General features: G+C 39.2%; 1 pseudogene; it reads left to right on the top strand.

Annotated features, from left to right (window-relative positions):
• Positions 1–25,153: 25,153 nt before the first annotated feature.
• LOC104249339 (5-epiaristolochene 1,3-dihydroxylase-like) lies at positions 25,154–27,173 on the top strand (annotated as a pseudogene).
• Positions 27,174–72,089: the final 44,916 nt, after the last annotated feature.

The following is a 72,089-nucleotide window of genomic DNA, read 5'->3' as shown; positions in this document are numbered from 1 at the left end:
CATAATATAGAAATAATCATTTTCTCAATAAATAAAATAAAATTACTACAAGATAAATTAGAATTACTATATAATGATAATCCACTCCGAGGATGGGAAAAACATAAAACAAAAATAAAGATTGAACTAATAGATGAAAGTAGCATAATAACACAAAAACCTTTAAAATACAATTTTAATGATTTAACAGAATTTAAAATGCATATAAAGGAATTATTAGACAATAAGTACATACAAGAAAGTAATAGTAAACATACTAGCCCGGCATTTATAGTAAATAAGCATAGTGAGCAAAAACGAGGAAAAAGCCGTATGGTTATAGATTATAGAAACTTAAATGCAAAAACAAAAACATATAATTATCCGATACCAAATAAAATACTAAAAATCAGACAAATACAAGGATATAACTATTTTAGTAAGTTTGACTGTAAATCGGGATTTTACCATTTAAAACTAGAAGATGAATCTAAAAAGTTAACAGCATTCACAGTACCACAAGGATTTTACGAATGGAACGTATTACCTTTTGGATATAAAAATGCACCAGGTAGGTATCAACATTTTATGGATAATTACTTCAACCAATTAGAAAATTGTATAATATATATAGATGATATATTGCTATATTCTAGAACAGAGAACGAACATATAAAACTACTAGAAAAATTCATACACATTGTAGAAATATCAGGAATAAGTTTAAGTAAAAAGAAAGCAGAAGTAATGAAAAATCAAATAGAATTTTTAGGTATACAAATAGACAAAAACGGAATAAAAATGCAAACCCATATAGTACAAAAAATAATTAACTTAGATGAAACACTTGATACAAAAAAGAAGTTACAATCATTTTTAGGATTGGTTAACCAAGTAAGAGAATATATTCCTAAATTAGCAGAAAACTTAAAACCATTACAGAAAAAATTAAAAAAGGATATAGAATATCATTTTGACGAAAAAGATAAAATACATATACAGAAGATAAAAAATATGTGTAAACAATTACCAAAACTATATTTTCCAGATGAAAAGAAACAGTTTACATATATTGTAGAAACTGATTCTAGTGATCACAGCTACGGAGGAGTTCTAAAATATAAATATGATAATGAAAAAATTGAACACCATTGTAGATATTATTCCGGATCATACACGGAACCACAATTAAAATGGGAGATAAATAGGAAAGAACTATTTGGATTATATAAATGTTTGTTAGCATTTGAGCCATATATTGTTTATAACAAATTTATAGTAAGAACAGATAATACACAAGTAAAATGGTGGATAACACGGAAAGTACAGGATTCAGTAACTACAAAGGAAATAAGGAGACTTGTATTGAATATACAAAATTTTACATTTACAATTGAAGTAATACGAACTGACAAGAATGTTATTGCAGACTACCTATCAAGACAAAGGTACCCAAACAGATGAAAGCCAAGAATCAAAAGACATATTTACAATCCTTACTACTCTATCTTTACAGATGGATGGTATGGGAAAAAGATTACAACAGCTAGAGGAAAGCAAGCTAAGTCAGCAGCATGACTATAAAAATGCGGAACTAAGTCAATCGGAAGACTCTAAACTTCCAGAGTTAGAAGGAGACGTTGGGAAACTCCAAAAAACCCATAACACAGTTGCTTTATATACAGCTGCAGGTACAAGCAAACAAGTTAACAAAAAGCCACATATCAATGTAAACCTAAACAACGTATTTGATAAGCCATTTACATCAAAAAAGCCAAGAGAAGCAATAGTTATAGCCCCACAAACTACAACCTATGCCAATAGCCTACACCACAACAAAAAGGTATATAACCATATTACTCAAACATATATTGAGAATATATATAAAATTCAGACATTCTTGAACCTAAACCCTAGATCAACTACTACTACAGATCCAACACAGGATTATGTAACCCAAAAACTACAGGGATATAATAGGCTTATAGCCCAGCCAAAAACAAAAGCAAACCTAGTAAAGACATGTTACAACTACGGACTACTTAGCACAGTATATACCCACGACGGAGAAGAAATAATTGGAATACCAGAGCTATACAAAGCATTTGTCACCTTCAAGAGAATTACAAAAGGCAACCTATTCTTCATCAAATTCTATACAGCACCAGCGGAAATACTATATGATGAAATAAAACCCATAATACAGGTGATAAAGATAGGACTAACACGAGATATGATAATACCGGAAGAGATAGAGAAACAACCGGAGATACAGAAAATGGAGATACCAAGTTTCTATGCCAATAAAAGAATAATTGGTATAGCAACTATTATTCAAGAACTAGCTAACAATTATCTACAAGGAAATGCTATCTGGAGCTACTATTCCAGAGACCAGTTAATGATATATGCCAACTCAAAGGAACTACGACAAGGAGATATGGATGAAGTCCAGAAATGGATTTTATCATTATTAAAGCCAGAAATGCAACCAACTACCAGAGCATTGAAAAAAGAATTTATTTCAAACGAGTTATTAACAAGATACTGCAAACTAGTAGGACACAAATATCCAGACCACATATGTTCAAAGTGCAACGGAGATGATAACTATGTACCAGAAGTCCAACTAGAATGAAGGTATCAACAAGAAGACAAAAGAAGAAGACAGCTACTGGAAACACATAATGTAAAGTAAATAGTACTAGTCACATTCATGAACAGTAAAGGTCGTTCATGAATAGTAAGAGTCATGTAAAAAAGTCGTAAAGTAAATAGTACTAGTCACATTCATGAACAGTAAAGGTCGTTCATGAATAGTAAGAGTCATGTAAAAAAGTCGTAAAGTAAATAGTACGAGTCACATTCATGAACAGTAAAGGTCGTTCATGAACAGTAGGAGTCGTTTAAATTTTCTATATATTTTGTAAATCAGAGGAAGGGAGGACAGCCTCAGACATCCTCATCCTCACTCTCTCTCTCTTATCTTCTCTCAATAAAATATCTGATTATATACAAACTTCTGAAAGCTATGGAGCATTCAAACGAGTTACAAAACCAGGTAAGTTTATTCATAATCATGTTTAACTAAACTCATATATTCCTTATAATCTCTTGAATATCATAATTGTTTATCATGTTATAGTACTGTTATAAAGAACATCTTGAGAAAGTTTGCCTGTCTAATAATGCTGAGAGTAGTTAAGCCCAGACTATGCCATCCTAAAGTGGAAACCAGTAGGCAAGGAAGCCATTTAGGGGAGTACACAGAGTTGAGGCGCTGTTAGGGTAAATGATTGAAGCATGAAAAACATGGTAGTGACCAGAAAAGATTGTTCAGTATAACTTATTAAAATATGATAAACTCTATGATAAACAAAGAGGTTAGAGGGAATATGTTTAGTAAATACATGATAAGGATAAATAGTAAATCTGAATGAACAACCACAACCACACGTATTTATTAGAAGAAAATATTGAGTACAAAATACTTATATTATATATCTTTAACAGACTTAATAACGATGTTAAAAGAAAAATTTATGATATTTTAGTTACTTTTGAAATAATATATGTAATGGAACAAGCATTTACAGAACTAATTGTATCACAAGAAATAGATATATTAGATCTATATGAACTAGATTTATATTCAGATTAATGATCACATATCAAGTTAATAAAATCTGTTTATAAATGAAACATAACACTTTTCATTATATAAGATTCTATAACACCCAGAAATGGAAACTTCTTAAAACCCTCAGTATGATAAACTCTATGATAAACAAAGAGGTTAGAGGGAATATGTTTAGTAAATACATGATAAGGATAAATAGTAAATCTGAATGAACAACCACAACCACACGTATTTATTAGAAGAAAATATTGAGTACAAAATACTTATATTATATATCTTTAACAGACTTAATAACGATGTTAAAAGAAAAATTTATGATATTTTAGTTACTTTTGAAATAATATATGTAATGGAACAAGCATTTACAGAACTAATTGTATCACAAGAAATAGATATATTAGATCTATATGAACTAGATTTATATTCAGATTAATGATCACATATCAAGTTAATAAAATCTGTTTATAAATGAAACATAACACTTTTCATTATATAAGATTCTATAACACCCAGAAATGGAAACTTCTTAAAACCCTCAGTAACATAAATAGAAAAATAGATTGTGTTAAACACAATATTAAAACCTGCAAAGACATAATTAGATATAATAGATTGCGTAATAAAACTTTATTAACTATAGAAAATGAAATTGAATTCTATGAAGATAAACTTGTAAGTTATCAACACAGAAAAGAAATAAATCTGAGAAATATAGAAACCATGGATATATGTATCAACAGGTATACATCTCAGTATTAAACATGACCCCTCAAATTGGGGGTTAGTGCGGACCGCACAAAGTTGGCACGCGGACGCACAAGGTTGCTTGACCTCTGAATCTTTCTCTCTGAAGATGGTGATGTGGACCGCACAAAGTTGGAATGCGGCCGCATGAAGACTGGCGCGGACCGCACAAAGTTGTTGTGCGGCCGCATGAATAGTTTGGCAGCTTCTCTGAACTTCTTGGATGCAGACCGCGTGACCATAGATTGCGGCCGCATGGAGAGGGACGCGGGCCGCATGAAGTGGGACGCGGACGCGTGGTTTTCTTCTGGAATATGACACTCTCTGAACTTTTTGGACGCGACCCCATAGCAAGATTATGCGGCCGCATGAAGTGGGACGCGACCGCATGAGCTTGACTAGTAGTTTCACAGTCTCTGAACTCCTATGGTGCGGCTGCATGACAAGATGGTGCGGTCCGCACCAAGTTCTGAATGTGCTTACTTTAATGATATTTGACACTTGAGCAAGTTTCACTCCGATTTGAGCCGATCTTTGACGATTTGTCACTTTATAGCTCAAACCTGCAATCAAGCGCAATCTGTAAGCATTTTGGGACTATTTTGTAGCAAATTACACTCAAAGTGCAGGCAAGTATGGGTATAAAACATGTTAAAATCCTACTTATCAACTCCCCAAAACTTAAACCTTTGCTTGTCCTCAAGCAAACAAAACAAGACCCACCCCTCAAAGGCAACATCCAAGCAATTTCAGCTTATCCTAAAGTAACCTCAACAAGCATCAATTGGGACTAACAATTGCCCTCAATATGAATGCATCATTAACACATTTAAACTTTGAAAACTTGTGGATCAAGTGTGACACAAGAGCAGCAAGAGTTGACACATTTCATCAAAGAACTTTTCTCAATTACTTTGGTCATTGTGGAACCCAAACTCACACATCCTCAACTCTCCCTAAGTGAACCTCACCTTTTAAAGTATTGACACACAAACCGAGGTTGATGGATTTTCACTCATCTCTCTCAAGGAAGAGGCCACAAGTTCGGTTCTAAGTACCATATGTTTGCCCCTTATGTAAGTATCCACTAATGTAGGTTCCCTTCAACTCAAAATCATGTAGGACTTTTGTGGAGTCATTGTGAAGGCTTTTGGGTAAGGGTAGGACATATTTTTGTTCAAGTGGGTTTAATCTTCCCTTAAGCACTTCTTTTGATTCATTTTGGCACACTTTATTGACTCATTTGAGTATTCACTTCTTTTTCAAGGGGTTAGAGAGACACATTGTCACCCTTTCTTATGCAATTCAACATATTTCTCCTTTTTCTACTTTTTTTCACACCCTTTTTCACTTTTGTTTTCTTTGAATCCCCTTTTTGACCTTATTCAATTCGGTCTTTCTTTTTGTCTTATCTTTTCTTTCTTTTTTTTTCATTACCTTTCTTTTCTTTTTGCTTTTGTACCTTTTACCACATTGTTTCCTTTCTTGTCTCCCCCCAAACTTAGATATTTGTCATCTACTCAAGGGAAGATTTGGGTGCCAAGAGAGGGTATCATTAAGAACGGGTATAGGCTTGTAGCTTTGGTTCATGAAAGAAGAAGGTTCAAGGCTCAAAAGGGTTAACTAGGGATCATTTCATTGGTAGGTCATGGAATTGTTCAATATTAGCATTTTGTATCAAGGAGAGCCTACAATCACTTCTCAAGCCAAATTTCACCTAAGATTTCGCCTCAACAAACATTCGGGGCAAGTTCTAGACCATCGGCTCGGGACTTGGACTCGCAAATCGAATTCTCACCACACACTCTCAAGGATTGCTAAAGATATCGAGTCGAGGGCCTACAACGACCTTAGTTATGATTCAAGCGCACAATGGTCCAATACGACCACATGATGACTGTTGATCAACACAAGAGTCTCAAGGCCACGACTTTCACCATCCTAAGCACAACATTATGTCTTTGACCATGGGATCAAAGGCAAATGTGTTAGGCCCAAGTGACGCTTTGCCTGAGGTACTTTTGACTGCAAAACTTGAAAATCAAAATAAATAAAAATAAAAAACGGACTCAAACCCTTAAGAAGGTTGTCACATTATCTCTCATTGGGAAGAGCCACCCGGTTCGCACAACACTCTACCCTTGGAAAGAACCGTGGCATTAAGAAAACCAAGGGCTTATTGCAAACGCCAACACAAAACAAAAAGGTTACGAGCCTGCTATGAAACTTAAAATGAAAAATTTTAACGAAAATAGAAAAACCGAATGAATATGTACAATAGGGGAGTAGAATATACAATAGGGGGGAATGAATATGTACATAAAGTAGAAAAGTAACTAGAATGAAAAGTTATGTACAAGCCAACTATCAACTAGCAACATAAGCTAAGAGTCAAATAAATATGTACAGTCATCTCAAATGTATCAACCATCAAAATGCAAAATAGTAGGGCACACCCCCACGAATAAAAGCTGGCATTGTCCCTAATGCCAACTACCAAAATAAGCATATAAACAGAGAAAGGATATAGAGTGGCTCCTCAAGGCTGATCTGTCGTCATGGACTGATTAGTGGTCCCCTGGTCCTCTGTACTGGCGGGAACCTCAGACTGGTTCCTGGCTTGCTGCTGGGACAGGGGCCGGGTCATGAACCGACTGAACATCTGGTGGATCACTGAAAGTATCCTCCTGAACCTGTGCTACCTCTATCACAACACCCTCAGTGTTAGGAAGCTTCTTCCTTGGGTGCCTAGGCTCCTCCTCCTGATGTGGCTCCGGTAAAACTACTGCTGGTGGAGGTGTTGACTCATCAAAGAACAAGTCTAAAGGCAGCTGGTCTGCCTTTAGCTTGTCAACCTCAGCTCGGAGCTCCTTCACCTCTTCCTTAGATGCCCGGGATTTTCTCATCTTTTTGTGTTCTCTGGCAAGCTCCTTTAGAGCTTTGCCCTGTGCATCAACTGCCTTTGTCAAGGCAGCTTGAGTAGCTAAAATCTTCTCCTGGTTGGCCAGGAGTGTCTTCAATGTCTCCTCGATGGACTGAGGAATCTCAACGGTGGCTGGAACAGACTGGGACGCAACTGTGGTTGCCAAAGTGGACAACTTGGATGTCGAGACTGACATCCAGTTGTTCAAACTGGCCAATGTCTTTGCTAACTGTTGGGCCGTGAGGGGGTTGGATCTGGATGTGGGAACCACTGGGCCAGTTGAAGAACTGGGACCTGCAGAGGAGGATGGGATGTCCGGAACAGTAGTGGCAGCAGGAGTAGGTGGCTCAATAAAAGCCTCTACAGCAAATGGCTCCTCGGACTGGCCAGTCGGGGTAGAGGTGGATGTTTTTCCCTTCTTACCCCCCTTTGGGTTGTCCGACCCCTGAATATTAAACTATGAGAACGGGGACACCGGCCAGACTCTAACATCGAAAGGGTATTTTTTCACCTTTGCATCTTCAAAGTACATTGTTAGGGTGTTAGGGTAGGGGTAGTTTCTGTCCGTATCAATGCCAATGGATGTGATCACACTGTACATAACATTCCCCACATTGATGGGGAAACCTGCCATGATGGATGTAATGAGAACCGCTCGGGCGATTGGAATGGTCTGGTAATGGGACGAAGGGTCCAACCTGTTGTTTACAAAAGTTAACCATCCTCTCGCCTCAAAATTGAGGTCCTTTCGCAGTATTTTCTTCCCTACCTGAATCCACTCCGGAACAGTACTCGGCTGAGCTAAGAACTATGCCACCCAAGGACGAGCTTCCTCTTTCAATGCTAACTTCTCTCTGTATTGAGAGTCATCCTCATCATTGAAACCCAAATACTCGTTCAACGCCTTTCCCGAGAACACTATCTTCTTATCCCAAACTTTGGTTGCAATTGACCCTTCTTTTGTGTGGGCCACATTGCTGTAAAATTCCTTCACCATATGTTCATTTGCATCGACCAGCTCATCTTTAAATAAATCCCACCCCACTCTAGTAAGAAATTGTTCATGGACTCGGGGAAGGTAGGGTAACAAATCCCGGGTGACTACTCTTCTTTCTGGAATCACCTTCTTCTTGGGCCACACTTCCTAGAATTTATGAAAGGCCGCCTCGCTGACAAATCTGTTCTGCCATACAAATGGGTTTCTAGTTCTTTCAATTCCCCCAACTCTAAGTAACCCACTGTCCGGGACCTCCTCATCACTCTTGTTTTTATCTTCTGCACCCTCCCCGGATTCTGAAGCTGTAGGGGAGGTGGAGTATTTGGCACTGCCTTCTTCTGATCCCTCAGACGACTCAGGTTGTATAGCAGTTGGAGCTTTAGCTGGGCCTGCGGGGGCTTTCCCCGAATCAATTGAGACATCCTGGGAGGGGAGGTACTCATTCCCTGACTGCTCCTCGTCACTCATCACCTACTTTCTTGTTTTTAGCTTTGGTTGGATAGTGAGTTTCTTCAATTTTGCTTTACCTCCCCGGGAGGGGTCGGCTCCTCGTCCGGGTTGTTTAGCTCCACGCCCTTGTTGTTTAACCATTTCCTGCACACAAATCATTCTAACATTGTTAGTTCAGGCAATTGCTGAGTTTAAGTACAAAACAGAAATACAGACAGAGAACATGTGATAGCAGTGCGGACCGCACAAAGAAGGCATGCAGACCGCACTAACCAACTTGGGAACTGAACACCTCTCTGATTAGGAACCATGCAGACCGCATGAACAAGGGGTGCGGCCACATGGGGGCCAACACGGTCCGCACAAACTAGTAATGCGGCCTCATTGGCCATACTATGAAAAACTGGTACCCTCTGAACCTCGCCCACGCGGCTGCGAACCTCACCCATGCAGACCGCACAAACATGGGATGCGGCCGCGTGGGGCATGGCGTGGACCGCACAAACTGGGCATGTGTCCGCGCTGGGATAATCAACCTTTAGGTTCAAGGTTTATGCGGACCGCGTAGAAGAATGATGCGGCCGCGTAAAAGGCATGCGGACCGCATAATTAGGGGGTGCGGCAGCACTGGGCTTTAATTACAGGAGCAATTAGGGTTTTACAAAAAAACTCAAGTCTTTCACGTTTTAGCATCCTACTTTGTCCCTACTCATTTATAACATGCATATCATTTCAAAGAACAACAAGAACAATATAAAACTATCCTAATTATGAAACGACGAAGAACAAAAAAAACGAAGAAGTTATGACTAGGAGAACATGTATAAAGTTTAAATTAATACTAAGTAAAGACTAATGTGAGAGATATGTTACCAGGAAAATGAAGAATTGCTCTAGATATTAACACTAAGAGGGGTCTCTGAATGTGAACAGTAACTTTTAGGGCTCAGGGGTTAATTTTGGCGAAAAGTTCTACTGAAGATCCTAATGGTCTATTTATAGGAAACACAGTGGTGCCTATTACTTATCGTCCAGTGCGGCCGCATAAACACGACCGCGGGCCGCACTGGGACTTTACCCTTTACCTGTAGTTGCAGCGAAGGCGCGCGGACCGCATGAGACGGGCCGCGGCCGCATGAGAACCACGCGGGCCGCACAAAGTGAGACAAGGCCGCGTGAACACAGTTCAGAGACTTGGCAATTTTTTTCTTTGGACAGTGCGAACCGCACAAAGTGGGATTGTGGCCGCACGGTCACTGTTCAGAGACCGTGCACTTTTTGCACAATTGTTTTGTATTGGTTCAATCACAATTCCTGCAACATCTCACAAACCATTAGCTCAAAAATCCTAATCTACAATAGAAATCAAACAAAGAAAGAAAAAGACATGGGTTGCCTCCCAAGGAGCGCCTGATTTAACGTCGCGGCATGACGCATGTTACTATCAAAGTCACTTCAAATGAATGCGTGCCACCACGGGGGTGTCATCAAACTTTCCCAAGTAATGCTTGACACGATGCCCATTGACCCGGAAAACTCCACCATTTTTGTTTTTGAGATCAATAGCTCCAAATGGGGTTACACCAACAACTTCAAATGGACTACTCCACTTAGACTTAAGCTTTCCCGGGAATAACCTCAACCGGGAGTTGAAAAAAAGAACCATGTCACCAACTTTGAATTCCTTCCCTCGGGCATACTTATCGTGAAGGTACTTCATCTTGTCCTTGTATAAGGACGCGCTGGAGTAGGCATGAAATCTAAACTCGTCTAGCTCATTGAGTTGCTCAACCCGGAGATTCGCAGCGACATCCCATTATAAGTTCAATTTTCTCAAGGCCCACATAGCCTTATGCTCCAATTCCACCAGAAGATGACAAGGTTTCCCAAACACCAACCGGTACGGAGACATACCAATCGGGGTCTTGTAAGCTGTCCGATAGGCCCAAAGAGCATCATCTAGTTTCTTCGACCAATCGATCCTATTGGCATTGACAGTTTTGGACAAAATACTCTTGATCTCTCGGTTGGAAACCTCAACTTGGCCACTCGCTTGAGGATGATAAGGAGTGGTAACCTTGTAATTTACACCATACTTGGCAAGCAATGAATCAAAAGCCCGGTTGCAAAAATGAGAACCACCATCACTAATGATAGCACGTGGAGTGCCAAACCTTGTGAAGATACTCTTTTTCAAGAATGCCACCACACTTCGAGCTTCATTGTTGGGCAAAGCGATGGCTTCGACCTATTTCAACACATAATCAACCGCTACCAAGATATAGGTGTTCCCACAAGAACTCACGAACAGCCCCATAAAGTCGATACCCCACACATAAAAAATGTCCACCTCTAGAATTGTGTTGAGAGGCATCTCATCCTTTTTAGAAATCCCACCGGCTCGTTGGCATTCATCACATCTCTTGGCAAAATCACCGACATCTTTAAACAAGGAGGGCCAATAGAAGCTGCAACTAAGCACCTTAGAAGTCATCCTCACCCCACCATGATGGCCACCATAGGGAGAGGAATGACAAGCCTCCAAAATACTCAATTGTTCTTCTTCCGGGACACATCTGCGAATCACACCATCGGTGCAAATATTGAACAAATATGGCTCATCCCAATAATAATCCAAACTATCCCGCTTGAGATTCTTCCTTTGGTTAGAAGAGAGCTCATACGGGATTATACCGGTCACAAGATAATTTGCCACATCGGCAAACCACGACATATCATGCATAGATACTGCAAGGAGTTGTTCATCTGGGAATGCATCATTGATCTCAAGGCCGTCAGAAGGCCTCCCCTCTTCCTCCAAGTGGGACAAGTGGTCCGCCACTTGATTTTCACTTCCTTTCCGGTCCACAATTTCTAGATCAAACTCTTGAAGAAGTAGCACCCATCTCATCAACCTTGCTTTTGAATCTTTCTTGGTCATCAAATACCTAACGGCGGCATAATCGGTATGGATAATAACTTTGGCCCCCATAAGGTATGGTCGGAACTTTTCCATGGCAAACACAATAGCTAGCAACTCCTTCTCGGTGACTGTATAGTTTTTTTGAGCTTCATTCATCGTCTTGCTTGAGTAGTACACCGGATGAAACATCTTGTTGATCCTTTGGCCCAAGACCGCCCCTACCGCAACATCACTAGCGTCGCACATGAGCTCAAATGGCAAGCTCCAATTGGGTGCGGTAATGATAGAGGTAATTGTCAACTTGTGTTTTAGAAGCTCGAATGCCTCCATGCAATTCTCATCAAAGACAAACTTGGCCTCCTTCTCTAACAACTTGTACAACGGGTTAACTACCTTAGAGAAATCTTTGATGAACCTTTGGTAGAAACCCGCGTGCCCCAAAAAGCTCCTCACCCCTTTGACAGAAGTAGGGGGAGGTAACCTTGAAATGACTTCAACTTGGCTTTGTCAACTTCAATACCTCTCTTCGAAATCTTATGACCCAATACAATACCCTCTTCTACCATAAAGTGGCATTTTTTCCAATTGAGAACTAGGTTTGTATCTTCACATCGGGCCAACACATGATCCAAATTTGTCAAGAATTCTTCAAAGGAGTCCCCCACCACACTAAAATCATCCATAAAGACCTCCAATATATCTTCCACCATGTCAGTGAAAATTGCCATCATACATCGTTGAAAGGTTGTTGGGGCATTACACAATCCAAACGGCATCCTCGAAAATGCGAATGTGTCGTAGGGACAAGTAAAGTTCGTCTTTTCCTGATCTTCCGGGGCGATGAGAATCTGATTGTACCCCGAATACCAATCTAAAAAGCAATAGAACGACCGACCCGCAAGACGATCAAGCATTTGGTTGAGGAACGGCAACGGGAAATGATCCTTTCGAGTCACCTTGTTAAGGTTTCTATAGTCCATACAAACTCTCCATCCCGTCACCGTCCGAGTAGGAATCAACTCATTGTTAGCATTGGTTACCACAGTCATCCCGCCCTTCTTTGGTATGCATTGCACCGGAGAAGTCCATGAGCTGTCAGAAATAGGATACACCACACCAGCGTCAAGCCACTTGATAACTTCCTTCTTGACCACTTCTTGCATAGCTTCGTTGAGTCTCCTTTGGTGTTCAAGTGAGGGCCTCGCATCCTCCTCCAATATGATCTTATGCATGAAAAAGGCAGGGCTTATACCCCGAATATCCGCCAATGTCCATCCGATCGCCCTCTTGCGCTTTTGTAGAACCGCCAAAGTGGCATCAACCTGCACGTTAGTCAAGCAAGATGAAAGAATAACAGGCAAAGTGAAATTAGGGCCCAAGTATTCATACCTGAGGTGAGGAGGAAGTGGTTTCAACTCCAACACCGGCGGCTCCTCAATAGATGTTTTGGTTGGGGAAGTTTTGCGATTCTCAAGATCCAAGGATAACTTCCTAGGCTCATAAGAATACGAGCCCATACCATGCAAAGCGTTTACGCATTCAACTCTCTCAGCATCATCATCAACATCCATGTTCAAGAGCACGGCTTCAAGTGAGTCCTCCACATTTACCATTGCGCTTGTGTCATCCACTATCACCGCCGTGACAATGTCAACAAACGAGCACACCTCGGTGCTATTCGGTTGCCTCATAGATTTGCACACATGGAACACCACTTTTTCATCACCAACTCGGAAGGTCAACTCTCCCGCCTCGACATCTACCAAAGCCTTCCCAGTAGCTAGGAAAGGTCTTCCAAGGATAATTGGCACCTCAAAATCCACCTCTCAATCCAAAATAACGAAATCGTCCGACAATATGAACTTATCAACACGAACAAGGACATCATCAATAATCCCCAAAGGCCGCTTCATTGATCGGTCCGCCATTTGAAGCCTCATAGAAGTTGGACGAGGTTGTCCGATTCCCAAGGTCTTGAAGACCGAATATGGCTTTAAATTTATACTTGCCCCCAAGTCACAAAGGGCTTTTGCAAAGTCGGCACTTCCAATGGTACATGGGATAGTGAATGCACCGGGGTCCTCAAGTTTCGGAGCCATAGAATGCACAAGTGCGCTCACTTGATGGGTCATCTTGATTGTCTCACACTCCATTGATATCTTTTTTGTAACCAACTCTTTCATGAACTTTGCGTACCCCGGCATTTGCTCGAGTGCCTCCACCAAAGGCACGTTGATAGTCAAACTCTTCATCATCTCAATGAATTTCTTAAATTGGTTGTCACCTTATTGCTTGGCCAACCGTTGTGGATAGGGCGGAAGAGGTCGAGGTAAGGGTGCTTGGGCTTTGGGCACCACTGGCTCGGGCATATCAATCACGTGTTCCCTAGACGGGTTCACGACCTCTTGTGTTTCCTCCTCAACCTCATGAACATCAATCCGCACATCATCTCTCACACTTGGTTCAACTACATCTTCTACCACCAAAGGCATTTCATTATCTCGTAACTCATCTTCATCCACCATAACTTGGTTTCCTCTTGAGGCATGCACATCACCACCTCTTCCACTTCGCGTTTTCATCGCCATCACATGATTATTGTGCCCACCCTTGGGGTTTACTACCGTATCACTTGGTAGAGCACCCTTTGGGCGAGTATTTAAAGACTGAGAGATTTGGCCTAATTGCACTTCCAAGTTCCGGATAGATGTGTTATGCGAAGCTAGTTGGGCCTCGGAATCTTGGTTCTTTTTCATCATTTGCTCGAACATGCTTTCAATTCTCCCCATCTCGCTTCCGGACGAACTCGGACCTTGAGAAGGAAAGGGGGTGGATTGTTCGGTTGTTGGTACATGGGGGGCCTTTGAAAACCTTGCTCCCGGTTGCCTTGGTTCCCGCTATTGTTCCACCCTCCTTGATTGTTGTTGTTGCTCCAATTATTGTTACTACCATGCCAATTTCCTTGGTTGTCTTGACTACCCCAATTGTTGTTTTGGTTGTTGTTATTCCAATTACCTCCGCCTTGTTGTTGATTGCCCCAATTACCTTGAAGACGCCATTGTTGATTTGAAGAGTTACCTCTATTCCCTTGATAGTTGTTGACATATTGGACTTCTTCGCTTTGATCATCATAACACTCATTTGAATAACCACCACCATCATTGTTGTTGTCATATTGTTCACAATTACATTGAGGTTGTTGTCCTCTTTGCCTCCTTTTCAACATAGAAACACCTTCAATTGCGTTGACTTGGCGCGGATTTTGGACTTGTTGCAATTGCGCCTTTGCCAATTGATTCATAGTTGTTGTAAGCTCGGCGATAGCTTGGCCATGATCGTGCAATTCTTTGTGCAAATGGATGACCGTGGGGTCACCTTGGCGCATGTTTGCTCGGCTTTGCCATGCCGAAGAGGTGTCGGCCATTTAATCCAGTACATCAAATGCCTCTTGGTAAGAAAGTTTCATAAAGTTCCCTCCGGCCAATTGGTTCACGATGCATTGATTTGTGGTGTTGATGCCCCGATAAAAGGTTTGTTGAATCATAGCCTCGGTCATATCGTTATTAGGGCACTCTTTCACCATTGTTCTATATCTTTCCCATTTCTCATGCAAAGGTTCCATCGGCTCTTGCTTGAAAGCTAGAATTTCATCCCGAAGAGCTGCCATATGACTTGGGGAGAAGAACTTGGCAATAAATTTGTCTGCCAATTCATCCCATGTTGTAATAGAATGATTAGGGAGCCTTTCTAACCAATCCAATGCTTTACCCCGAAGAGAAAACGGGAAAAGCCTCAATCTCAACGCATCCTCGGATACATTTGTCTGCTTGCTACCCCAACATGTATCCACGAACACCTTCAAGTGCTTGTAGGCATTTTGATTAGAGGCACCCGTGAAATAACCTCTCTGCTCGAGCAAGGTCAGTATAACATTTGTGATTTGAAAGTTCCCTGCCCGGATGCGGGGAGGAACAATAGCACTGGCGTATCCTTGATTTGGTAAAACTCTAGGAGCCACTCTCAGTGGTGCCGAAGGAGGGTTGGGAATATTGTTGTTCTCATTTGCATTTATATTGACATGTCGGCCTCTACGTGGAAGTTGAGGTAAGACCTCATCTTGTTCTAGATCCTCTACCTCCTCCACCGCTATCACATTGCCGAGAGGGTCATTTGCATTAAGAGCCATTGTACCTGATTGATCGATACAAACAAAAATAGTGATCAAGAAGGAAAGAGAAGCAAAACACAAAACTAGCTACACAAATAGTCAACACCGCAAAACTCCCCGGCAACGGCGCAAAAAAGTGATCGCAGCAAACTCAACCTCACACAATGGTAGGAAGAGAGGGCGCTAAGACTTTTACCCGAATAGTGGTATCGGGGTCAATTTCCACAGGGAGTTTGGGATGGAGTTGCGTATTTGTTCGGACTAGGAATGCGTGCTTGCTCCTAATTGTACTTCTAAAAGCTTTTGGGGTTTATGTTTAATAACTACTATTATCAACTACAAATTTAGGCTAATTTATGCTAAAGAGAGATGTTATAAGTTGTGATTAATATAGATAAAGGCACTAGGGTCGTGGCATCACCTAGGTGGTTAACTAACGGGTAGAGACTACTAATAATAGATTGACATATTTGGGATCAATGTTATAACCATTGCACAATTATACCCACTCTCACACCTCTCGGTAGAGAGAGCTGTTTTGTCCAATTGACTCTCTAGAGACCAATTGGGTAGGCCAATTAGACCGAGCAACTAGGGTTCAAGTAGGGTGATTACTCTCTCGAGGTTTAACCCGTTAATTGGGACTACCATTTCTCATGGGTCCACCCCAATTCCTTGTTGGGTCAATTTTGGGGTCATAGACTCTCTTTCTCAAGAAGAGTCAAGACCCACTAAGCTAGAATCAATGTTTGCAACCATCAATCCTTAATTAAACCATAAAATTAACCCAAATAACAAACACCCAATAGCAATCTATCATTAAGATGCTACACCCATTAATTACCTACACTAGGGTTGAGCCACAACCCTAATGGGTCTAGCTAATGGGTTTAGCTAGACATAATTAAAGAAGAAAATGAAGAAATAGAAGATGAAACAACCATATTAATTAATTGCTAATGTTAAACTACAATAATCTATGATGAAACTAAGCTAAAACTGCCCAAGATAGGCCAAAACATAAGTCTCACGAGTGCAACAACTATCAGATGTACCAAACTTGACCTAAAAATGGTAAAATATTCTATTTATAGTGGGCTGGAAAAATTGGACAAAAATGCCCCTGCGGGGTTAGTGCGGACCGCACAAAGTTGGTACGCGGCCGCACTGGGTTGCTTGACCTATGAATCTTGCTCTCTGAAGATGGTGATATGGACCGCACAAAGTTGGAATGCGACCGCATGAAGACTGGCGCGGACTGCACAAAGTCGTTGTGCGGCTGCATGAATAGTTTGGCAGCTTCTCTAAACTTCTTGGACGCGGACCGCGTGACCAAAGAGTGCGGCCGCATGGAGAGGGACGCGGGCCGCATGAAGTGGGACGCGTCCGCGTGGTTTGGTTCTGGAATATGACACTCTCTGAACTTTTTGGACGCGGCCGCATAGCAAGATTGTGCGGCCGCATGAAGTGGGATGCGGCCGCATGAGCTTGACTAGTAGTTTCACAGTCTCTGAACTCCTATGGTGCGGCCGCATGACAAGATGATGCGGTCCGCACCAAGTTCTGAATGTCCTTACTTTAATGATCTTTGACACTTGAGTAGGTTTCACTCCGATTTGAGTCGATCTTTGACGATTTATCACTATATAGCTCAAACCTGCAATCAAGCGCAATCTGTAAGCATTTTGGGACTATTTTGTAGCAAATTACACTCAAAGCGCATGCAAGTATAGGTATAAAACATGTTAAAATCCTACTTATCAACGCCCAAGGGAGGAAATAACATATAGTACGCAAGATTTTGGGAAAGTTAGTATAATGGAATATATAGTTATGAACCCGGTTATTAAGATTACAACTAGTAGGTGTCAGCGCCTAGAAGATAGATTAATAGAATCGTAGGTGATAAATGGATTAGGAAGTATTTATATGGAGGGATGATGTCCTGACCCAGTAAGAGTCTGATATTTGTTTCATTGGAGTATAGACCACGAATATATATACATTCATAATTGATGAGTATGTTATGTACCTCTTGCAAGTTTAAACATTCGAGGACGAATGTTTCTAAGGGGAAAGGATGTTACATCCCTCATTTCGTACGTTAAAATTTCGTCGTAAGTTAATCGACGTAGACTCGGGGATGAGATTATCTTGAGGTTATAAGCATTTACGCTATTTATAACAAGCGATAAGTAAGTTCCGTGAAGGTTAAAGGGTAAACGAATCAAAGAAAATGAGTTTCATTGAAGGTTGTCGATTTGGGATAAAATATGGTCCAAGCCACAATACCCGATAATTATGGACTAGTATCATACAAGGTACTACATGACCATGATAGTAAGGTGTATAAGGTATGTTTAAAGTGATTAGTATTTTAAGTAATTTGAGATAATTCTTAATTATATGGGTAATGATTAATTATTGGGTAATAGGAGATTGCCTAGTTAATTAAGGAATTATTGGGTAATTAATTAAAGAGTTGGATAAGATTTAATCCCCCTCCCAACGTGGCAAGAATCATTTTCCCATTTAATGACTATTAGTAAAGGTTGAAAGGTGTCACACTTTAATAAAGAAATGTGACACTAAGCTTGAAATGTGGGGCGCCCATCTAAAAGTTAAGGATAATATTTCTAATTCAAAGTCATTTCTAATTTCTTAGGAAAGGGTTTCACCTAAGGTTTTCCTTATATAGCGACGTCATTGCTAATCTCTTAAGAAAGAGTTTTATCCAAGATTTTCTTTGCATAGAAACGTTATTGCTTCGAGTATTTCATACCGATTTTTTCCTACTTTGATCTTGTCGTCACGTGTTTTCTCGTAATTAATGTGTGTTAGAAGAATTATCTAGAGGACCGGCTCAGGTATGTTAAGGCTATCCCTTCTTTCCTTTTGGCATGATCCAAGTAACGATACGTAAACATAATGTTATTTCATAAATGGTTCTTCTCTTAGTAACTAAAAAGGTCTATGTTATTCATTCATGTATAATGATATTCATGCATGTCTAAGTATGTATCTAGTTCCTTATTGAGGTATTTGATAAAAATATTAATGTTCAAAATTGTATTATATGTATCATCATTTACCACCAAGCTACGGTCAGTTGGGCAGTTACATATTTACTACCGAGCTACGGCCGGTCGGGCAGTCATGCATTTACCACCACGCTACAGCCGGTCGGGCAATTACCACTGATCAGTTGGGCAGTTAACGTCACGAGAATGATGTAATCAAAACTATTATATTGTAGTTTTATTTATACATACGAGATAGGTCTTATTCTATATGTTATGGCCCTCAGCGGTAAGTCAGAGGTTATAAGTTGACTCTTATCCCTCCTAAGAAAATATCATATTACTACGTTTCATTTCTACCTTACATACTCGGTACATTATTCATACTAACGTCCTTTTTTCTAAGGCAATGTGTTTCATGCCACGCAGGTGTAGATAGACGAGGTGAGGACTATCTACTGTAGGCTGGCTCCAAATATCAGCTTTTGCTTGGTGAGCTCCACATCTTCCTGGAGTATTGCCGAGTTAGGTTCTATTTATGTTATTTTGTTTTATGAGGATGTCGGGAACCCTATCCCTACTTATATATTATGGTCATATTTTCTTAGAGGTTTTGCAGACAGTGTCCTATGTATAGTTTAGGTATGACATGTCAATGGCCTTGTCGACCCCTATGTATCTATATAATTTTTTTTGAATTAATTATGTGAGTTAAGTTCTAATATTGTTAATTATATATATAGATGTGGCCTATCATGTCCCGTGACGAGTCTTATAGTAAAATAAAAAGGGGGATAAGGTACGTGGCGCTCGATTGAGTAGGCACCGGGTGCCAGTCATGACCCTCTGATTTGGGTCGTGACAATTAGACCACATATACTTTCAACCCTTATAGCCTAAATCGATTAGTTTACAGTTGTTGATATGATTCCACATCCTAGTAGTTCTAGAGTGACTAACCCTCCTACCCCCAAATTTTTTAGATGTCATAGTTATATCATTTAGGTCTCCTCCTACTAACAAAGCACCATTAAAGTTATTAGCAATATATTCTAAGTAGTTCCACATAAATTCTCTATGATATATATTTATACTTGCATATACAGTGCTAAGGAGCTAAGTGAATCGGAAGGGGATTACCTCTATCATAGCGTGAATTTCCTGGTCCCTCCTAGTGAAATTATTGACAGTGACAACTTTGTGATCATAGAGAATGACTAAACCTCCGGATTGACCTTCAGTTAGCACCTCGATCATCTCCATGAAGTTAAAGTCGTTGAGCAAGACTGCATGGGAGGACATCCTAGTTTCAAGCAGATCTATTAAGCAGGGTTTGTGGGTATCAATGAGGTCCCTAAAATTCCTGCGGAACTCATCATTGTTTGATCGACGCACTTTCCAGAAGATGATTCTAGTGGCTCTATTCATCATTATTGGGTCTTGGTGGTTCGAGTTGATCATCGCCTCCAAAGTGGAAATGGGGTTCATTCTGCTGTATGAGACTAAGATCACTGCATGAGAGCCCACTGTTGGGTCCCTTGGTGGCCTTACGTCCATGGAGAATTTGTACATTGAGGGAGGACAATTTAATATGAATTTCTTGCTCAATTATTCCTTGAAGAGTAGAACCTTTACCTCGCTTAGGTTTGGAAACTCCACACTTAGCTCCATATTTAGGGGTTCCAGCTCTTCCTCCTCCTCCATTGGGTTTCCTCCTTGACCTTGTTCGTTGGGAGGTGGATTGTTCTCCATATGATTTGGAATATTGGGATGAATTTGGTTTGCATGGGTGTCCCATGGGATGAGAATGGGACTAATTTGAGAAATCTCCTCTGGAAAAAAGAAGGGAAGGTCCAGAGGATAGGGAACTAGGATCTGGGGATTTACTCGTGGTAGAATATTCCACTGGCTTTGCATGGCCTGGAGTAGATTGTGATTCATGGTTGGTGCTAGAGGTTGTAGCACATTGTTGATCCATGTTTGAGTCATGAAGTTGTTCATGGCTAATCTCACTCCTTCCGATATGAGTTGTGCCAGGTATGGAGTATTTTGGATCACTATGACAGTGTCTTGGCCATTGATCTCCATGTTGAAGGAGATCGCAAAGCCCATTAGCCCTGCTTCCATCCAACTTAGGGGTTGGTAATTTAGGAGAAATGGTGGAGAAGTGTAGTAGATTGTTGGATTTGGTAATTGGGAGGGGGGGGAAGGGAGGAAGATTGTTCATGGTTGAATGGGGTGTTTGACAAATGACTTGAATCAGTCTGTTTCTCCTTCTCAATGTGTAAGGGAGTCTTGGCATTTTGATACTCGTTGGGATTCATCTGAAGATAATGTAGTTGCCACATTTTCTAAGATAATGTCCATTTGTTCATTTTCTAGTATGTTATTGGACAGGTGTTGGGGGCAAGAATTTGGGTTGGGTAGAGTTGTACCTAATGGGGGTGGATGATTAGAGGTGGGGTGGAGGATATCCTTGTTTTTTGATTGGCTTCGATGCCATGCTGCATTAGCAAATTGATTTTCTCTAAGATTCTTACCTACCGGTTTATTATTACTAATCTTAGTCTTAGCTAATGATTGAGACATATAGGAGGCTGGGTTAGTAGTATTCTCTACGTGTTAACTAAATGAGGTAGGGGTGCTCAACTTATCCTCCATGCATTGGTCAGGCTTTCCTCCAAAACCATTGGATTGGGGTTATTAGTGGAAACTGTGGGCTTGATTAATAGGGAGTGGAATTTGTTATTAGTGGGAAGAGGGTTAGCATTGTTAATAACGGTGGAATTATTGTTAAAATCTTTAAATTTTAATGATTTATCCTTATTATCTTTCTCAATAAACTTTAATTTCTAAGTTTGGAGGAACTTACCTGTATCTGCATTGAAGATCTTAACATTAATACATGGTGTTGCTGAATCATTTAGTGCAACTGATTTTCATCGTGTGTCTCTATGTTTGGACTTGTTGAAAGAGACTGTTTCCCATTCTTCACCTCTTGGATGTTGTTGCATTACCTGGGAACTCTGCATTTCCTGATCATTTGGAACCTTCACTGACATGGAATGGGGGCAATGTAGATTTGTATGGCCAAGTCTGTCACATTTTTTGCATAGAAAATTTTCTCCTTCGTATTGAATGGATTGCTTGTGTGACCCAATAAAAATAAATGATTTTACTGGTTGATCCATGGGAATTTCCGCACAGTCTAGCATAACGACCTCTTAGGGTAGCCGAAGTACATGCATCAACCCTTAACAATCTACCAATGATGTTCCCTATTTTTCGAAGAACCACACCATCATAAAACTCAGTCGGGAGGTGTGGTAGGCGAACCCAAATGGCTGTATTAAGGGGATTAGGTTCCGACGCCACAAAGTTTGATTCCCACTTTTGAACAGAGAGGAAATTTTCATTGATGAACCACAGACCTTGATGCATGACTTTGGCTAGGTTTTTTTTCTTTGTAAATTTAACAACATAATAATCTGCACCTAAGTCAATTAATGGGAAATTTTCAGTTATCTTCCATTGTTCTTGGACTTTCTTCCTTAGATAATGGTGCCTAACACGCTTTCACAAGAGCTTTATGATGACCAAGTGTTTTCAAGGATGGTAAATACACTGCAAATCTTCAGATGATAGGCTAACCTTATAGCCTTCATTTAATGTATCCATTTCACGCGTATTGTAGTCCATAGGCTCTGATTATTGCTCTACTTGGTCAGTAGGTTTGTTTGGGAAGGCTTCAAATTGGACTGTTATGTTGTGTAGAGTAGTATCATTGAGTAGTTTGTCTTTGAAGGAGGAGGATCCCTGAAGAAACGATACAGTATTGGCCCTTGGATCACCATTGATGGCGTTAGAAGCTATAATATCTGGTGGTTTTGGAGGGATTGGGGAAGTTGTTTGGATAGCAGTAAAAGTGATTTCTGTGGTCATTGGGAGAAAACTATGGTACGATCTTCATATAACAATAGGTTGAGTTATGAAGTTTGTTACAGACTTACAGTTGTCCTCCTTTTCCTATAATTAAATAGAGTCTCTTATCACCTATTTGTAAAGCACCATGAAGAAGAAATAAAATCTCTCTTTAACAGTTCACTACGTGTTGATAAGTGTAGAAATCACGATTATTTAATCTTATAATATTAAGATAGAAAACATGTTCTTTTTGAAAAGTATATTCTAGAGGGTAAGGTTTAGGTACCCCGATCCCGTATTATATGCGGTTCCTTATTTGATCCCTCTTAAATGCGCGGTTAAGACCAAACACATGCATAATAGGAAATATAAAGTAAGATAACTAGGGGTGTCAATGGTTCGGTTCGGCCGGTCATTTTATAAAATTTGTACCATATCAATTTTTCGGTTATTCTATTATGTATAACCAAAATTAAATTTTTCGAAACCGTCTCAATCATGTCGGTTTCTCTAAGGTATCGGTACGGTTCGGTAAATTTTCGATAATTTTTTTAATGTCATATAAAAGTCACTAGTAGAAGTAGAATGCAATAAGATACATACTTTTATAAGACTTAGCAAAACTCTCTTGATATTTTTACAGTTTAAAAGGTGATGAGTTAAGAAAATATGAAAGATGACAAGAGTATAGATCCATTAACTATTCTACATCAGCGTAAAATAAACTAAGCAAATACAAAAAAATATATAAATCAAACGAATGAAAAATATTAACCAAGTTGGGATTCGAGAATAAAGTATATAGAAGGTTAAATATTCAAAAAAATAAATCAAAATCATACGAAAGAAACATATTCAATACATTGTAGTTTGCTACTCATAATCGCTACAATACCTTGCGTCTTGCTAATGAACATGCTGAAAATAATTTAGTTTCAACAGGAGTAGCCTAATAAATTTGGGAATTAGGATTTTGAGTTAAATTACTTGTTGGCTTGTAACTATTTCATAATTTCAAGGCCCGAGAAAAAATTTAATGGTTTATTATTTTTAAACTTATTATATAAATATATTTTTCACATTGCAAATTTATTTGGTACAATTCGGTATTTTTCGGTTTATTTTCATAAAATAAAAAATCTAGCCTAATTATCGGGTACGAGTATAGATTTATATAAAAACCTATAGTTTTATTAAAAGAAACTTAAAAATCGGTTCGGTACGGTACAAATCGTTCGGTTTTTAAATATCTATTGACACCCCTAGTCGTGGGACATCATAAATGTTTGCTACACTTTAATTTATGATAATCGCCAAACAAACAAGTTTGTAAACAGAGGAATAATGTAGTGCATGCTCTAAAATCCTTAAGTAGTTTATTCAACTGCTAATGCTGACTTGTGGATTCTACTTTTATGGCACTCTATTTCTCCTCATCATTCGTGGAAATGCGTCAATCAACCATGGATTTTATGAAGTATTCCAGCTATTCAAAGGGGTTTGGACAATATTTGGGTGAAATTGAAATTTGAAAGTAAATAGTATTTTGAAAACTAAAACTTTATGACATAAATTTCACTCGGTAAAAAAGTTGAAGTTCCGTGCATAAAAATTATTATATCACTTGAAATGAAAACTTGTCACACTTCCATAGGGAGTACTCCTCTAAATAAATGGTTGTCAATGTTAATTACTAAAACATGTATGTTATACATGCCACTCCATTTGTTTAGTTTAACCATGTGGTATTCGAAGTTCATTGGTACGGCTAATTCAGATATGCGACAGGTAGTCCTAGTAAGGGGTAAAGCTCTCCCAACATTTAGTTCTTTATTCCTAATAGCTTGACTACCAGCTTTTTTCCCATAACCACCTGCAATCACGAATAATTGTGCTATATGTCAGATTTCCTTGTTATAATATTTTAATTAAAAGTTTTCAAATTAAAAAGTTAGCTAAGTGACTTAGCACCAGTTAGTCAGCTATTTTTATTTTTATGTTAGGTGGCGACTCAAAAGTATTTTTTAAAACCCTTTTGAGTTATCAAATTATTGTGGTTCTCAAACTCTCTCAGGTAAAAAAACATCCACAAAGCAGGACCTTGAGTTATCAAATTATCGTGGTTCTCAAATTCTCCAATATTTAATTCCATGATGGCAACTGCACATTTCGTTCGGGTTTTATTTAAGTATTAGTAGTTAGTATCAAATTTCTAGCCGCCAAATTTGAGTCTTTCTGGGCCATACTTTCAGATTACTAGGAAATTTCCCAGCATAGAGAAAAGAATATATTCATATGTTGGCTTCACAATAATTAGTCCACAATACTAATAAATAATGACATCATTATTGCTCTCTAGTCAGCTGAATTATTTTGCCTATGAATAATTAATGGTCAACAGGAAAGTAAACAAAGTCTGCTTCAATGAGATGTTGACAAACAAAAGTTGCAGGAAATATCATATTTGTCTTTCCGTTTCTTGCCAAAACAAATGCCTATAAAAGACCATACGCATCTAGACTTTGAAGAATCATCGAATAATCCTCCGTTTATCTCTGAAAATGCAATTCTTCAGCTTGGTTTCCATTTTCCTATTCCTATCTTTCCTATTTTTGTTGAGGAAATGGAAGAACTCCAATAGCCAAAGCAAAAAATTGCCACCAGGTCCATGGAAAATACCAATACTAGGAAGTATGCTTCATATGATTGGTGGAGAACCGCACCATGTCCTTTAGAGATTTAGCCAAAAAATATGGACCACTTATGCACCTTCAGTTAGGTGAAATTTCTGCAGTTGTGGTTACTTCTAGGGACATGGCAAAAGAAGTGCTAAAAACTCATGACGTCGTTTTTGCATCTAGGCCTAAAATTGTAGCCATGGACATTATCTGTTATAACCAGTCCGACATTGCCTTTAGCCCTTATGGCGACCACTGGAGACAAATGCGTAAAATTTGTGTCATGGAACTTCTCAATGCAAAGAATGTTCGGTCTTTCAGCTCCATCAGACGTGATGAAGTCGTTCGTCTCATTGACTCTATCCGGTCAGATTCTTCTTCAGGTGAGCTAGTTAATTTTACGCAGAGGATCATTTGGTTTGCAAGCTCCATGACGTGTAGATCAGCATTTGGGCAAGTACTCAAGGGGCAAGACATATTTGCCAAAAAGATCAGAGAAGTAATAGGATTAGCAGAAGGCTTTGATGTGGTAGACATCTTCCCTACATACAAGTTTCTTCATGTTCTCAGTGGGATGAAGCGTAAACTTTTGAATGCCCACCTTAAGGTAGACGCCATTGTTGAGGATGTCATCAACGAGCACAAGAAAAATCTTGCAGCTGGCAAGAGTAATGGCGCATTAGGAGGCGAAGATCTAATTGATGTCCTACTGAGACTTATGAATGACACAAGTCTTCAATTTCCCATCACCAACGACAATATCAAAGCTGTTGTTGTTGTAAGTACTATTCAATACTACAATCCTATGCTTGTTCTTACTCCCATATTCATTGTCATAGCTACAAGATTTTTGATTTTTTTCTACAAATAAGATTTCTTGTTAGAAAAATAATCTAATATTGTAACTTGGCGATTATTAATTTGCAGGACATGTTTGCTGCCGGAACAGAAACTTCATCAACAACAACTGTATGGGCCATGGCTGAAATGATGAAGAATCCAAGTGTATTCACCAAAGCTCAAGCAGAAGTGCGAGAAGCCTTTAGGGACAAAGTATCTTTTGATGAAAATGATGTGGAGGAGCTGAAATACTTAAAGTTAGTCATTAAAGAAACTTTGAGACTTCATCCACCGTCTCCACTTTTGGTCCCAAGAGAATGCAGGGAAGATACGGATATAAACGGCTACACTATTCCTGCAAAGACCAAAGTTATGGTTAATGTTTGGGCATTGGGAAGAGATCCAAAATATTGGGATGACGCGGAAAGCTTTAAGCCAGAGAGATTTGAGCAATGTTCTGTGGATATTTTTGGTAATAATTTTGAGTTTCTTCCCTTTGGCGGTGGACGGAGAATTTGTCCTGGAATGTCATTTGGTTTAGCTAATCTTTACTTACCATTGGCTCAATTACTCTATCACTTTGACTGGAAACTCCCAACCGGAATCAAGCCAAGAGACTTGGACTTGACCGAATTATCGGGAATAACTATTGCTAGAAAGGGTGACCTTTACTTAAATGCTACTCCTTATCAACCTTCTCGAGAGTAATTTACTATTGGCATAAACATTTTAAATTTCCTTCGTCAACCTCAATATTGTACAATAATCATTCTTCTGGTGTTATAGGCTTTATCGATTTCCAATACATGTATTCTTTATTAAAAAATGTATCACATTCCATGTATAAGGAGGACGCACCAATTAATTGTGTCATGATTTTATGGTAACTTGTTCCATCTTAGAACTTCTTAAGATTTGCTTACATCATTTCAAAGAACTTGTTAGGTTGACATTGTTAAGACTTTTTGTCAAATAACTTATACTTATAGAAGGCAAGAAAGTGGCATGGCATAAAGGAGAAGCAAATGCAAGAAGAACGGTTACCTGGATGGTTAAACTTGATAACTGAGAAGAACACTTAGTCAAGAATGTGAAGAAGCAAAGGCCATCACCCTCTTCTGTGGCGATGTCCAATTCCAACTCTTTCAGTAGCAAAGTTGAGGGTATACATTGGGAATGACCCAGCATTTCCTAGATAACTAAAAAGATTTGAAGCAATGCATGTTAATAACTTAGTTTGAATATCGAAGCAGACTACAAGTGAGGAAAGAAGAAAGAGGGTAGATGTATGCTACAACCTCTTATGACACTTCCAGTTTAAGCTTCTTCAGATTTCGACAATAGCTAGAGTGCTTGTGAGCATCAAAAATAAAAGAATCACATAATCTCCTCCAATAGTTAGCTGAGAGAAGAGGGGAACTTTCTTGAAAGGCACTTTAATAGTACGTCCAATGTATGTAGAAGACACAAGCTCTGGAGCATGAACCTTCATAGTCTTCAAATTAAAGCTTCACAATTTGATATTTCCATGGACCTTAACTTAGATAATGAACGAGCAACTTTCAAACTCTCAAGAGAATCTGAGGTTGAAATACAGACTTCCTCCAGTAAAGGGCAGTGGGACAAAAGGAACTCAACAACTTCCCGTGTTATGCGGACATTAACAAATTGGAAAGATTTGAGAGTCGCCAATATTCTCAGCAAATTAATCTCGCAACAAATGGGCAACAACTTTTGCACATGAGGAATGCTATGTCATATCAAATTCACTGCACACATTACCTGCTGCCAGGTTCAGTTCAAATACTTTGACCTGCTTTTGTATTGCAACATTAATCCAGCAATCAATATCACACTCGACTTGGCCTTGATTTACTGTTGCAAAATCAGTACTGCTGTAGGGGGGAGTACACTTGGGTAGACAAAACCAAATTTGAACCACTCAATAAATGCACCCTCATGAAATTTCAAAGGCATCATTCACCGAATTTATAAACTTTTCTGCTGCATCAATTTCAAATGTGTCGTCATTATATAATTCAATTCTGCAAATTGTATGTTCCCATAAGTATCTCCAGTGCTGCGAGAGAATACAGGTCTTTGCTGCCTCGTGGAAGTTCAAACAGGAAAGTATGGCAATAAGCAACTCATCAGGCAAGTCGTCACTCGTCAATCCCACACTTGGAGAGATTTTGCATTTAAAAAGAAAAAAAAAAACTTTATACATTAGCCTAGGAGTGGAATAAAAAGTGTTGGAGGTAGACCTATAGTTTAAAAGTATGTTACCTTCCGGCGCTTAATAAAGGGGGCAGGAGGCATCAGATCATCCATCTTACTTCAACAGAAAGTAGATAAAAGGCCACAGAATTGATGTATAGTTTCAACATTACTGGTAATTTTATAACGAAATTAATAGCACAAGCAGAACATAAGAACACCAAATCAGTGCATAGAATGCAATTTATCAGTATACCAGTGAATGGAATGCAAAGAACAGAACTTTCTAAAGCGTGACCAAAAGCGAGCTGAAGAATACAGAGAAGAAAGGTGAAAATTCAAATATTTTAACTTCTTATTATTTAATCACATGTGTTCATAACAAAAAGGAAGGGTTTAATCTTGAGAAAATTAAATTTAAACACCCTTATAATATGACTGCGTTATAGACACACCCCTTGTATTTCAAAAATCAAACACTTAATATCCATATAAAATGAAAATCCTACATAAAAGTTAACGGCTTTACACTTGGTTGCTAACTTGAAGCCTTAGCGGCGTTACACTTGGTTGCTAACTTAAAGCCTTAACTTCAGAGAGTTGACCAAAGTCAACATTTGAGCTAAACGGATTGAGAATCATGATTTGAAGGTTCCTATAGGTTCGTACGATGATTTTGGACTTGTACTTATGTTCGGTCTAGCACCTGGGGCTCAATCCCTCCTTTCTTTCCCCTGCCTCCGGACACCTTGGAAAGATTTGATTGGAAGGAGGGTGCGGAACAAATACGTTGGTTTGACTGCTAGGATTTCATCGGGATGCATCAGCGGAAAATGGAACTATCGAATCATGAGTGACTCGCTTTGTCGCTATGGGAAGAATAGCAATAGTCCGTTAATCTTTTCCCTTTCATTCATATAACATGTCATGTATTGCTAAATTGCATGTTTGCTTGTATAGACTTGTTTTTATATAGAAAAATCAAATAAATACATAAAACAAGAATCTGCGGAAATCATGATTAAGGCCGCTGGGAACACAGATAAGCGAATGCCTAAGCAATGAAAATCATTTTCTTCTCCAGAATATCAAAACAGTACTTAAAGGAAGCTTTCTCACAACCCCAATCCCGTTAAATTTGGGGCTAATTCTTGTCAACAGAAGAATCCATTTCAAACTAGGATATCAATCAAGCTTTTATTTCAGCAAACATTGTGGACTTAAGGAAATGGTTCTATTACTGAAATCAGAAGAAGCTTTCTCTTACCTCTTTGATGTTGATATTGATAAATCTTCAAAGCTTTCCTTCGTTGCTATCTTTGCCAAGTTTTTATTTTATATAAAGTAGGCCTGTACTACGAGGGTCAAACTGGCTAAGCTTATGAATCAATCAAATTGGCTTTTAAACACCCAAATTACTTGCACACTTTTAATTTGATCAAGATTTTTACTAATTTAATCTTAATAATATTTTTTAATTTACAAAATATTTTTCTCAAGATAAATTTTCTAACTTTTTTTTTATTTCATATTGTTGTTCATTCTTTTTATTACAAAACAAATTTAAATTTATAATCTTTTGTAAAGTTTTTAAGAATATTTTAGTCATTTTAATAAAAAAATGGCTTATCGTCACTTTTCTACCAAACATATTAACTGTTTATTATCAATTTTAACACATCTATTCAGACACATAAATATATAATTAAAAAACCAATTTCAATACTTAAAAATATTTTTCTTATCGGCTAATCCAAACAGGCGGTATGGCAGTTCTCCTCCACTTTCTTCTGGTGATTTCCTACACTTCGTTCCCGCCACTTCAGTTCTCTAGGTTAGTTTAGTCTTTTCCAAAAGCTGCTGAGTCAGCTCTTCTAAGTTCTAACAATAAAAAGTTTTTAGGGAAAAGGCATAAAACTTGTAGTGGATTTCCGGTTACACACTTTTGTGTAGTTAGTAATTCAATAAGGTACTTATGTTTTTTCCCAAAAATTCTATAATTCCTCATTTTCCTTAAATTAATCAAAGTCATTATATAATGAAACATCTCTATAACAACATCACTTGTTCCAAAAATTTTCGACTTTTATAATGAATGACTGGTATACACCTATAATAGCATTTGGTATTTAAATTATTTTGGTTGTTATAGACAAAAATATTCAAAAACTAATTGGTTTTTTTTATAATATTATATATAACAGATTAATAAATATTTAAATTCAAAATCTCAAAAGATATAAATATTTCACAAATTAAATGCTAAAGAAATCTAATACATTATTAAAAAATTCTTAACTAAATGCACAAATATTTAAAATCTAAGGCACACAATTAAAAAATACGAATAAATTACGTTTATATATTATTGGTAATTGTCCAGTATAAAATATATCATGTCTACATCTTCAAATAAAAAAAGAATGATATGCATATCTTCAAAAAGTATAAATAAATCTTTTAAGTATCTTTTGGGATTTCTCTAATGCAAGATATATCATTTGTAGCTCTTTAGTTACAAAAATATTTGATGTGCATATGTTCATGGAACATACTGATATCCTTAAGATAATATATAGCTATTATAAGTTTTACATTAAAGTTATAAAATATTTGCTTAAATATTTAGAATTATTATTAGTAATAATCTTAAAAATATGCATGCTGTTATAGAAGGGTAATTTTACAAAAAGCATACTGTCATAAAAATAGTTATTGTTGTTATAGGCAGAATGCTGTTATAGATAGGTAAAATATAACATAAAAATCGGTTCTGAGAAAAACTAGGCTTTTATAATGAATGGTTGTTATATAGGGATGTTGTTATAATATAACGACCCGGCCAGCCGTTTTTAGAATTTATGCCCTGATCCCCTATTAACTACTTTCCCTGTGTTTATTTCCACTATTGTGATTTGCCGGGATGTTCGGTTGGGAGTTTCGGAGAGTTTTGGGACACTTAGTCCTTAATGAGAGCTTAAGTGTTGGAAAGTTGACCATAGTCGGAACAGTGTGAAGATGACCTCGGAATGGAAATCCGATGGTTCTGTTAGCTCCGTTGGGTGATTTTGGGCTTAGGGGCGCGATCAGATTATGTTTTGGAGGTCCGTAGCTAATTTAGGCTTGAAATGCCGAAAGGTCAAATTTTGAAGTTTTCGGTTCGATAGTGAGATTTTGATCCGAGGGTCAGAATAGAATGTCTGAAGTTAGAGTAGCTCCGTAGTATTAAATGTGATGTGTGCGCAAAATTTTAGGTCATTCGGATGAGGTTTGATAGACTTTTTGATCGAAAGTGTATTTTTAGAGTTTTAAAATTTTTAGGCTTGAATCCGTGGTTAATTCATCGTTTCGATGTTGTTTTAGGTGTTTTAAGGATTGATATAAGTTTGGATAGTGGTATTAGACTTGTTGGTGCATTTGGTTGAGGTCTCGGGGGCCTCGGGATGATTTCAGATAGTTGATAGAAGGATTTTGGAGTTGCAGCTTCAGCTGCTGGTTTTCTATCATAACCACACCTGCGAGTGTGAGACCGCAGGTGCGGCGTCGCAGAAGAGGCTATGTGGCCGCAGAAGCGAGATTGGCCAAGAGCTCCAGGATCCGCAGGTGCGGCTGGGTTTTCGCAAATGCAGTGCCGCAGATGCGGATCCAGCCCGTTAAGTGACTTTTCGCATCTGCGATGCATTCTTCCGCAGGTGCGCTCCCTTTACCGCAGAAGAGGATTAACTGGGCAGAAACATATAAATACTTGCCTTCGCGAAATTTAGCTATTTTCACCTCTTTCCAAACGGGAAGAAGCTTGGGGAGCATTTTTCATGAGGGATTTTCATAGGAGTTCATTAGGGTAAGGTCTTTGGTCCCTAATTGGAGTGATTTTTATCATTATAAGCATGAAAAATTAAGGAAAATCAGTGCTAATTTAGGGGTTAGGGCTTGACTAATTAGAGACCTTTGAGTAATGATTTGAGGGACCATTTGAGGTCCGATTTTGGTACTTTTGATGAATGAACTCGTGAGAGTGTGAGGATTCTGGAACTTAAATTTTACCTGATTCCGAGACGTGGGCCCGAGGGGCGTTTTTGTTATTTTACCTAATTTCGCGTATTAGCTTAGAATTTCTTTGTAGAATCAGTTACTTGAAGTGTTATTTACATTATGAAATTGAATTAAATAGATTTGGGCCATTTGGAGTCGAGTACTCATGGCAAGAGCATGGTTTCGGATTGATTTGAGCTAGTTCGAGGTAAGTGGCTTACCTAACCTTGTGTGGGGAACCTTCCTCTTAGGATTTGGTACATTTGGTAATTGAAATGCCTTGTACATTAGGTGACGAGTGAAAATCCGATTTTCTTTAAGTAATTTCAATGGTGTCCCTTTTTCCTATTTTATACTACTTGCAATTTAAGCATGTTGTTAGCTTAGAAAAAGCATGTTTAATTTACTTAATTGCTTAAACTGCCTTAAGCATGTTAGGTTAGAATTACCTGTTTACTTGGTACAAAATTGAGCTTACTTGAGTATTCTTTGTGTTGCTGTCGTGTGTTATTATTTTGGGACTACGGGACGGCATTCTGGGAGATCCCCTGCACGTATATATGATTTGAGCTGAGGTGCGGGATACCGAGAGATCCCTAGCACGGATATTGAGGATACCAAGAGATCCTCGGGATACCGAGAGATCCCTAGCACGTATATTGAGGATACCAAGAGATCCCTAGCGCATATTGAGGATATCGACAGATGCTGGGGATACCAAGAGATCTCTGACATATATCGAGGGTACTAAGAGATCCTCGAGATACTAAGAGATCCCCAGTTATTTCCTTGTGATTGTTTTGCCTCTATTTCAGTTATTGAATTCCTTGTTTTCTGTATTAAATTCTTATTGTTAGCTTCCAACTGTACTGCTTATCTTATACCGTCATGCCTTATAATTTTTATTTTATCTCAGTAGGGCCCTGACCTTCCTCGTCACTTTAGGCTTGACACTTATTGAGTGCCGCTGTGGTGTACTCATGCCTTTTTTGCGCATATTTTTCATGTACAGATCCAGGTACTGCGACTCAGTCCTATCACCCTTGAGGAGAGGCGACTGCTCGAGAGATTTCGAGGTATATCTATTGTGTCCGCAGACCGAGGAGTCCCTTTCCATTCTATCTTGTAGTGACATCCCTTTTATCTTTTCTATTGATGTAGACATTCCGGAGTTAGTGCATTTTTATTATATTCGTAGCTTGTGATTCATGGGTTTTCGGGTTTTGAAAAAATGTATTAGTTTCGAGAATTTATATTGTGTATGCCGAGCGACACTTTTAAATGTTGTTATATCACTCTATTTCTGTTTTAAATTGTTTTTCTTCCGTAAATTGGTTTATCTTTCGTAATTTAGGCTTACCTAGTCGTAGAGACTAGGTGTCGTCACGATGGTTCACGGAAGGCGAACCGTTGTCGTGACATATAAAGAAGTCTGACTGTATTTTCTTAAACAAAAAGTCACTCAACTTACTTAGGTATTATGAAAGTTAATAATTTATTTTTATAACCATAATGTCATTCAACTTTGCCTAATTAGTATAATAAGGATCACTTTTTTTATTTTTCTCTTAGTGATATTATGTGATAATTAAACGTTGAGTTACTTTTTGGTTAAAAAAATAATTTGGTAACTCTGATGACCCAAATGGTCATCTTGTATTTTAGAATCCGAATCCGGGTTCCGAGGCCCTGAAACTTTATTTTCCTTCTCCTCGATTTGCCTGCGTAGTCCGGGCGTGTTTTCGGAAAACTTTTATGTGAAATTGATTAAGATTGACTTTGGTCAACCTTTTTGGTAAACGGACTCGGACCCATAATTTGACGGTCCCGTAGGTTCCATAGTAAAATATGGGACTTGGACATTGCCCGGAATCGAATTCCGAGGTCCCTAACTCGAGAAACGAATTTTTAAAGAAAATTATTTGCTGGAAAATATAAGGACTTTTGGAAATAAAATGGTGTGTAATCTTGATGGTATCGGGCCCATATTTTGGTTTCGAAGCCCTATACAAGTTCAATATAATATTTAAGTCGTATCTGTGAAATTTGGTGAGAATCGGAGTTGAATTGGCGTGATTCGGACGTTCGGTTGTGAAAATAGGAATTTTGAACTATCATATGAATTTCATGAGTTTTCATAATGTTGGATATTTCGACGCCCAGTCGGGTATTGGCTTTTCTGATTTCTCGGTCTTTCTTATTTGATCATATCAGAAAGAGCCAGTATGATGATCCTCATTTGCTTGTCCTAAAGGACAAAGTTCAGCACAATGATGCCAGAGATGTGACTATTGGTGATGACAGAGTATTGAGGATGCAAGGCCGGATATGTGTTCCCAATGTGGATGGGCTTCGGGAGTTGATTATAGAGGATGCCCATAACTCGTGGTATTTCATTCATTCGGGTGCCACGAAGATGTATCAGGATCTGAGACAACATTATTGGTGGAGGAGGAAAAAGAAAGATATTGTGGGATTTGTGGCCCGATGTCTCAATCGTCAGCAGGTGAAATATGAGCATCAGAGACCGGGTGGCTTTAGCGGATAGATATTCTGGAGTGGAAGTGGGAGCGGATCACCATGGACTTTGTAGTTGGGCTCCAACAGACTTTGAAGAAGTTCGATGCTATTTGGGTAATCGTGGATCGGCTAACCAAGTCCGCGCACTTCATTCCTATGTGTACTACCTATTCTTTAGAGCGGTTGGCAGAGATCTATATCCGGGAGATTGTTCGTTTGCATGGTGTCCCAGTTTCCATCATTTCAGATAGGGGCACTCAGTTTACTTCACAGTTTTGGAGGTCTGTGCAGCGAGAGTTGGGTACTCAGGTTGAGTTGAGCACAACTTTTCATCCTCAGACGGACGGGTAGTCCGAGCGCACTATTCAGATATTAGAGGACATGTTGCGCGTTTGTGTTATTGATTTTGGAGGCTCGTGGGATCAATTTCTACCGCTCGTAGAGTTTGCTTATAACAACAGTTACCAGTCAAGTATTCAGATGGCTCCATTTGAGGCTTTGTATGGGAGGCACTATAGATCTTCAATTGGTTGGTTTGAGCCGGGCGAGGCTAGGCTGTTGGGTGCAAACTTGGTGTAGGATGCTTTAGACAAGATGAAGGTGATTCAGGAGAGGCTTCGTACAGCGCAGTCGAGGCAAAAAAGTTATGCTGACAGCAAGGTTCGTGATGTGTCTTACATGGTTGGGGAGAAGGTTCTGCTGAAGGTTTCACCCATGAAGGGTGTTATGAGATTTGGGAAGAAGGGTAAATTGAGTCATCGGTTCATTGGGCCTTTTGAGGTGCTTCGGAGGATTGGGGAGGTGGCTTATGAGTTTGCTTTGCCACCCAGCTTGTCGAGTGTGCATCCGGTATTTCATGTTTTTATGCTCCGGAAGTATATTGGCGATCCGTCTCATGTTTTAGATTTCAGCATGGTTCAGTTAGATGATAATTTGACTTATGATGTGGAGCCAGTGGCTATTTTGGAAAGTCAGGTTCGAAAGTTGAGATCAAAGGATATAGCTTTAGTGAAAGTGCAGTGGAGAGGTCGACCCGTGGAGGAGGCTACCTGGGAGACCGAGCGGGAGATGTGGAGCAGATATTCTCACCTATTTGAGGCTCCAGGTATGTTTCTTGACTCGTTCGAAGATGAACGTTTGTTTAAGAGGGGGAGGATGTAATGACTCGGTTGGTCGTTTCATGTGTTACCGGTCTGTTTCCCCCATTTACGCTTCTTATTGTTTTGTTCAGCTGTATTTCATGTTATCGGGTTGATTGATTCGGGTTCGGAGAGGTTTTGGTAAGGTTTGAGATACTTAGTCTCTTTTAAGTAGGCTTGAGTTGGAAAAAGTCAACTGGATGTTGATTTATGTGAAAAAGGGCTCGGATGTGAATTCTGATGGTTCGGATAGCTTCGGGAGATGATTTGGGACTTAGGAGTGTGATCAGAACGTGTTTTGGAGGTCTGTGAGATTTTGATATAGGGGTCGGAATGGAATTCTGGGAGTTGCAGTAGGTCTGTTGTGTCATTTGGGATGTGTGTGCAAAATTTCAGGTCATTCGGATGTGGTTTGATAGACTTTTTGATCAAAAGCGGAATTCAGAAGATTTTGGAACCTTAGGCTTGAATCCGATGTGATTTGGTTGATTCAATGTTGTTTGAGGCTTCTTGAAGATTGGTATAATTTTGGATATTGGTATGTGACTTGTTTGTTCTTTTGGTTGAGGTACCAGGGGCCTCGGGATGATATTAGATGGTTGACGAAAAGTTAGGAATTTGGAGTTGCAGCTGAAGTTTATGGCTGCTATCATAACCACATCTGTGGTTGGAAAGCCGCAGGTGTGACTCCCGCAGATGCGGAATCAAGCCACAGAAGCAGCCAAGAGGTGAGACGTGAGGAGCCACAGAAGCGGATGCCTGTACGCATCTGCGATGGCGCAGGTGCGAGTGAGCGACCATAGGTGCGGTCCCAGGTCTTTAAGTGAGAACCGCATATGCAATGGGCTAGACCGCAGAAGCGGGACCGCATGTGCGGAATCCCTAGGTCAGAAAGTATATAAGGTTTCTTTCGCGAATTTTTGCTATGTTCTCCATTTTTGAAGACGGGAAATGAGCTAGGGCAGTGAATTTCAAGGGAAATCGAAGAGTATCAGTTGGGTAAGTTACCTGAGCTTCATTACTTGAGTTTATGACCATTTTTCCATTGCTTAATCATGGTATTAGTGGAAATTACGGAAGAAAATTGAGGGATTAGGGCTTGATATTGGAGAGCTTTGAGTGGGGATTTGAGGGGCGATTTGAGGTCTGATTTCGATGCTTTTGGTATGAATAGACTCGTGGGGGGATAAGGATTTTGTTGACGTGATTTTTATGGAATTTTGAGACGTGGGCCCAGGGGTCGGGTTTGACCAATTCCGGGATTTTTGGTATAATTTGATTATTTTCGCATGGGCTTCGTTCCCTTAGAATATTCTAATGTTATTGTCACGACCCAAACCGATGGCCACGATGGGCACCCGGTACCTTACTCAACCGAGTACCAATGTAACGTATCTTTCTTATTACATCATCATATACACATGACATACGGGCCTAATAGGCCAACATAATCATTTATAAACTCAAAACACAGGCTGACAAGGCCGTACAATCTTTCACGTACACGACATATGTTTACAAGCCTCTAAGACTACATAAATGTCATAAAGGTTGGGACAGAGTCCCGCCATACCAAACAATACACGTCTAAATCATACTAACCAAACAAGCAACTCCAAAGCAAATGGAGCGCACCAACATCTTCCGCTGAGCTGATAACCTACTTGGAGGGCTCTCGACCTGTCTATCAGGACATGTGGGCATGAAACGCAGCATCCCTAGGCAAAAGGGAAGTCAGTATAAAAAAGGTAAGGCACATAAATAAGTACATAACAGACATAAAAGAAATATAGAGTAATTAACTCAACCTGTAAGTCTGGATAACTCTGTAAATCATAAATTACTTTTAGCGTAATGCATATACGTATGAATGTCATGTCATGCATAGGTACATGTTTCATAAAATTGTTATCCTCTGAGGCATCCCATTATATTATATTGGTCACTGTGGGCAAAATCATCAACGTATACTAGCTGATCAGGTGATAATGCATATATAACATCATAACCTTTCCCATATCCCATATACATATATATACATACATATATATGCGTATATAATGTCATCTGGTCATGGGTCAATGTACATGAATGCAATGCATGAAAAGTACGTTAATAAAATCTTTCGGAATGTCATAAGACCATTTTGCCTTTGAGTAATATCACAAAGTAGACTCTTTTCAACTTTCGTATTTTTCTGAGACCTATGAACAGATGATAAAATATTATGACATATGGAAATTCAAGAACATAGATATCTCTAATACTTTTATGAATAGTCATTTATGGAATTTGTGCATTTGCATGTTTCGTTCGTATCGTCTGGATCATGCCAAAAGAAAGAAGGGATAGCCTTAACATACCTAGATCGATTTTCTTGACAATTCCTCTAACACACGTCTTTTGCGAAGAATACTGGCGGATCAAGGTAGGGAAAAATCTTTATAATATTCCTTGTGCAATTTGTGCACGCCTCTTTTCTTTGGTTAAATCTGCATAAGCTTCATGTGGATCAATGTAAGTTCGGACTAACAGATGTTCAAGCCTCTGATATCTTTCTGGTTGCTCATGGTTAATGAGACCCATCACGTTTGTTTGTCTTAAAATAGTCAATATCCATCTCCCGAAGTTCAATCATTTCCAAAACTATCTGCTCATACAAATCCTCAAGTATATATTTCTAGGAAGCTTAAGTTGAGCAACTTGAGGTAATACTGCATCCCATCTTCCACTAATAATATCGGCAACAAATGTTTCAAGACTATCCACTGTATTCAGTGAAACTTGGCATTCAATTTGTAAAAACGTCAAAGAATCTTGTAAGGTTTCAAAGAATTGTTCACGTTGGATCCTTGTTATCTATTTGTAATGGTATAGAAAATATTGTTTTGCTTAACTTTACAAGGTCTTACACTTCTCCAATAAAGACACCAAGCCATATTTACGTGTAAAAGTTATAGCTTTGCCTAGTGACTCATTTTGCATAATTCTGCCACCTTGGTTAACCTTATGCCATGTGGCAATCTCAACAAGACTCTTATCCACTTAATACCATAATTATCTCCATCATTAATTAATTATCCATATAATTAAGGACTATCTTAAATTACTTAAAATACTACCCACTTTTAACATACCTTATACACCTTACTATCATGGTCACGTGGTACCTTGTATGGTACTAGTCCATAATTACCGGGTATTTTAGCTCGGGTCGTATTTTATCCCAAAATGTTAAATTTGGACAAAAAATTATTTTCTTTGACTTGCTTCCACTTTCACCTTCATGAATTTACTAATCGCTTGTGAAATAGCATAATCCTTATAATATCTAAATAATCTTTTACTTGGACTAATCTCAATTACCTTACGACAAATTTAACGTACAATACTTCAGGGTGAAACATCGTCATAACTTAATACTACGAAGCGTGACATCACCGTAATGTAATACTACTGGGTGTAATTCTGTCGTAACTTAATACTGCGAAGCGTAACATCATCGTAATGTAGTACTGCAAGGCATAACATCATTGTAATATATTACTGCAGAGCATAACATCGACGTAATACTACTGGGCGTAACATTATTTCCCCCTTTGGAACATTCGTCCTCGAATGTTGACTGATGCGCTTATCATTTTCATAACTTATATCTTACGAATGCTTTAGAACTTCCCTTGCCATCTAGTCGACTATTCTGTGAATGAGTCCAAAGTCCAGGCATTCCCCCCTTAGGCCTCCTTCTCACACCACAACTTGTAGTCGAAATCCTTCCAATCTCGTAACTGTTGCTACCTTTCATCATGCAGCCTGTACAATTTTGACCTTGTAAGTGTGCCCAATCTCTAGGCTTCATATATAGATCTTGATAAGATGTCCCTTTGGGCATCTATGAGTATACTGAAGTTCTTCGCTCGGTACTTTGTTGAATTCACGAATATTTATCTCATCGCATATGTCCGTTTATCCATCCGTATGAATTTACTGTCATAACTCTTACTTTTATTTATCGTTGCTGAGGTCTGCTACCAAATTCCAGCTTACTCTCGTTTCTTATTCCATATGTATAAATTTAAGTCCTTTAATGCTTCCTCATTACTACTCATCTTTAGAATAACGACCTAATCTCATCTCATACTTTGTGACTTTTGTCCATCTATTGTTTACTCACCTCAATATTGATCTACAATATACCACTGATAACTTGAAACTTCTTACGTAATACTTTGCCACTAGGGCTTACGTTGCATTGAGTAATATTTGAAGTGATTCCCATAACCGTATTTTATAGTGTCTCAATGTGATTCACCTTATAGGGGTATCCTAATTTCGCGCCACCAGCGAAACCTTTTATCCTTCTCTTTTTTTTCAAATCATTATTCAAACTAAAGACCAAACATCATCCTTTATCTGTCACAATTGTACCCTCATTTTATTACCATGTTAGTAATTCATTCCTTCTAAATGCTATTAATCTTAGACTCCTTTGAGTTCATTCAGGATATACTGAACATTCAATAACTTATAGAAACCATTATCTCTCTTGTTTCCATGGTCTTAATCCCGAGGACTTATCCGTTCTCGTCACCTTTTCACTTGCCTTTTCTCATCCTTACTCATGTTTCCTTAAAACTTTGTCGCTCTGTTATACTTTAGCTTGCGACCTATACATATCCATTTATACTAATCACAACTTTCCTTCAACTTGCTTGCACCATAGATTCCTTATGTTATTCTGGAACGTCAAGCGAGACATCACATCGTCTCCAACTTTTCTCTACTCTCTTAACTAGATCTCTCAGTACTTAGAAACCATAGGCTGGAAGACATGCCACTGACGATGCCGCTATCATTCCCGGTTATTGGATCCCCGTGCTTATAGCCTTCTATCCGAAGTATGGACTATTCACGATCTTCTGCCTTTGAGTATCTCGTACGTTGTTCACCTTTACCTTACTTACCTTAAAATCTCGCATCGTATCTTCTATCTTTTTCCTGACCTCCCTTTCGCCTAGGTGTAATTCACGTCCATAACTTGAAGCTTTATTATAATACTCGCACCTCTGGTACATACACAATCCAGTGGGAGCTTCGTACTGACTTCTATGAGCCTGGTACTTCTTCTAATTGGCTTCCTTGTAGAGCCATTATAGGTTATGATTGTTGTGTTATTTCTCTTGAACATCTGATATTAAGAGTGATTCTATCATGTTCTCAAGCACAACTTCTATAATTTTTCTAGGTCCAATAATCAGACTCCTGATTTACTTGGGTGATGTAATTCTTTAGTTTCCTCTTCCTTCGGATCAGCCTTTATGTAAGCTTAAGCTATCTTCCGATCTGTGGCTCATGGTATCAGTTATTACCTTAGCCTTTCATAGGCGTTATGGAATATCCATGATACAATCTTCTAATAATTCAATCCTTTGTCTATGCCCTGGGCTCATTTTTTTCTTTTAACTTATACCAGAGTCCTCTATGGCTGTATGATTGTCAACAAATATGTTGCCTGGATAATGCTCCAAAATCTTGAGTGTATCCATAACGTACTAACTCTAGATCATTGATCGAATAATTTCTTTCGTTCCATCTCAGCTTTCTTTAAACATGTGCAATTACTTTTCCTGGTCTTTCTACCCCTTGTTGCGTGCATACTTAACTCATCCTAGTTCCCATACATGCCAGAATTTTTGTGCAACTTATATAGTCTCGAATACTACCTTTGATCATTCTCCATGGTAGGTGCCACTTTCTTTTGGAGGGCATACAATTTTTGTTGTGAGACTGCTTTTATATGACCATTTCTTCTTTGAGTTTATGTTTAGGTTAAAGCCTTCTTCCTTATTTCCACAGCTAGTCTTTCATTGTAGTACTTAAGGAGGACTCTCTAAATTTTGTAAAGCTGTGGGCTTATTACATTGTATACTTGATGGACCTTCTGATGTCCTTCCTTGCCTATACTTATCCGTAGTTACTTACCTCCACGCCCTGAAACTTGTGGGTTGCTTCTGAACTGATATTTTGACTGTCTTCCTAGTGGCACTCTCTTTTATTTCCGTAGCACTCATACGGTAATTTTTAACTTCCCCATATGAATATATCTCAAGTATTGTAATGACATTACTATGAGGCTGAATTCTCCATGTTCGGGTTTACTACATTCATCTTGCATGATCTGTTGATTTGTTCGTAACTTCTTGTCTAGTTATGACTAGGCTCTTCCCGAATCAACTACTAACTACTCGTTGGCCTATTATCATATCCATATTCTACGTAATCTTTCTTGGGTTATTTACTTGTCTTACCTTACGTACTGCCTCCTTATCTATCAATAACATCTCGTGCAAGAACCCTTACTCCCTTCCTTTTAACATTTGGATAAGTGCAATCTCATTCATTTCACATGTTTATCACATCATTTCTTTATCATTCCATATTCCCCCCATTAGGGGAGTACTAAGACTTGGAGCTATGACAATCTGCCTATAGATGTTTTTCTTCTTCATCTTTGACGCCCTTTCACATTATCCATGACCCTTACACGCCTTGTGGTAATCCTTCTGTACCAAGGATAACAAATTTCCTTACACGCGAGGGTGACACTTAGTATAACTAGCACATACAGTCCTTTAAGCTTAACTTTGTTCACATTGCTTGCTTTAGGGAAGCGTCTTCCTGAATGACCTTTAAAGGTTATTCTTCTGTTGTCCATTCTATTATTGCCGTAACACAATTTGAAATTTTCGTGATGCCAACCATTATCAAATCACTCAGTCCCTAATTCATGTTTAGTTTATCTTTTTCACCAATCTATACTGGTTCTATTACTCTAGGGTCTAACTTTTTCTCTTGGTAATCGCGCTAGAGTTGCAAACTTATTTCTTGAAATGAGGACATGTCTGTATGGCCTATACTCTTTTATTTTCCTAAGGCCTGTCATCTCTCGTATCTTCCTTCACTTGACTATAGATTTTGTAATATTGTCATCTTTTGATCTACCATTGTCATCCATGTACCACAACTTACTCATAATGTTTTGTTAACTCTTTTCTTATTTCCTGCTAACATTTATGCCGATCACTTTATTCTGAAAACTTCAACAACATATTCTTTTGCTTTTAGCTTCCCTTTACTCCATCCAGTGGCTCTTGAAGTTGCTTAACGTTCTCGCTTTACTAGGGACGCGAGCCATACTAAGATAATATTTATCCCTTCAAGGCTTATAGTGCATGTCTTTGTAGTACTCATATCTGGCTGCACTATTTTAGAGTGCACCATCTGGGTGTCTCATAAAGATATCTATTAGCACATTTGCAATATCCTTTGGATATGTCAATTGACGCAAATAATTCATCCATCATATCTTCTTATACTACTTTTTTTAACCCCCATTGGGCATATCTGGAATGGGTGAGACCAATTGTATATACCTCTGTTACTATTGAATTTTACTCAAAAATCTTATGTTCCTCTGCCTCAATTATAAACGTTGTTAACCTTCATTAACTGGGCGCCTCGTACCCTTCTTCATCTTGCTTCTTTTGCTTGTTGAAACTTGTATTTATCTTCTTAATCTCTCATTGTCTTTCACCATAAAGATGGATAGACATTCTTGCTTTAAGGCTTCTTATCAGGAAGCTTATACCTTTCAGTACACCCATGATCTGCTAAAGACCTCACATTTACTTATCGTAAGTATCATACAAAAATCCAATTCCTCTCACTCAGCTCTTCCACAAATATCTCTCTTTCCAACCTTCTTTTCGGATGTAGGTATCGTCTTATTACAAATAAAAAAAAGAATTTTGGAATTTAAATTCTTATAAGTGAGCTCTACCACACGATCTAGAGTAAGAAGAAAGAGTGACGATCCTAATTGCCCCATAGCCTCCTGCTTATAAGTGTGGTGCACGACACACCCATAAACATGACTCTACTAGACACGGCTTGTAGACTCCCTGTCGTGCCCCTTTTTTCCTTTGTGGAATCGGGTTCATGATTTTAATAGTTGATAATTAAACACTAATCACAGAGACGATTCTGGTTTTATTTAAAATTATTACTTAAGGCTTGCCTAGGCGTAAAATAGTATACAACAGTTATTCAGAATTATTAAAACAGTGTGGAAATTATTTTACCCTAAGAGCATGTTGTTCTAGTTGATACGAATGCAGAAATTATTACCAGTTATATTCAGAAATCATCACAAGGCGAGATTATTATTATTACCTTTTTAGGAATCAGTAATTAACTAGGCGACTTAAACAAAATGCAAACAGGATCCTAGAACATGATATCTAATATGCACATACAAATGGTAGGGTTGTTGAAAACAGATTCCCTAAGTCATGATTGCAGAATAAGACTTCTGAAAGTACAAGAGTAATAGATTTTTATGCCAATGTTGTTACTGTCCTAGGAACATGATTCCTAAGGATAACATAAACATGGATTAGTGACGGGTGAGATGCTGAAGCAAGAAACATGGACCTAAGAGCATAATTTCTAATGCATGTATGAATCCTAAGCAAGGTTTCTATTGCACAATTAGGAATATAAACCTAATAACATATTTTATACCCTTAACAACTATAGCATGCATATTTACCCCATCCCTTTTCAAGGCAACCCCAATACTTGTTTACAAATTATTACAGACCATGTGAATGAATTAAATAAGTATAAATGAAAATAAGAAGTTACACTATAAGAAGCCTGATTAGGACTTCCTCTCTGAGTTATGTAATCAATCACCTCAAGTGCCAAGATTGTTTCATAGATTTTCCTCATATCTAGGTGTGTCAGAGTTCCCTAAGGACCTCAAGGGATCATAGGCAGTGCTCACACCCAGATTTCATAGCCAAGACAGAGTAAGTGCAGTGAGGAAAGTCCAACTTTTATGTGTCCAAGTTCAGAGGGAGCTCAAGGGTCCCAAGGCAAGACTCACACAAAAGGGGCAGAACCTAGTGGTCTAAGAGTATAGTGAAAGTGCACGACACATATTTGAAAGGAGTTTGTTTTAAAAAACTGGACTGGTAGGTCCATTTTGAAAGCAATTAGTAACAGAGATGGTTGAAAGAAGTTGTATTAGTAAGACAAAGTTCAAACACTTCAGGGTAAGACCACACACAGCAAGTAGATGAATCCAGTAATCACACATAGGGTAAAAGGAGATTTGGGGATACATATATATTGACTACAGACACCTAACCTCATCAGGAGTATTAGGACTGGTAGGGACATGCTTAGAGATAGTTGGACACTGGTATAATCACAAACAAGTCATGAAACACATACAGAAGGGATATGGGATTTCGGATTCACAAAATGGTAAGTGCACAGTAGGTAAAAGAATACAATCGTCCAGGCATGCTTGAATTACATGAATTTAAAGATAGGGGAATCATATCAGCATGCTTAGATACAAACTTCACAACAAAACCACAAGTAAAAAACAGGCCAGAAATAAAAGAAACTGAAGCAGGAATAGAAACATGTTGTTGTTGAGGCTTTAAATTAAACTAGGACATACCAGTGAAGATAGAGGTAAACAAAATAAAAGAACCAAGGTTTACAGATGATTAGCCTTGGCTTGCAGCCGGCCAATAGTAGTAGAATAACACATAACCTTTCTTTAAGTAAGAGAGGGGTTTTTGAAAGCCAAGTCTGGTTTTGTTAATTAAAGACTTAGGGTATTTATAGCTTTGAAAATAGGTAGAAAATAAGGTAACAAGTAAAGATTTAGCACAATTATGAAAGTAATCACAATTAGAATCCAATTAATACAAGTACTCCCCTTTAATCAAGGTATTACAACTTAAACGGATACCAACAGGGATAATTAAGGAAAGAAAATCAGTTTGAGAAAGATTGGTTTTTACCAAATAAAGGTAGTAAAAGTATAGAGATATGATTGAGTCTAAGTACAGAATATACTAATTTGAGGAAAGGATTCAGCAAGAATGAAGCACCACAACAAATAAGCGAAGTGAATCAATCAACTTAAACAACAGAGTAAAATTTTAGGGGTTTACAAGAAAACCTTGCAATCAAACCGTAATTTAAGAAAATCAGGATCAATCAAGAGGGAATCATGATTCAGCACTTCGACATATAAATAGAGAAGAATGCACAGGCGTATCAGACATGTAAAGTCAGCCATATCGACAAAAAGAAGCAAGAGCTAAACAAACTAGATGAACACAGTCATACAGAAGTGACCCGAGTAGGATACGGACCAAAAAGAACCCACTCGAAGCATGGTAATCAATAGAAACTTAACAAAATCAAGTAGTCAAGGCTAACACATAGAACCAGAGTGAAGAAACTACTCTAACACACAACAACATGTAAAGAAGATCAGGCCAACACACAGAACAAGTAAAGAAAGTCTTTAAAACTCACACTAACAAGTGAAGAAAATGTTTAGGAAATTAGGTTTTTAACAGAGTTGAGTTAAAAGTGGTAAGTGTCACACCTCCTTTTTCTGCACCCGCGAGGGCGCAAGAGAGTTTTTCCAATTAAAGGACAATCGAAACGGGATTTGCTTATTTATTTCAGAGTCGCCACTTGGGAGATTTAGGGTGTCCCAAGTCACCAATTTTAATCCCGAATCGAGGAAAAGAATGACTCCATATTACAGTCTGCGTACCAGAAATCCGGATAAGGAATTCTGTTAACCTGGGAGAAGGTGTTAGGCATTCCCGAGTTCCGTGGTTCTAGCACGGTCGCTCAACTGTTATATTTGGCTTGATTATCTGATTTTGTACATGTTAAACCTATGTGCAAGTTTTAAACTCTTGACCGCTTTTATTATTATTTTTTACGAGAATTGCAACGTCGTGAAAATATATCTCGAACCACGTTACATCAATGCACCCGTGGTTATTGACATATCTCAACTCCGTTGAGATTTAGATTTGGGTCACATAAATGTGCACCCGAATTAAGAAAAATAAATTATTAAGACGCGCCTAAAGCAACTAACGTATTGTTATTTTGGGAAAGGCCGTAAAATTTGCTAAACGGCATGTCCCGGATTCTAAGTATTTTTAATATATATACATTTAGAGGGCCCCGCAGCTTCTACATTTTTGTTTGTCGAGGCTCGTCTCATTTATTATTAAAAGGAATTTACAACGTCATGGAAATGCATCTCGGGCCACGCCATAATCAATATACCCGTGATTAGAGACACATTTCGATTCCGTTGAGATTTAGATTTGGGTCACATAAATGTGCACCCGAGTTTAGGAAAATTAAATTATTAAAGGCGCGCCTGAAGCAACTAGCGCATTATTATTTTGGGTAGGGCCGTGAAATTTGCTAAACGGCCCGTCCCGGAATCTAGTATTTAATACATAAATTTTTGTGAGGGCCCCGCAATTTGTCCCTTTTATTTGGCGAGGCTCATCTCATTTTTTATTTGTTTATTTTTTTTTATTTTTAAAGGATGCCGTTTTTATGCCTTTAACCATACTAAACCCTACAGCTTCTATACAACTAAAATCTCATAACTTGTTAGAAGTTTAATAAAAGGAGTTTTAGCGAATGAGTGTTTCGGGAGTAGTAACAACATGCACTAATAATAATTTTTTTTTTGAATGAACTAAGCGAAGGGAAGGACGAACAAATTAACGTCAAACTTGTGTCCTAAAACAACTAGTCCAACTTAATTGAATGACATCGAATAAACAAGAATCACATAACGCAAAATGAGCAAAAATGCATACGATGAAAACATAAGCAGAAGATTATCATATCAATTTATATATTGCATCTTCGAACATTTAACGTAAAATCTCTTTATCTAATACATCGAGATTTACTAACCTGAATAAACAGAAACGCATAGAGCCATGGACCAAACCTCAACATCGACTTCAACGAACAACCTCGACGCACCGGACCTCGACGAACAAAGACGACCTCAACGGACTGCACGATGACAGTGAAAGAACAACGATAACATGGGCTGATTGGTTGTCGTGTTTGGATAGAACAGCTGAAGCAGTGGTGGTGGGTCGACGAGTGGTTGTTTGCTGGCGGTTCAGGCGTGCGAGGGGCTGCTGACGGGTGGTTGCTGGAAATGGAGTGGTCTGTTTGGTAATGGTGTTTGGCGATGGAGGAGTTGGGTGGTTTTTGGGGTAGCGGGCAGTAGGGTTTTGGTGGTTTATTGACGGAGAGGGAGCTGGTGTTTGGACGAGATGGTGATGCGAGGAGTGGAAGCTGGTTGCGATGGTTTTGTTACGATGGGGGAAGAGAAGGGGTCGTGGGGCAGGTTGGAAGCTGGTGGCGACGAAGGGAGCTGGTGGTTATGGTCGCCGGTGGTTCGGACGTTGGAGGAATCTGGTAGCGGCGACAATGGCGGATTCACGGAGGAGGAAGGCGATGGGAAGGCGACGGACTGGTGGAGTTGGTGGTTTTGGGACGTGAGGGTTTTCGGACAAGATGGTGACGGAGTTGGGAGGAGACGGGGTGGAGTTTGGACGGTGTCGAGGGAGTCGGACGCAGGTTAGGGTTTTCTCTTTCAGTAGGGTTTTTGCTTCTTCTTCTTTAGGAAGAAGAAGGTCTACAGTACACGTCCAAATTTTTTCCAAAAGTCCTCCCTTTCAAAAATGCCTTGTCCGTGTATTTAGTATGGTTTTGCCCAGGGAAATGAGCCCCACGCGTGGTGGGGTTCGAGGCTTGTGTTCCCCCACGCGTGGTGGGGTTCCCCGTGTACGGGATTCCGTCCGTGTTCCCCACGTGTGTCCCCTCATGTGTGGTGGACTCGGATTATTATGGGCTAGGTCCGAAATTAGGCCTAAAAGCGGGTAATTTGAACCCGAATATTATTCTTTTGCCCGGACCCGATTAAGAACACAACGTTGTTCGACTAACCCTATGTAAACAAAATAACTACAAAAATAAGACTAATATTTAAACAAAACTATATATTTTTAATATATTTTTCAAGATTTAAAATAGCTACAAAATATTAATAAAACAATTTTTTTGTAATTTTCGTTTTATATAAAGATAAAAATATAAAGTAACATTTTTGTATTTTTTTCAAAATTTAAAATGACTACAAAACATTAATAGAACTATATTTTTTGGTAATTTTCGAAATTATATAAAGTACAAAAATAAAGTGCAATTTTTGTATTTTTTCAAGTTTATGAGAAATACATAAACTAAAATTTGTATATATATTTTTGTAATTTTCCTTTTTGCAACGAAATAATGTAAAAATAGTTAAAATAGGCATATTAGTCCTAAATTACATATTTATGCTAAAAATGTAAAAATTCTCGGGGAGGGTCAAAAATCAGGTGTCTACAGCTGCCCCTCTTTGACTGGAAACACGAAGAGTTTTCCGACAAAGAACGACTAGACATGTTTTTGACCCGTCCATTACTTGGACGGACTACACTAAGGAAAGGAAGGGGATGTGACCGAGCCCTGGGATCTGAGCTGCCTACATATCCTTGGTTATACAGGAATCAGGCCACGTGTAGTTCGGAAATGAGAGATGGTGGTAAAGTGTGAAGAGCCGATCGAGGTGCCGTTCCGTTGAGGTTCCGGTCCGTGGTCCTGTCATTACAACAAAAATGAAAACTGAAAAAGACTAACTAAGCCTATCAGCCACTAGTTACAAGGATTCCTATCTTTAAGTCTTCTGAAACTTGATCTTGAGTCTTAAATGGTGCTTCATACAGACTTTGGATTTGAACCTTGATACTTGATAGTTGTAGGTGCTAGTTCTTGAGCAGACCACATTTGTTCTCCACTTCCGTAATTTGGGTTCTTTTTCTTTTCCTTTTTTCTCTTTTTTTTTGTTTTTGTTTTTGTGACCAGCTTCTGTTGATCATCCCAGACTATCGATTCGCATTCTTGAGGCGAGCTTCTAACTTGGATTGAATGCTGGGGATTTCTGTTGTAACCTTCTGCTTTCCAGTGGGTCACTGCTTGATCTTGAAAAATGTTTCTCCGTTCTACAGGAGGACTCCTGACTTCTTCGATCTTTGACATTTAACAACCTCTATTCTCCAGGTGGGATCCTACAACCAAAACAAACAAAACAAACGAGAATTTCCTAACCCAGTTTGCACTGGGAAGATTTGTGAGTCGTTAGCAAAATTGTAACCTATTTATACTACTGATGCAATGATGAGAGTAAACTAAAGACTAGGCTAGGATGTGCATCTCCTACGAGTAAAACCAAAACTCTTGCTAGCAAATGTGTCTGCTAAAAAAACCTCAATGACTCAAACTAGAAAGTGCTTCTTCTATGGTTGAATCGGAATGAGCTAAACTAGGAAGTGCGTCTCCTAAGGGTGAAAACTTCAAAGAACTAGACTAGGAATTGTGTTTCCTATGGTCGAACTCAAAATGAATCAAACTACGAAGTGCATCTCCTAAGGGTGAAATCTCAATTCCGGAAGTGCGTCTCCTGAAATAAAGTATAACCTGAAAAAGCCAAACTAGGAAGTGCATCTCCTAAAGTAAAAGTATAACCTGAAAAAGCCAAACTAGGAAGTGCGTCTCCTAAAGTAAACTTAATTCAGGAAGTGCGTTTCCTATGCACGAAATTAAACTTAGGAAGTGCGTCTCCTAGGGGTTAAATAGTCTTAGGAAGTGCGTCTCCTATGGGTGAAACCTTAATGATTTTGAACTAGGAAGTGCGTCTCCTATGAATGAAAATAATTTAGGAAATGCGTCTCCTATGCGTGAAATCTTAATTTAGGAAGTGCGTCTCCTATGGGATAAAAGTAAACTTAGGAAGTGCGTCTCCTATGGGCAAAACTAAACTTTAAGGAAGTGCGTCTCCTATTGGGTACAATAAACTTAGGAAGTGCGTCTCCTGTGGGTACAATAAACTTAGGAAGTGCGTCTCCTATTGGTAGAACTGAACTTGGGAAGTGCGTCTCCTATGGTAAAACTGAACTTAGGAAGTGCGTCTCCTATTGGTAGAACTGAACTTAGGAAGTGCGTCTCCTATGGTAAAACTGAACTTTAGGAAGTGCCTCTCATATGGTAAAACTGAACTTTAGGAAGTGCGTCTCCTATTGTAAAACTGAACTTAGGAAGTGCGTCTCCTATTGGGTACAATAAACTTAGGAAGTGCGTCTCCTATTGGTAGAACTGAACTTAGGAAGTGCGTCTCCTATGGTAAAACTGAATTTTTGGAAGTGCGTCTCCTATGGCAAAACTGAACTTAGGAAGTGCGTCTCCTATTGGTAGAACTGAACTTAGGAAGTGCGTCTCCTATTGGGTACAATAAACTTAGGAAGTGCGTCTCCTATTGGTAGAACTGAACTAAGGAAGTGCATCTCCTATTGGTGAAACTTTTCTTAGGAAGTGCGTCTCCTATTGGGTAAAACTAACTTAGGAAGTGCGTTTCCTATTGGGTGAAATAACTTAGGAAGTGCGTCTCCTATTGGTGAAACTTGGCTTAGGAAGTGCGTCTCCTACTGGTGAAACTATTCTTAGGATGTGCGTCTCCTTAGGATGTGCGTCTCCTATTGGTGAAACTTATCTTAGGAAGTGCATCTCCTATTGGCGAAACTAACTTAGGAAGTGCGTCTCCTTAGGAAGTGCGTCTCCTATTGGTGAAATTATTTTTAGGAAGTGCGTCTCCTATTGGTGAAATTATTTTTTAGGAAGTGCGTCTCCTATTGGTGAAACTTGCTTAGGAAGTGCGTCTCCTATTGGTGAAACTATATTAGGACGTGCGTCTCCTATTGGGTAAAACTAACTTAGGAAGTGCGTCTCCTATTGGGTGAAATAACTTAGGAAGTGCGTCTCCTATTGGTGAAACTTGGCTTAGGAAGTGCGTCTCCTACTGGTGAAACTATTCTTAGGATGTGCGTCTCCTTAGGATGTGCGTCTCCTATTGGTGAAACTTATCTTAGGAAGTGCGTCTCCTATTGGTGAAACTAAACTTAGGATGTGCGTCTCCTCTTGGTGAATCTTATCTTAGGATGTGCGTCTCCTTAGGAAGTGCGTCTCCTATTGGTGAAATTATTCTTAGGAAGTGCGTCTCCTACTGGTGAAACTATTCTTAGGAAGTGCGTCTCCTTAGGAAGTGCGTCTCCTATTGGTGAAACTAAACTTAGGATGTGCGTCTCCTCTTTGTGAATCTTATCTTAGGATGTGCGTCTCCTTAGGAAGTGCGTCTCCTATTGGTGAAATTATTCTTAGGAAGTGCGTCTCCTACTGGTGAAACTATTCTTAGGAAGTGCGTCTCCTTAGGAAGTGTGTCTCTTATTGGTGAAACTAAACTTAGGATGTGCGTCTCCTCTTGGTGAATCTTATCTTAGGAAGTGCGTCTCCTATTGGTGAAATTAAACTTAGGATGTGTGTCTCCTCTTGGTGAATCTTATCTTAGGATGTGCGTCTCCTTAGGAAGTGCGTCTCCTATTGGTGAAATTATTCTTAGGAAGTGCGTCTCCTATTGGTGGAACTTGCTTAGGAAGTGCGTCTCCTGTTGGTGAAACTAACTTAGGAAGTGCGTCTCCTATGGTGAAACTTCTTAGGAAGTGCGTCTCCTATTGGTACAATGGATCTAGAAAGTGCGTCTCCTATTGGTAAAACTTAACTTAGGAAGTGCGTCTCCTATCGGTGAAACTCAACTTAGGAAGTGCGTCTCCTATTGGGTAAAATGAACTTAGGAAGTGCGTCTCCTATGGTAAAACTGAACTTAGGAGGAAATGCATCTCCTATGGGTAAAAATAAACTTTAGGAGGAAATACATCTCCTATGGGTAAAGACGTGGAATGTATGCCTCTGTTATCTGGGCGGGCTCCCAACTTCAATACTTGAAACGTAAAGACTGAATGTATGCCTCTGTTATCTGGGCGGGCTCCCAATTTCAACACTTGAAAGTAAAGACTGAATGTATTCCTCTGTTATTATGGGCGGGCTCCCAACTTCAACACTTAAAAGTAAAGACTGAATGTATTCCTCTGTTATTATGGGCGGGCTCCCAATTTCAACACTTGAAATAAAAAGACTAAATGTATGCCTCTGTTATCTGGGCGGGCTCCCAACTTCAACTCTGGAAATATAAAGACTGAACCCAACATATCCTATTTGAGGGCGGATGAACCCAACATATCCTATTTGAGGGCGGATGAACCCGACATATCCTATTTGAGGGCGGATGAACCCGACATATCCTGTTTGAGGGCGGATGAACCCGACATATCCTGTTTGAGGGAGGATTAACCCAACATATCCTATTTGAGGGCGGATGAACCCAAAATATCCTATTTGAGGGCGAATGAACCCAAAATATCCTATTTGAGGGCGGATGAACCCAACATATCCTATTTGAGGGCGGATGAACCCAACATATCCTATTTGAGGGCGGATTAACCCAAAGTATCCTATTTGAGGGCGGATGAACCCAACATATCCTATTTGAGGGCGGATGAACCCAAAATATCCTATTTGAGGGCGGATGAACCCAAAATATCCTATTTGAGGGCGGATGAACCCAAAATATCCTATTTGAGGGCGGATGAACCCAAAATATCCTATTTGAGGGTGGATGAACCCAACATATCCTATTTGAGGGCGGATTAACCCAAAGTATCCTATTTGAGGGCGGATGAACCCGACATATCCTATTTGAGGGCGGATTAACCCAACATATCCTATTTGAGGGCGGATGAACCCAAAGTATCCTATTTGAGGGCGGATGAACCCAACATATCCTAGTTGAGGGCGGATTAACCCAACATATCCTATTTGAGGGCGGATGAACCCAAAATATCATATTTGAGGGCGGATGAACCCAAAATATCCTATTTGAGGGTGGATGAACCCAAAATATCCTATTTGAGGGTGGATGAACCCAACATATCCTTAAGACTTGAAAATGTCTTACCCCGAATACTTGCTGGGGATTGGGATGGATTTCCCTTTCTACCTTCCCCATTTTATTTTTTTTATTTTTATTTTTTTATTATTATTATTAGCTTCTTCCTTTGAACACTAACTCCTTTGAGACTTGTTTTGCCTTAACCTGAAAGGAACCGCTGAGGATACCGATTTTCACCAAACTTGTGTTGGACTCCTCAAACCTGCTAGGGATAACACTGTTGGGATTATTTACTTACCTGTCGGGGGGCAAAACGTTATCAGCTGGGGATACCTGATTTCCAGAAAATTTTCTAAATGGAAGGAAAATTTTTCTGCCTCAGTTTGATAATATCCCTTGTGGCATGCAGTTCTGGCATCAATGTCATTTCCTTTACCTGCTTCAAATCAAACAAAATTTGTTAGTTTAAAACATGGTGGTTGGCTGTGATACTCCTATTGGGATTGCTTTCCCTTTCTCCTTCATTGCGCTGTGCTCCACGACTTGTTGGGGATGATATTATGTGCTGGGGATAATCCCTTCCTGCTGGGGATATCCCTCTTCTTTTGTGGCATAGCTTGGAAACTGGCATTTCCCCGACCTTTTAGTCTAGTATGGATTTCGCCAAATCATGCTCACTGCTCTCCTTGCTTTGTTCACGGGCCTTGTCTTTGAGGTTTATAACCTTGGTTTTGGCAAGGATATCCCTCTTGACGCTCGTCAATCCTTTTGTCAATTCCCTTTTGCTGGGGATATCTTTATTGACACTGGCCTCGCGCTTGTTCCTTGCTGACTATACCATTTGGATGTACTAGTCAGATCTCATCTTGAAAAGCTGATGGCATATTTGAAGTCATTTCATACTTGTTCTGACCAGACAGACTCTATTGGGGGGTTTTTCTATGAAAGGAGAAAGATAAGAGAAACAAAATAAAAGACAAAGGAAACGATGACTCTTTTACAAAATAAACTATAAATAAAAATCTATCAAACGCAGATACCGACTCTAATGGCCATGACATGCGTATGTGGCCTATCCTCTACCGTCAATCATCTTTCAAGATCTTCAATTGGCGATTCCCCATCTGATTCTCAATCTTATTCGACTTGTAGTGCCCGAAGGGTTTTCACTATCAAGTCTCTCTCATTTTTGGTTCTTTTCTCAGCTTTCATCGCCTTATGGTGCTTGTGAAGGTTTTCACCAATAAGACTCTCTCGTTTTATATCTCTCCAGCTGGGGATTTGGAGTGTTGCTGGTATGACTCCTTCTGTTGGAGATTAGAGTCCTTTCTGCTGTGGAACAGAATGTTATGTTCGCCGGTAAGACTCTTCATTTGTCTGACTTGGCATTTTTTAAAGACTGATCAGAAGGTCTTTCTTTAGACCGTAATGTGGGTTTTGGATAGGCTAGAAAGAAAGGGTATAAAAGACTCAAAAAATACATTAATTTTTGGGGTTATTAGTTACAACCTTCGGAATTAGATTTATTTACAACAAACGCAACTTTTGCCCTAGTTTCTTGCTTGGGGATATTTTAATTGATTTTTTTCATTTTTTCTTTCAAAACTATGACCGAGCCGTGAAGCGCCTACGTATCCTCTTTGAGGAATCAGGTCAAACGTAGTTCCCAATTCCTCTTTTTCATTTGACTTTCTTTTTTTCTTTGTTATCATTTTCTTTTCTTTTCTTTTCCTTTTTTTTTCTTCGTTGCTACTGATTCCGAACGAGGGGTATGAAAGAAGATAAATAAGGCTCAAAAGGGGTTAACGAAGGATAAAGTGTTTAGGTAGCAGAACAAAATGCCTTCGTCATTCCAATCTTCAAAACATGCCAAGTGGAAATAACACAATTTAAATTTGTTCATTTGTCACTTCTAAAGCACCGTTGGGCGACACTCTTATTATCATGAATGACCCTCATGCCAATTTGGCGAATCTTGCTTTTAACGGTTTTCTTTGTGTTTAACTTGCCCCAGTTCCACATGACTCGGGCTTCAAATAATCCAAAACCGTTCTTATTTCCTTTGAATGCTTTGATCACCTTCCTATAGTTTTATGATTAACTTTTAAGATTAGGCCCAAACTGGGTGCGCATGTCATGTCCCTAGAATCGGCATTGAACGAAATGATAGAAGGACTAAACAAAAGACGACTGGAAATAACAAAAGACCGGCTTTGCATTAGACTACCGGCGAAATGGTTTGAATAATAAAATAGACAAAACAACCAGAATAAAATCCTAACACCAACTGGACAAAATTTAAACAAACTGCTATGACAAAAATGGAAAGATATGAAAGTTTGACACAAGACAAAATCCGAATTACAATCCTAATAATCCGAACAAAAGAAATGACAACAAAATAAGCCACCAATGCCTCTTTCTTGTTAACCAAGGAACGGAGTGTCCTCCCACTTTATCAAAACTGGCATCTTAGCCACTGAGCTTTGCATCAATACTGCCAAGACCATTACCAGCTTCAATATCATCAACCTCCGTCAACAAGTTCCCACTAGGATTCACGTGCTTCTGTTATCAGGCCTGATCCCCGCAGAGTGTGTATCATGAGGTGCAAGTAAAGGATTCTGAGTGTCATTGTCCGACTTACCACAAACCAACCACCTTAACTTTATTTGTGAAACAAACAGGTTAGAATGGACTCAGTCGGTCCTCATTATTAACAACATCTTTTTTCTTTTTCTTTTTCTTATTAACAACATCTTTTTTCTTTTTCTTTTTCTTTTTTTGGATGATGTTTTTTTTTCTTTTTTCTTTTTTTTTCTCTTTTTCCGTTTTTTCTTTCTCTTTTTTTTTTCGATTTTTTTCATTTTTCCTTTTTGATTTTTTTTCATTTTTTTTGTTGTGGTCGAATCTTATGGAGATTGCCTACGTATCATGACCCCGCATGAATCAGACCTTGCGTAGTTCGGACCAATAAGAGATAAACAATAACAAACAATTTTTTTCAATTTTCATATTAAAACAAACTGGGTTTCAAAGGTTTGAAGATGACCTACAAACTCGAAAATCAAATAACCCATATACTTTAATCAAGAGATTTATAAACTCAAAAACAAAAGGCTAACTCCCTTTCTCTGTTCGACAAATGCAACCAAATGGTTATTTTTGCAAATGTGGCCCCTTCCGAATTTCACATGAATTTTGAGGCCGGGGAGGATTATTTTATGACACTTTACCAACTTGTCCATTATTTTACGAAAATAACCTTTCGACAACATGAAAGATACTCTAAGGCTATTTCAGCAAGAACGGTTTAAGACGCGGCCGAAGCTGACTCGGCTTATTATGACAAAATTCAAACGGTATTCACCTGACCGCCGACTCTTTATTTTTTTTCTTTTCAAATTATAATAAAAACTTGGTGTTGCAAACACGGCCCTTTAGCGCCTCGGGGATGAAGATTTTTTAAGGCTGAGTGGGTCAACTGGATAAAATAAAAAATGACCCGAAGGTGGCTGTTTATGCAAAGTCAGCCTTCCGGCGTCCCTTTCGAGAACATTCGGCTATGTTTTGACAAAACAGCGTCACCCGACTTCTTTATGACAAAATTAAAATTTGACATATTTTTTTTATTATTATTTATTTGTTTTTGGCTTTTTAGCAAAAGGTGGGGTTGGACCCGATGAGGGTTGCCTACGTATCTCACATCCGGTGAGAATCAAACCCGCGTAGTTCGGGCAGATCATGAATAAGTAAATGAACTAACACATTTTTTTTAATTGGAATTTGTGAAAGAACTGCTTCAAAATAAGAAAGGAAGTATTTTTTTTGATTGATTTTCTTTTTGAAAGAAAGACTTGTAAGAATTCCTTTTCTTTTGATTTGAACTTTGAGAATTGCAAAAGTAAAAGGAAGATATTTTTTGTCTGAATTTTCTAAAAAAAAATATTTTTTGAAATATTTTCGGATTTTTTTTTTTATTATATATATATATATATATATATATATATATATATATATATATATTAACAATTAAAAAGACTTTCTAAAGAAGTCAATAATGGAAAATATTTTTGGATTTTTTGTTTTGAAAATTTGGAGTCTAAAAATTTTTCTAGACTTTTTGGCAAGACAAATATTTTTGCAACAAATAAAGATAAATATACATTTTTTGGAAATAAAGAAAAACTTTTTGGATTTTTATTTATATATATTTGCAACAAATAATAAAACCACTTTCAACGCCCAACTCATTTTATTTTATTATTTTTATTTTTATTTTGGCATTTTCATAAACAAACAAATAAATAAAAACCCATTTTAAAACAAGACTCTTTTTTTTTATTTTCATTTTTGTGGCAAGACAAACTATTTTTTTCTAATTTGTTTTTTTTTTTGAAAAACAAGACAAAGCCACTACTCTTTTTTTTTCTATTTTTCCCTTGCTTTTAATAAAACAAACTAATAAGACATTTTTTCATTTTCTCAAAATTCCGGCAGAGTTTTGACAGTATTTGTGTATTAGGTTTTTTCAAAAATAAACAATCAATTCCCTAACCGCTATTTCTTTTTTTTTCAATTTCACAATATTCATAATATTCAAACACCGGTCAGCGAGACAAAATAAATGCACGGAAAACAAATAGGATGCCTCAGGATGGTCTTTTCATATCAGGTTGCTAGTCCTAGACGGACTCAACCCCTGTGTTGAGTCCCCTAAGTCAAATGCAACGTGATGCAAATAAGCGTTCCTACTAGGGATCCGGCATGAAGTCACGTTATTCTATGTTCAAAACCTGGGTCGGTGTTCTAGACAGTGTACCCGAGCGGACAACTCGAGCTGAGGAAGGAGCTCCTTTCCGGGAACCAAAAGGCCAGCCGGCTTAGAAACTTTCCGAGCCTCTTTTATTTAGGGTACGACACTAACAGAATAGGGAGTCTCAACCAGTAAGCACATCCCCAGAGGTAAGAAGAGAAGGGTTTCGGCACAGTTTATATACAGTTCAAATAATATCAAAGCGGTAAAAGTAGCATTTTGCACATTTAGGCTAAAACAAATAATAATAAAATCAGATAATAAATAAAGCCAAATAATAACAATTATTCTAAGCTCGAATTCTCCTGAACCAGTGGTTCTGGGTCATTGTTCCCCAGCAGAGTCGCCAGAGCTGTCACACCTCCTTTTTCCGCACCCGCGAGGGTGCAAGGGAGTTTTTCCAATTAAAGGACAATCGAGACGGGATTGGTTTATTTATTTCAGAGTCGCCACTTGGGAGATTTAGGGTGTCCCAAGTCACCAATTTTAATCCCGAATCGAGGAAAAGAATGACTCCATATTACAGTCTGCGTACCAGAAATCCGGATAAGGAATTCTGTTAACCCGGGAGAAGGTGTTAGGCATTCCCGAGTTCCGTGGTTCTAGCACGGTCGCTCAACTGTTATATTTGGCTTGATTATCTGATTTTGTACATGTTAAACCTATGTGCAAGTTTTAAACTCTTGACCGCTTTTATTATTATTTTTTACGAGAATTGCAACGTCGTGAAAATATATCTCGAACCACGTTACATCAATGCACCCGTGGTTATTGACATATCTCGACTCCGTTGAGATTTAGATTTGGGTGACATAAATGTGCACCCGAATTAAGAAAAATAAATTATTAAGACGCGCCTAAAGCAACTAACGTATTGTTATTTTGGGAAAGGCCGTAAAATTTGCTAAACGGCATGTCCCGGATTCTAAGTATTTTTAATATATATACATTTAGAGGGCCCCGCAGCTTCTACATTTTTGTTTGTCGAGGCTCGTCTCATTTATTATTAAAAGAAATTTACAACGTCATGGAAATGCATCTCGGGCCACGCCATAATCAATATACCCGTGATTAGAGACACATTTAGATTCCGTTGAGATTTAGATTTGGGTCACATAAATGTGCACCCGAGTTTAGGAAAATTAAATTATTAAAGACGCGCCTGAAGCAACTAGCGCATTATTATTTTGGGTAGGGCCATGAAATTTGCTAAACGGCCCGTCCCAGAATCTAGTATTTAATACATATATTTTTGTGAGGGCCCCGCAATTTGTCCCTTTTATTTGGCGAGGCTCATCTCATTTTTTATTTGTTTATTTTTTTTTATTTTTAAAGGATGCCGTTTTTATGCCTTTAACCATACTAAACCCTACAACTTCTTTACAACTAAAATCTCATAACTTGTTAGAAGTTTAATAAAAGGAGTTTTAGCGAATGAGTGTTTCGGGAGTAGTAACAACATGCACTAATAATAATTTTTTTTTTGAATGAACTAAGCGAAGGGAAGGACGAACAAATTAACGTCAAACTTGTGTCCTAAAACAACTAGTCCAACTTAATTGAATGACATCGAATAAACAAGAATCACATAACGCAAAATGAGCAAAAATGCATACGATGAAAACATAAGCAGAAGATTATCATATCAATTTATATATTGCATCTTCGAACATTTAACGTAAAATCTCTTTATCTAATACATCGAGATTTACTAACCTGAATAAACAGAAACGCACAGAGCCATGGACCAAACCTCAACATCGACTTCAACGAACAACCTCGACGCACCGGACCTCGACGAACAAAAACGACCTCAACGGACTGCACGACGACAGTGAAAGAACACCGATAACATGGGCTGATTGGTTGTCGTGTTTGGACAGAACAGCTGAAGCAGTGGTGGTGGGTCGACGAGTGGTTGTTTGCTGGCGGTTCAGGCATGCGAAGGGGCTGCTGACGGGTGGTTGCTGGAAATGGAGTGGTCTGTTTGGTAATGGTGTTTGGCGATGGAGGAGTTGGGTGGTTTTTGGGGTAGCGGGCAGTAGGGTTTTGGTGGTTTATTGACGGAGAGGGAGCTGGTGTTTGGACGAGATGGTGATGCAAGGAGTGGAAGCTGGTTGCGATGGTTTTGTTACGATGGGGGAGGAGAAGTGGTCGTGGGGCTGGTTGGAAGCTGGTGGTGACGAAGGGAGCTGGTGGTTATGGTCGTCGGTGGTTCGGACGTTGGAGGAAGCTGGTAGCGGCGACAATGGCGGATTCACGGAGGAGGAAGGCAATGGGAAGGCGACGGACTGGTGGAGTTGGTGGTTTTGGGACGTGAGGGTTTTCGGACAAGATGGTGACGGAGTTGGGAGGAGAAAGGGTGGAGTTTGGACGGTGTCGAGGGAGTCGGACGCAGGTGAGGGTTTTCTCTTTCAGTAGGGTTTTTGCTTCTTCTTCTTTAGGAAGAAGAAGGTCTACAGTACACGTCCAAATTTTTTCCAAAAGTCCTCCCTTTCAAAAATGCCTTGTCCGTGTATTTAGTATGGTTTTGCCCAGGGAAATGAGCCCCACGCGTGGTGGGGTTCGAGGCTTGTGTTCCCCCACGCGTGGTGGGGTTCTCCGTGTACGGGATTCCGTCCGTGTTCCCCACGTGTGTCCCCTCATGTGTGGTGGACTCGGATTATTATTGGCTAGGTCCGAAATTAGGCCTAAAAGCGGGTAATTTGAACCCGAATATTATTCTTTTGCCCGGACCCGATTAAGAACACAACGTTGTTCGACTAACTCTATGTAAACAAATTAACTACAAAAATAAGACTAATATTTAAACAAAACTATATATTTTTAATATATTTTTCAAGATTTAAAATAGCTACAAAATATTAATAAAACAATTTTTTTTTGTAATTTTCGTTTTATATAAAGATAAAAATATAAAGTAACATTTTTGTATTTTTTTCAAAATTTAAAATGACTACAAAACATTAATAGAACTATATTTTTTGGTAATTTTCGAAATTATATAAAGTACAAAAATAAAGTGCAATTTTTGTATTTTTTCAAGTTTATGAGAAATATATAAACTAAAATTTGTATATATATTTTTGTAATTTTCCTTTTTGCAACGAAATAAAGTAAAAATAGTTAAAATAGGCATATTAGTCCTAAATTACATATTTATGCTAAAAATGTAAAAATTCTCGGGGAGGGTCAAAAATCAGGTGTCTATAGTAAGAACTTAGAATCGGTCAAGATAAACAAAGAAAAGGGTCTAATCATAAAGAAATCGATCTAATCAAATAAATAAAGATAGTTCCAGAACCCTAGATAAAACCAAAATAATTAGGGTTTTCAACGTGATGAATCAGGTAGAAAAAAAAACATAAGTAAACCGTTTAAACATAGTAAAATCATATTATAATACTAAAAATCAAAGGAGAAGTCATAAAAAAAGGGGTTAAGAAACCCTAGTCTTGAAGACAAAAAGACACTTTGAAAAAAAATCGGGAAAAACCTTTGAGGAAAACACCAAAAGCTCATAATATACACAAATCTAAGACAGATCTAAAAGAGATCGGAAAAATCTTTAAAGTTAGGGTTTCGGAGAATCCATAGAAGGTGAGAAAACATTGATAAGTTACTGGTTTTAGCTGGAAAAGTCATAGATCTTACTCGAACAACCATGGATGACCGAAAAATGGCATGAAAAACCATGGGAGGCGAGTGAATCACCTCTGGTTCACTTGAAGGCCTCAAAAGGATGACACACGTTCAAGAGGGAGCCATAAGGCTGGTAGGTGGCGAGGCCACCATGGATTCAGGTAGGGAGATGGCCGGAGAAAGTGGATAAGGTTCATCGAAGAGGAGGGGAGAGGAGAAGGTTCTAGAGAGAACCAGAGGTAGAGAGAGGAAGATGAGTGTCGGTTGAGTGAATGAGAGAATGATAGGGTTTGGGGGGGTCGTTTGGGTTTAATTTAGGAAAGGGGAATGAGGACCGTTGATCTAACGTCAACAGTCAAGATTGAATGGGGTAGGTGGGTCGGGTATGATTTGCATTTGGGCTTGGGTCTGGTGGGTTTTTAAATTGGGTTGGCGGTCCGTTTGATTTAGGCTAGAATTGAAAGCCAATTTTGGCTATAATTTAAATAGCCATTTTCCCTATTTAATTTATAGAAAATAGTAGTTAACTTCTAAAAATAATTTAAAAATACTAAAATGATTTATAATACATAATTAGCAATTTAAAAATACAGGATCCAATTTTATGCATATAAAACATAATTAAATCTTAAAAGGGCTAATATTGCAATTATGTGCAATTTAGCTTTAAAAATACTAAATATAATTATAAGAATATGTAAAAATTACCTTAGCCATATTTTTGTATAAATATAGAAATCCAATAGATGAATTATCAAAATAATTATTTTGAAAATAATTATTAGGGATTTTATGGATAAAAAGGGAGAAAAATAATCAATTTAAAACCTTAAAATTATGGAAAAAAATAATTAAAACTTTGGACATGCTTATATATGCATATACATGCTATTTTGAAGGTATTTTGCATATTGAAAATATATAGGGAAAATTGGGTATCAACAGCTGCCCCTCTTTACCCGGGATGGATGAAAGAGTTGTCAGGTAAAGAAATGATTGCCAATTTTGACTGAGCGAAACGGTTTGAAGAGGTTTAGGCCGCACCCTAGCTTCTAAGTTGCCTACATATCCCTGGTTTTACAGGAATCAGGCCGTATGTAGTTCAGGATTCATCGGCAGAGTATATCGATGAAGAGATTTCAAGAACGGACGCAACATCTAGGGCTAGGTGAGTGAATGGTTTTACGGGAATGGTTAGGTCTGATATGGCTGAAGGAACTAGAGCGGGATCGATCCTGCTGGGGTAGCCGTTGCTCGTCGGTTTACCTGCAAGTAGAAACAATACAAGCATATACTGTGCATAAACTTAAACATGATGCATATTCCCGTCGCACCATGAGTGTTGTCTTCGGACAATGAGGATGACGTCCTTAGACCATGAAGTCCTGGGCCATGAAGTGTATGATGAAGGATTCACATGCCATGAAAGGACGTTCTCGGGATATGAGGATGGTGCCTCCGAACCATGACGCCTTTGAATAATGATATGCAAGAGATCGAAAGAGATCCTCAGGCCATAACATGGTGTTCCCGGGCTATGAATATGGTGCTTTCGAACGATGAAGCCTTTGGATGAGTTGGTGATATTTCAGCCCATGAAGGATGCAGTAGTATGATATGGACAAGACAGAGCTTAGTCTTGCGAATTGAAGGGCAGAGCTTAGCCCGTAAGAGAAATGAGATAAATAGTGCTTGGGATAGTGCTGAGTTTCGAAGAAAATGGGAGGCAGAGCTTAGCCTCGGAAGGCAGAATAATAGCCTTATGCAAAGATGCGAGTGCAGATGGAGGTAGAGCTTAACCTTGGAAGGCAGAACGGTAGCCTTATGCAATGCAGATGTAGATGGAGACATCGTATAGTTTCGGAAGGCAGAATAGTAGCCTTATATAAATTGGAAGAAAGAATAGTAGCCTTATGTAATGCAGATGCAAGTGGAGGTAGAGCTTAACCTTGGAAGGCAGAATGGTAGTCTTATGCAAATTGGAAGGCAGAATAGTAGCCTTATGCGATGCAAATGCAGATGGAGGTAGAGCTTAACCTCGAAAGGCAGAATGGTAGCCTTATGCAAATTGGAAAGCAGAATAGTAGCCTTATGCAATGCAAATGCAGATGGAGGTAGAGCTTAACCTTAAAAGGCAGAATGATAGCCTTATGCAAATTGGAAGGCAGAATAGTAGCCTTATGCAATGCAAATGCAGATGGAGGTAGAGCTTAACCTCGGAAGGCAGAATGGTAGCCTTATGCAAATTGGAAGGCAGAATAGTAGCCTTAGGCGATGCAAATGCAGATGGAGGTAGAGCTTAACCTTGGAAGGCAGAATGGTAGCCTTATGTAAATTGGAAGGCAGAATAGTAGCCTTATGCAATGAAAATGCAGATGGAGGTAGAGCTTAACCTCGGAAGGCAGAATGGTAGCCTTATGCAAGAAATAAAATAACAGATGACAATAGAGTTTTCTTAGCTGATAGCAGATTGGCGTTGTGATTACTGGGAGCATCATGACATACGGGACATCATTGGTGTGTGATGATAGCAAATGTTGGCAATTGCAGCGGTTCGAAGAGTCGTATTCTTTAACAATGTTTGTCCCCTGGGCGTACAATATGTCTAATCCTAGTGCTTGTATCCAAAGAAAAATTGTGAGTTTTGTAAGGGGGAAGGTTAGTTCGTATCCCCGCTAGCTTTGCTTGACTCGTTCGGCTTTGATCTGGTGATATCGTCTGTATCATTGGGGTAGCGTTGCTAAACAAAGCTGTTTCAATAATAAACATGTATGATTTTGTAAAAGTATAAATGTATATATAAAAAAATAGCTTTCAGATGAACCAGTGACTGTGACGCAATTCAAGACATTGCAACCTCTCCTGCTACTGAATTTTGATCCTTCTCAAAATTATGCCCCAATTTAATGGGTTGACATTTCTGACTGTTGCTTGTGCGGCAATCGACTGAAATTACTTCGGAATTTTGAGGGTCCTCCTCAAAATTATGCCCAAGTTTCCAATTGCGGGGGGAAATGAAATTTTTATTGACTAGTGACTGAACCCATAGCGCTGCCTACATATCCCCTCTTAAACGGGAATCAGGTCAAGCGTAGTTCAATTTACATCATATAAAGAAAGCATAAAGATTACACATAGTAACACTTGGATGCATCTGAATTAATCGACTTTGGCCAGACTTCACTGTCCATTTCTACAAGTATGAGGGTGCCTCCTGTCAAAACCCGGTGAACCATGTATGGACCCTGCCAGTTGGGAGAGAATTTCCCTTTGGCTTCATATTGATGCAGAAAAATTTTCTTTAACACTAGCTGCCTCGGTGTGAACTATCCTGGCTTGACTCTTTTGTTGAAGGATCTGGCCATTCTGTTCTGATAGAGTTGACCATGGCAAACTGCATTCATTCTTTTTCCGTCTATAAGGGCTAGTTGCTCATAATGACTTTTTACCCACTCTGCGTTGTCGAGCTCAACTTCTTGTATGATCCTTAGGGAAGGAATTTCTACCTCAGCAAGAATGATAGCCTCTGTACCGTAAACCAACATATAAGGGGTTGCCCCGGTTGATGTGCGGACTGTGGTGCGATACCCCAGTAGAGCAAATGATAACTTCTTGTGCCACTGTTTATGCTTCTCTATCATTTTCCTCAAAATCTTCTTGATATTCTTGTTGGTGGCTTCTACAACTCCATTCATCTGAGGCATGTAGGTTGTGGAATTATTGTGTCTAATCTGGAAAGTTTCACACATAGCTTTCATCAAGTTGTTGTTGAGGTTGGAGCCATTATCAGTAATGATTGATTCTAGAATTCCGAATAGACAAATAATAGGGTCGCGGACAAAGTCTGCCATGACTTTCTTAGTCACTGCTCTGTAAGATGCTACTTCGACCCATTTGGTGAAATAGTCTATGGCTACGAGGATAAACCTGTGTCCATTGGAAGTAGCAGGCTCGATTGGTCCAATAACATCCATCCCCAAGGCGGCGAACGACCACAGTGAGCTTGTTGTGTAAAGCTCATTTGGAGGTAACTTTATCATCTTTGTATGTATCTGACAGTGATGGGATTTCTGGACATACTAGATGCAGTCCGTTTCCATAGTCATCCAAAAGTAACCAGCTTGGAGTATCTTCATTGCTAAGACAAAACCGTTCATATGTGGACCGCATGTCCAAACATAAATTTCCTCTAGCAACCTGGATACTTCCTCTACGTCGACACATCTTAATAGTCCCAAATCAGGAGTCCTCCTATACAGGATTCCTTTGCTATGAAAGAAGTTGTTGGACAATCTCTGAATTGTGCATTTCTGAGTAGGATTATCAAGCTCCGGGTACTCTCCTTTTGCCAAATACTCCTTGATATCATGAAACCAAGGCTTTCTATCTGCTTCCTCTTCGACATGGGCACAGTAAGCTGGCTGATTATGGATTTTCACTGGAATGGGATCAATGAAATTCTTATCTGGATGTTGTATCATAGATGATAGGGTAGCCAATGCATTAGCAAACTCATTCTGGATTCTAGGAACATGCTGGAATTACGTCTTCGTGAACCTCTTTCTCAATGCCTGTACATGATGCAAATACGGGAGTATCTTAGAGTTTTTGGTCATCCATTCTCCTCGTACCTGATGTATAAGTAAGTCTGAATCTCCAATCACTAGCAGCTCTTGAACGTTCATGTCAATGGCCATTTTGAGTCCTAAGATGGAGGCTTCATACTCGGCCATGTTGTTGGTGCATGGTAACCTGAGTTTGGCAGACACCGGATAATGCTTACCGGTTTTTGATATTAGGACCGCTCTTATGCCAACTCTTTTGAAGTTTGCTGCTCAATCGAAAAACATTCTCCAACCTTCATAGGATTGCGCAATGTCTTCTCCTATGAATGATACCTCTTCATCAAGAAAATACGTCTTTAGGGGTTCGTATCCTCTATCCACGGGGTTTTCAGCAAGGTGGTCTGCCAGTGCCTGTCCATTGACCACTTTCTAAGTTATGTAAACGATGTCGAACTCACTCAACAAGATTTGCCACTTGGCTAGCTTGTCGATAGGCATGGGCTTCTGAAAGATGTACTTCAAAGTATCCATCCTTGATATGAGATATGTAGTATAGGCGTAGAAGTAATGTCTCAGCTTCTGAGCTACCCAAGTCAAAGCACAATAGGTGCGTTCCAATAGAGAATACCGGGACTCGTACGGGGTGAACTTCTTGCTGAGATAATAGATGGCTTGTTCCTTCCTCCCCTTTTCATCATGCTGCCCTAGAATGTAGCCGAAAGTTCCATCCAACACTGCAAGGTAGAGTAATAAGTGTCTACCTGGCTCGGGCGGGACTAAGACTGGTAGTGTTGATAGGTACTCCTTGATTTTGTCGAAGGCCTTTTGGCAGTCATCAGTCCATTTGGTGATATCGTCCTTCTTTAACATCTTAAAGATTGGCTCACAGATAACCGTAGACTGTGCTATGAATCGGCTGGTGTAGTTAAGTCTTCCCAAGAAACTCATCACATCTTTCTTGTTCTTTGGCGGTGGTAGTTCTTGAATGGCTTTGACTTTCGATGGATCCAGTTCTATTCCTAGGCGACTCACAATGAACCCAAGCAATTTCCCAGCAGGAACCCCAAATGTGCACTTTGTGAGGCTTAGTTTCAGGTTGTATCTCCGCAGTCTATTGAAGAACTTCCTCAGATCTTCCATGTGGTCAGTGGCCTTCTTGGACTTGATAATAACATCATCCATATATACCTCTATCTCCTTGTGTATCATATCATGGAAGATGGTAGGCATGGCCCTCATGTAGGTATCCCCTGCATTCTTCAGGCCGAATGGCATCACCTTGTAAAAGTACACTCCCCACGGCGTAATGAAAGCCATTTTCTCAGCATCTTCCTCGTCCATCTAGATTTGATGATAACCAGTGAAGCAATCTACGAATGACTATAGCTCATGCTTGGCACAATTATCAATCAGGATGTGTATATTTGGCAAAGGGAAGTCATATTTCGGACTGGCCCGATTGAGATCCTGGTAGTCGACATAGACTCTGACCTTCCCATCCTTCTTTGGTGCTAGAACAATGTTGGCTAACCATGTCGGGTATTCTACTACCAACCTTAGCTTTGATCTGCTTGTTGACTTCTTCCTTGATTTTCAAACTCATATCAGGCTTGAACTTTCCGAGCTTTTGCTTTACCGGTGGACATATTGGATCGATTGGCAGTTTGTGAGCCACAATGGACGTACTTAGACCAGTCATGTCATCATACGACCAGACAAATATGTCCTCATACTCCTTTAGAAATTTTGTGTATTCTTTCTTCTCTGATGGCGATAGGTGAATGCTGATTCGTGTTTCCTTGACGTTTTCTGCATCTCCCAGGTTGACAATTTCGGTCTCGTCCAGGTTGGACTTAGGTCTGTTCTTAAGGTTTTCAAGTTCTTTGACAATCTCGTCAGGTATGTCATCTTCCTCTGAATCCATGTCCATTTGTTGCGTTGTCTTATTGAATGTCACAGTCATTGGTTCATCAAGATAAGTAATAGTAATGTTGTATAGGCAAAGTAAGGAGAGATAGCAATAAATACTAAATCATAAGAAAAATCAAACATGCTTTTGATAGATTGAATATCTGTTTTGAACACCGAAGATCTTATTGCGGAAATTGAAAAGTCCGAAAAGAAAATCATTTAGTAAATAAAATAGTGAATAGTGCTTGTTTTAGCCTTGCTACCCCGAGGCACGTCGAGCTTTGGTTGTCCTGATGGTCCAATTCTTGAGACGTGCCCCTCTACTCACAGCTTATATGGAAGGGCCTTCCCCCTCCTCCTCGACAATAATGCAGCAGTCCATATCATTGGCCTCTAGAAACAAGTTCTTCACTACTGCAAGTGCTTCTTCTTTATCTAACCCATAAATAATGTCAGCCTGTTGGAAAGTCTGCTCCGGATGCGGTATTGGCTACTCTAGTGGATAGTAAGGACTGCGCCATGGTGACGACCAGTTATTGAATTCTTCCCAGGTGTATTCATATCCCAAGCCGAAGGTAGTGCCGTGTTTCTTGAGTTTTATAGGTTTAGAGATTCCTTGGAGGTTCTTGCCGAGCCCTCTGCCAGGTTCGTACCCACTCCAATTCAGTATACTCTAGATTTTTCTATCCCACTATTTGTCTTTGTCGATAGCGTTGACCCTCTCAATGTGGTGGTAAGTTTCTCCACCCAGCTTTCTTCTTCCTTCGATCACCGGAATGGTCTAACGACTGTATATAGGGTTACTACCGTCGCCGTGAATGATCACTTCCTGGTGATTCCATTCGAACTTTACTACCTGATGCAGCGTTGATGCTACAACCCCAGCAGCATGAATCCATGGCCTTCCCAGCAGTAAGTTGTAAGATGCTGGTACATCTATCACATGGAAATCGACGTCGAACCAGGTTGGTCCCATCTGTAAGCATAGAATAATCTCACCAATGGTGGACCTTTGGGAACCATCAAAGGTTTTCACATTGATTTCTCCCTCATTTATCTCATGCAACCTTTTACCCAACTTCTTGAGTGTTACCAGCGGATAAATGTTAAGACTGGAACCTCCATTGATCAGGATTCTGGTGATGAAATAATCTTCGCATTGCACGGTGATGTGCAATGCTTTGTTGTGCCCCAGCCCTTCGGGTGGCAGCTCGTCCTCATGAAAGGTGATCTTGTGGCTTTCCAGCACTTGTCCTACCATATTAGCCACATTCCCGCTAGTGATGTTACTTGGTATATACACTTTATTCAGCACCTTTAACAAAGCATTATTATGTGCCTCAGAATTTTGTAGCAAAGAGAGAATGGATATTTGGGATGGTGTCTTGTTTAACTAGTCGATGATCGAATATTCCTTACAATGTATCTTCCTCCAAAGGTCGTCCGGACCTGTCTCAATGAGGGGTGGCCAATTGGAAGCCTTCTTGCTTGATTCATCTAGATGTTCAGGGATATAGACTCCACCAGTTCTTGTCATACCCTATGTTGTGACTGTTTCTTCAATCCTGACCTTGCCTTTCCTTCTTACCTCAGCTGTATAGTCCCATGGTACAACATTTGTATAGAATGATGGAATGATTGACATTGCCACTGGGATCGGCGCAACTATCCTTACTTCGAGTGGAACATGTGCTTTGGGTGGCAAAACTGCAACCTCAAATGGTGCGGGTACATTTGCCAGAGACACAAATTCAACCTCAATTGGTGCCGGTGCCTTTACGGATGGCGCTGCTTCAAACTTGAGAGGTACAGACATATTCACCTCAGCGTCCTAAGATGGTTCGATCTAGAGTATGATTGGATTGAGAGTAATTGTCGGTTTCTTTGGGTCATCACCTTCTATGATCAACCCGATTGATCCCTCGGGATCTTAGTCATCTTCTATTTCAATCATGTAGATACCTCTACCCTTATGGTCTGGCAGAGGGTTGTTGTGGACGTTTGGAGCGGGTTCCTTTGCCAAAATGATTTTGTTATCAATCAAAAACTGTATCTTGTCTTTCAAGGAGCGAAGTTTATCGATGTTGTGCCCTTTCATACCGAAGTGATATGCACATGACTTGTTTGGGTTAACCCACTGAGAAGGATTCTCAGGGGTTGTAGCAGGGATGGGGGTGATATAACCAGCAACTTTGAGTCTCTCATACATCTGGTCGATGGGTTCAGTGATGGTTGTATATTATTTTGGAGGTCTGCGATCAAAATTAGGTCGGGGTTTAGGGAAATTTTGGCGTGCAGGGGGTGATTGATAATGGGATGGTTGAGCATTATAGGTTTGGTAGACATGAGCGGGTTGGGAGTATCTGGGTGAAGTAGGTTGATATGTAGGAGGTGGAGATGATTGATAAGTTGGTGGCAGAGCTTGGTATGAAGGTGAGGGTGCTTGGTAATTTGGGGTTGGCTGGTATGTGAGTGGAGATGTTGGATAAGTTTGGTATTTCAGGGGAGATTTGGTCCTTTGTGCAACCATCACGGCCCCTACGTCCCTTTTCTTAGACACACCACCGGTCTGTAAACCCTTATTTGTAGCTTGTAAGGCCTCGAAGTTTGTAACCATACCGCTTTTAATACCTTCTTCAATTCTTTCACCCAGTTTGATAATGTCGGAAAACTTGTGGTTCTCAATCATCATTAGCCGTTCAAAGTACTGCGGGTTCTGAGCTCGGACAAAGAACTTGTTCATTTTCTCCTCTTCTAAGGCGGGTCTGACTTTAGCAGCTTCAGACCTCCAGTGAGTAGCATACTCGCGAAACGTCTCCATGGGCGTCTTCTTCAAATTCTGGATATAGTACACATCTGGTGCGTTCTTTGTATTAAACCTGAATCTATCCATAAAGTTAGATGCCATGCCTACCCAGCTTGACCACTTCTTGGGATCTTGGCTGATGTACCAAGATAATGCATCTCCTTTCAAACTCCTCATGAACAGCTTCATGTGGATCCTTTCATCCTTCCCTACTCCAACCAGCTTGTCACAATATGTCCTCAGATGGACCTTTGGATCACCCGTACCATCAAACATCTCGAACTTAGGAGGTTTGTATCCCTCGGGCAGTTCAACATCAGGCTGTATGCAAAGGTCCTCA

This window comes from Nicotiana sylvestris, chromosome 5 (assembly GCF_000393655.2).
Source record: "Nicotiana sylvestris chromosome 5, ASM39365v2, whole genome shotgun sequence".
Classification (NCBI taxonomy): Eukaryota; Viridiplantae; Streptophyta; class Magnoliopsida; order Solanales; family Solanaceae; genus Nicotiana; species Nicotiana sylvestris.
This window is presented reverse-complemented; position numbering and strand designations above follow the sequence as displayed.